The sequence below is a fragment of the Camelus dromedarius genome, chromosome 23 (genome assembly GCF_036321535.1).
Source record: "Camelus dromedarius isolate mCamDro1 chromosome 23, mCamDro1.pat, whole genome shotgun sequence".
NCBI classification, from domain to species: Eukaryota; Metazoa; Chordata; class Mammalia; order Artiodactyla; family Camelidae; genus Camelus; species Camelus dromedarius.
The window spans coordinates 16,360,271-16,432,359 of record NC_087458.1 but is presented as its reverse complement, the minus strand read 5'-3'; the positions used below and the strand labels follow the sequence as shown (position 1 = coordinate 16,432,359).

The window sequence follows — 72,089 nt, the reverse complement described above, 5'->3', positions numbered from 1 at the left end:
GTGATTCATGGAGCCACTCACCGTGGTAATGGGCACCTAGAAGAACCAACTGACAGCAAATGTGAAAATGTTACTCAGAGGTACTAAATTGTTGCTGAACTGTTGATCGAAGACTGCTCAGAGTTTACAATTTTATCATAGCAACAATAAATATGTATTGAACAGCTACTATGGGGCCAGATACTCTGTTAGAAATAGGATGTAGGGGTAAATAACACAAAATTTCTCCCTTCAGGGATCTTACAGTCTAGAGGAAGTTTCTATAAAATAACAGGCAAGTGCACTGAGTTTTGGGCAGTGGTATAATAGGGGCACTTAAACAGGAAGGCACAGGTGGGACACTAACCTGATGGGAGCCTCAGGGAAGACTTCCCAAGAGAGGTGCCATCGAAGCTGAAGTCTGCAGGGTGGATCGGTGTGAGCGCAGCGAATGGGGAAGAAGGCATGGGAAGTGTGCTGTTGCCCTTGGAAGACTGTGCAAAGGCCAGAAAGTAAGGAAAGTCATGATACTTTTGGATAGTTAAGAGTAATTCTTGTTGCTGACTCATGCAGCTCTGGGGAAGAAGCAGGGGCAGACTATGAGAGGACAGCTCCAAGTCTTTCTCAAGAATTGATTTTTTTTTCCCCCACAACTAGCAATTTAGTAGTGACTTTGAGGTTTCAGAGACAGAAGCTTTGACTACACTAAAAAAGAGTATTTCTCCCCCAACAATATATTTTAAATATAGAATTACTAAGTGTTCCAGTTGGAAAGGGCTTCTCATTTAATACCATCACCTTGTTTAACAAATGAAACCGAGGCTCAGAGAGGTTTGATGACTTATCCGAGCTCCCAGCAAGCTTTCATGGATGCTTTTGCTTTAATATGCACAAGTACTTTACATTCCAGGATGGGAAGAAAGTACTTTTTCCAAAGCGAATACCTTTTCCAAACTCAGATGTAGCATTTATACAACTCCAATTAAAGTGGCAAAAGGATTGTTTATAAACAAGCCAACAAAATCATTCTAGAAATGAGTGACACTTAAGTGTCCAAGTCATTCAGAGTAATTGTCTTTTCCATAGTACAGTCCCCATAGAAGAGAAGAATGGAAGAAATGCAAAAAACCCTTTTGTCCGTAATTCCATATGTTTCATCCTGCTTTTAATGAGTCCGAGTACATTTTAAGAACACATTTTCCAGGGGAAATGTTCTTATCCTTCCTACCGTCCATCAAGTGGACAGACAGCCAGCAAGCTGATTTGCAGGGAAGCTGTGTGATGATGCCTTCAGTGAAAGGAGCAGCAAAAGGCATTGTAAGTCAGCCCTGGCTCAAAGCCTTCCATGCCAGCCTTTCAAAATACTTACTGTAGTAGCTCTTCTTCCTTCCAACTGCAATAGTAATTAATGCTTATGTAATGTCTTTTATCCCAGGAGCTCTAAGGGATTTACTAACATTACAGTGCTTAGGTCCTTCCTGATTAGCCATGGGAAAATGTCAGTTCTTGTGGCTCAGGAAAGTTACTGCTCTTCCCAGTACCCCCCGCACAGCCGAATTCATCGTTCTTGGGCCAGGCAAGCAGAGTCCCCGCACCCGAAGGGCAAGCTGAGACCGGAACAAGGGAGGGACTTGCGTCAGGGAGTCGGGCGCTATTGCCCGGGGGTGGGTGGTGTTCACACAGAGCTCCGACTCCCCCACGTGAGCAGTGCTGGGGAAGTTTTGTTTAAGGAGACTCACCCTCCATGCTGTTGACCTTGGCTTTCTGCAGTGTGCGTTAGTACTGTGGTTTGGAACCATGCGCTTCCTGTAAGCCACTTTTTTTTTAATGTTTCCTGGGTCTGTTTCAAATGTTAAGAAGTGTGTGTGTGTGTGTGTGTGTGTGTGTAGCTCCTAATTAACAGGACAAGGGTTGCCGGGCGTGGAGCACTCCTTTCAGAACTATGCAATCTCACTTGTAAGGGTATCCAATCCAAGCAGTTTGAGGAAACAGGTTACTCCTATGGGGAAACTTGTATGCTACCCTCTGCTCCTTCGGTACTTTTCCATCATTGTCATAAGCGTCTGGCTTTGAAGCTAAACACACACTATAGGGAAACATTAGACAATGGACTTTGAAGTCAGAATTCTTGGGTTCAAATCCCAGGTGCTCTACCATGTGGCTGTGTGGCCTTGGGCAATTACTTATGTCCTTCCCCGAACAGTTTTCTCATTTCTAAAATGTGTATAATCCCATCTCAAAGGGATTAAATCAAATGTGGGGATCAAATGTGTTGACGAGCATATAGAGTTCAGCCTGATGCCCAGCACAGAACCGTGGGGATGGCAGCTTTTGTTCTATCTGTGAAGTGGTTTCTGCTGATAAACTTGCTCACAGAGCTAAGCCATGTACCTACCCTCTGCCTTTGTCAAAAGGAACTGGAAATTTTTTTCTCTGTTATGGTAATCAGCTTTTTTGTTTTTTTTTTAAAGAAAGATTTATGAACTGAGAACTGGCAAAAACAATGTTTACTCTCAGGCCCTTTTCCACCAATTACTCTCTCCACATGCTGGTTTGTTTTTTTTCCCCTCCTTTCTTTCTTTTTTCTGATCACTTTAAAGTAAGATATTTATGTAGTTATCAGATGGTTCTTAAAGGATTAGGGCTTAAGGGAGAATTCTCATTAGCATTTGGTATTAAAACCAAAATCTCACACCTTGTAACTATTAACATTATTTTATCACTTATTACGTCACTGGTACCTTTTAAGTATTTTATATATGTTGACTTATTTAATTCTCACAAAATTGTATGAGGTAGAAAATGTCAATTTTCCCAATTTACAGAGGAAGAAACTGAGGCCCAGAGACATTCACTAATTTACTCAATTTATGCCATCCTGTCTTCCCAGGGTCCTCTGAAAGTCAGAGCCTGAGGCAAGGACTAAAGCATTAAGTCTCTATTTGGGAGATGCAGATCTGGGTGCGAGTGAGATGAGGAAAGAGGTGAAGCACAGGCAGGCATGTTCCCTGGAGAGTCAGGGCTTCTCTGGAATGTTTGAAAGGAGAAAGTGTCCCTTGGAGCAGTCGGTGGAAGGAACATTTATCCACCCGTTTCCTGCCATTTTCTCATCCCCTTTGATGGAGGTGCCCCTCTCCTCTTCCCTGAGAGCGCCCTGCCTCTCACCGTACTGCATGAGTACGTCATGCAGTCCCTCAGCTCCGCCGTTGCTCAGGAGCCAATGCCGTGATGTGGAGCGGCCACCCAGAGCAGGTAGAGTGCTGTCAGAGACAGAGAAAGAAGAAGGTGCTTGAAGGAGACTGAGAAGCCTGGCAAGTGTGTGACTGGAAGATGACTGTATCGCTCCAGGGATGGGTAGAACCGCCTAGAACCCAAGTGTATTCATTTCCTAGGACTGCCACAAGAAATAACCTCAAACCTGGTGGCATAAAACAACAGAAACATATTCTCTCACCATTCTGGAGGCTAGACGTCTGAAATCAAGGCGTCAAGAGGACCATGCTCCCTCTGAAGGCTCTAGGCGAGAATCCTTCCTTGCCTCGTCCCAGCTTGTGCAGCTTCCGGCAACTCTTGGAGTTCCTTGGCTGGTAGATCATCGCTCCAGTCTCTGCCCCATCTTCACGTCACCCCCTTCTCTGTGTCTCTGCATTCTTGCTCTTCTTATGAGGATACCAGTCATTGGCCACCCTAAATCCAAGGTGATTTCATCTTGAGATTCTTAAGTAATTACATCTGCGAAGACCATTATTCCAGAGAAAGTCCATTTTGAGGTTCTGGATGGACACGAATTTGGGGGGACATGATTTAACCTACTCCAGCAGGCCTTACAAAACCATCACTATCTGTTGTAGTAAAATGAACAGGGTAAGCATGCCCCTGCCTGAGAGAGAACAAGGACCATTGGGTGCACTGTGGGGCGTGAGGTCAAATAAAATCAAAATACCTCAGAATGTACTGATAATCTAGTTTACGGAGCTTATCAGAATAAAATCATTTGGTGCCTTTTGAAATAAAGTGCATTCTCTTTGGGACGTCCAATTGAAATGAGCTATCTGCTTCAGCCACACATCCATACACACACATACACACATGTATACGTGGAGAGAGAGAAAGAGAGAGAAGGTTTTACATGACACTGCTTATTGTATTATCATATACATGTAGCTAAAAAGACCAGAACTTCTTTGCATTTTTTATGCAATTGGAGGCTTCTCTTTAGTCAATGCCATTGGTTACTTTGGATTACACAGCATGACACTTTTTGCAGATTTGCGTCTTCTCTCCATGAATTATATTTTTTTTCCTAGAGCCATCTCATTTTGGATATTGCCACGTGGTGTGCTGTTGATTGTTGATTATTCTCTCTGTAAGGTCACAAGCCAGGGGACCACATTAGTTCAAGCCTTGCTTCAGTGGCTCCTGGAAGCATTTTTTTGAGGGGGAAAAATCTGAACTGAGAAAGGAGGATTGGAGCGTACCTTTACTTCATTGATGCTGTCCTGTTTCAACTCATCCATGCAGGGAAAGGCTGATTCAGCACCTGAGATCAATGCACCAGTCCCTGTGATGGACTCTGGGGATACAGCGGTGAACCCACAGGCAAGTCCCCTGCTTTCAGATGGCTGATCACCCAGCTCACCAGACAGCAGCTGCTTGGATATACTGGGGTCATGGCAAGCAATGTAAGTCAGAGAAAACCATCCTTTCTAAGCTACTTCTTGATCTAAATTCAATGTCTTAAGAGGCAGCAGACAAACAAGTATTTATAGAATCAAAAGGCTGAAATTGACCTCTTGGATCATGTGATCCAGTCAACAGACATCTGATAAACATCTATTAAACGCCAAGAATGTACCAGGCACAGTACCTGAAAACACACCAGTGAGTAAAATCAGACACAGAACTTGCCCTGATGGAACGTGTAGTCTAGTTGGGGAAATCAGATGTTATCAAATAATTACACAAGTAAATATAAAATTGTGATTGTGATAAAGGCTATGAAGAACGTTTATGCAGGATCGTGACAGTGAGATTGGGAATTTGTCTGAGTCAAGAAAGTCAAGAAGGCTTCCCCAGGAATTAGACTTAAGCTGAGATCTAAAAGAGGAGCTTTGCAGGGGCAGAGAAGAGGGAACTGGCAGGTTCATTGTGGATTCCCATTCCAGGTCCTTCTCCAGACCTGCAGCAGGCTCTGAATGGGGACCAAGAATCTCCCTTTTTTTTTTTTTTTTTTTTTTGCAAGCCATCTATGTGATTCTGATACAACCCTGAGAGAGCCCTCATTTTGAAAGGAAAAGCTTTGTGTTCTACCAGACTTTAAAACAGATTATCTTCACCAGCTAGGTGACCTTGGGCAAGTTTCTCTTTTAGCATCAATCATCTGCTTCGAAGAATAGGGATAAGATATCCTTCAGAGCGTACAGAGATGACATTCAATATCATGCGTGTGAAAGTGTGTGCCACGGTGAGACACACTGATGTGGGAATACAGGTCAGTGAATTGTCATTTTCCTTTGCTCAGGAATATCTCCAAGGATAGAGTCTGCATGGTCTCTAACAGCCACAAGCAGCTGGAGACCAATGGCCAGAGCTGGGGACTGTCATCATGTTTCAGAATTGGCCTTGTATTGAATCCAGCCAGTTATCTCTTGTATCAGTCAGATCCCGGCAGGAAGTAGGTACATACTCAGGAGGAATGACTGGAGAGAATAAATGAAAGAACCATGTACAAAGATGTGAGCAGGATTAAGGGTGAACACCCACACCTGGGCCAGCTACACTAGAAACAGCTGAAACAGTGCTCCCAGGCTGGAAGTGGCAGGATAAAGGGTGATGTTACTGGAATCTAGCCTTGGAAGAGGGATCAGCCAACAGAAGCTGAGGCTTCAGGGTGAGAAACCCAGCCACTGCCTACCAGGGCTTGGCAGGCAGGGAAATGAATATTTTGACCCTTTCCTCTCATCCTTTAATATTCTCCTGGTGCCTCCCATTGGCCAAGCCCAGCCAGGACCCAAGGGCAGGAGAGCACATTAATGCAGTGCATAAAACTTCCCAGGGCACCTTGTAGGAAGGAGAAGTGACTGCTTGTGGCTGACAGCTACCCCATGGGAGAAGAATGTGCTCCTCACTTACATGATGATGGCGGGCATCCTTGTGGTTCCTTCTTCACTGTGAAGCCAGTCCCACTTCTGCCCACCGATCATCTACCTTCCACTCATATTGCTCCATCCAAATGCACATCTTTGCAAACTGTTCCCTTCAGGAAGTCAAAGGCAAATCTTGTCCAGGAAACAGATCGGGAATCCCTTTGACTTGTCCTGATGCATGTGGGAAAGGAAAGTGAAATGGAGATTGTCCAGTGCATCACTCACAAAACCGTGACACCCCCCCCCTTTTTTTTTAGTACGAGGCCCTCTTCAGGCACTTTCCACATACTGTGTTATTTAATTTCATGTAGATTACAAGTAAAGTATGTGCACGTAGGTATGAGTGCATGAATGCGCACAGACGTGTACACACGCACACACTCACGCACACACACCCTGCATGGCTCTGGCAACATAGCAGAAATGCTGCGGCCTCTATCAGTGCTGCTGCTCAGATGAAGCAATCGCCCTGCCAGAGAGTGTTGAATTATTTTGGTAGATGCTAATATTGCAGCGTTTTAAGAAGCTGGGATAGAAAATAGAAGTCATTAACACGCAGCATGCTCAGCTCCAAGATGCTGACGGGGACCGGAGGGGAGGCTGGGCTGCTGGCTTTGCTGTGGTTCTCAGTTCTGCTCTGTTGCTGTCCTCGTGGCCGGTGTGTGAGCCGGAGGCCGCCGGTGCGCGCCATGAAAGCAGGATGATAAAGCCCTCACCGCAGCCCACGGGCCGTGGTGCCGGGGGCACACCTGGACCTGGGCCAGCAGCTGGGGAGTTGGCAGAGGAGCCTTGCCTGGTTCTGCCTCACTCAGGGAAATGCATGAAGTCAGACACATTCACAGGAAATGAATACGCATCCTAGCCTATAGTTGTAAACTTGGTTGTGCATGAAAGCCTGCTGGGGAGAGGGGGAGCTCATTGAAAACACAGATTCTGGGGCCCCATCTCCAGGAGTTCCACTTCAGTAGGGCTGATGGAACCCCAGGAATCTGCCTCTAGCACATTATTCCTTGACGCAGGTGGTCTGAGGACCTCACTTTGAGAAACACTGGTTTGGAGCTGGCATGTGTTTTTAGAGCTGGGAGAGATTACAAGCTTCCTAGGTGGCCAAGTCCAGCTTCTGAAGCCCACAGAGGTTAAGTGCTTGTACAACGTCAAAGGACGTCCAAGTGTGCAGCGCGGGAAAGCGAGCAGGAGCATGAATCGTAGTTAAGGGACCAGCATGACCAGAGGAAGCAGCGGACAGACCATGCTGGGGGGGGGCAACTGGCAGAGACAGTGGAAATACTCTCCCCTGGAGTGGAAAGTCCCCTTTAAGGAGGCTCCTTCTCCTGCTAAATGGTCAGAGGGAAGGGGTTGGTAAACGTTCATGAACTGGATCTTCCAAGGCACTCAGGATGTGTCACCTTGCTTCCCTATGGGACACACCAAGTCTCATGATGCCAAGTCCTCCAGACCCCTGAGAAAGCTGAGACTGACCATCAGAACAATGTGGGGTGCTTCAGGATCCCCGATTTGGAACTGGGAGACACGGGTTTGTATCAGCACCCCGTCACTCAAAACGTCTATAACTTTAGACATTGCCTCTCAAAGCCTCCATTTCCAGATTGGTAAAATGGAAATAGTAAAGCCAGCTTTACCACCTCTACCAATGCAAGGATGAACCGGATCATGTCAAGCCCTGCAAATGGAAGGATGTAAATATGCACTGAGAGTCTGCTCCCTGCTAGATCGTGTGGTTTGTGTACAGAGGCGAAAGTATTTGTAAGGCGGATCTCAAATTAGGAAAGTTGGCTTGGAATGACATCCCTTAAGTGCCTTCTGATTGAATTGTTTTCTTTGTTTCTCATCTGCATCCACATTCCCCCACTGGGATGGACATTCCTTCAGGGTGTTCTCTAGCAGGTCACGATCTCCTGATTACATGTATTCGGATGTCTGTTGTTTCACTTACAAGTACACAATGTATTCACTGAAGCAATATTTCCAGCAGCCTACATGTCTCTGGGCTTCATTCATCCTCACAGATCCCCCGAATGCTAATTAGGCACTTAGCCCTGCGAGCTTCCTTCCGTGAGTGCCTCAGAGCTAACCTGGCTTAACTCCCCAGACACAACCTTGGTTCCAGTGCATGTGAAGACCTCCCTCTCCACCTTGGAGGCTCCTCCTTCTGCCTGTTGCTTCCGAACCTCCCGAATCCTCCTCCCTCACTCTTCCTTCATTGTCCAGCCCTGTCCTCCTGACGTCTCTTCCTGAAAACTCACTCTCACTGACCTCTGCCGTCCACATTCATCTACGTGAATTAATGGAGCTCCTGAGAGTGGTGACACAGCACCCTCCCAGTTTTGCTCATTCCCAGCTAATCCCACCTGTCACATATCTGCACGAGGGTATTCAGCTGCCTGTAGGGCCCTGGGATGTTTATCACACTGATTTGTATGATGAGACCCTCCATCCAGTGTCTAGTGTTTCTCTGAAGTGATAATGACAGCCTACATTTATGTCAAGTGTTAAAATTTACAAAGGCTTTGCAAGATAGGGATTTGCTTTGATTCTCCCCAAAATCTCATGGTGGTTATTTTCTCTTGTTTTACAGATAATAGAACAGATTTGTCTAACTCAGTGATTCTCAACCAGAGATGATTTTGCCGCCACCAGGGAACGTGTGGCAATGTCTGGAGGCATTTTTGGTTGTCACATTGTCAGGAGGGGAGATGCTACTAGCAACTAGTGGACAGAGGCCAGGGTTGCTGCTCAGCATTCTATAATATACAAGACAGTTTCCATCACAAAGAATTATCTGGCTCAAAGTATCAATAGTGCCGAGGTCAAAAAACTCTGGTCTAATGTCATTTGATTTGCTTGTAGAACCAGAATTCTAACCCAGATATTTGGATTCCAGGAGCCCCTGCTCTTTTCAGGATCGTGGGCCACTGCTCTGAGGTCCTGTCACTATCTGGGATAATATACACTCCTCATTAAGAGAAACAGACTGATGGATTCAGTGAAGTCCCTTTTGTGCCTTGTGCTAGCTGTGAAATTAGGGCAAGTTACTAATTCCCTCTGAACCTCATTTTCTCATTTCCACAAAATGTTTATCCTAGAACTGTTGGAAGAGTACCCGGTCTATCACATGTAAAGCACATAGTAGGGTGTCTAGCACACAGTAGGTGCACTTTATTCTACCCCTCCCAATCTCCTCTCCTCTCTCTCCATAACTTGGGCTCTTACTCTTTCTCTACTGCCTCTAATATGAGCATTTTTAACTTCACTGGTAGCTCTCAAGGCTAACTTCAAATGGCACAAAGGTAGGTTCTATCTTAAGAAGGCAAAAGATCATGCAGAAAGTGGCAAGCTTGAGGAAGAAGAGGACAGCCTGGTTTGCCAAGATTATTTAAGACCTTCCTCAGCAAAGTATGAAGATGATGGATATTCTTTTTGGAGGGAAGCTATGAATGGTTCAGCGGACACTTGTCATCTTTCCTGACAGCATATATATGAAAACCCTGTACTTTGGCCACAAAGAGCTGCAAATCCTAATGATACATAGAAGTTAAAAGGGGAAAAAAAAAAAGAAGGTGTGCAAAATAGAATCCTCCAATAGTTTCCAGTCAATATTTTAGTTTAAGCATCTGTTTAGCTGGGGCTGTCACCTTCATCCAGGCACTAGGATAAGCCATGCCCTCCACCTTCCCAATAGCTTGGACACAGAGCCAACAGGCATGCCCAGGTTACTCCAGTGGACTTATGTCTACTCTAGAGTGACACCGTGAATGTATATTGTTTTAACTGGCAACATACAACAGGATCGTCTCCAATCCTGAAAGTCTAAAAGTAACTCACACAGAGGGCTGTGTTGATTTGAAACCCGTTCCAGGGCTCCCTGTTGAGATCAGGCCAAAGCAGTATATTTAGAATTTCTCAAGAAGGAACTATATCTCTGAGGAAGCTGCCAGGTAGGAGTGAATCCAGTCTCCAAAAAGTCTCACCACAATGGCTGTGGCTTTCCATAGCTTTCAGAAGAACTCAGACCTAGTTAAAAGTATTGGTGAGGATGTAAAGAAATTGAAACACTCATACACTGCTGGTAGGAATGTAAAATGGTGCATCTGCTTTGGAAAGCAGCCAGGCAGTTCCTCAAAAAGTTAAACACAGAATTACTATACAGCCCAGCAACTCCACTCTTAGTTATGCATCCAAGGGAAATAAAAGCATAGAGCCACACAAAAACTTGTATATGAATGTTCATAGCCAAAAGGTGGAAACAACCCAAATGTCCACCAACTTATGATGGTTGGATAGCCTGTGGTATGTCCATACAGTGGAACATTGCTTGGCATTAAAAAGAAATGAAGTACTGACACATGTTATAATGTGGAAGAACCTTGAAAACATTATGCTAAGTGAAGGGCCAGTCACAAAAGACCAAATATTGAATGATTCCATATATATGATATGTCAAGTTAGACAAATCCATAGAGACAGAAAGTAAATTAGTGGTTACCTAGGGCTAAAGGGTTGAGGGGAAATGGAGAGTGATTACTAATGGGTACAAGATTTCTTGTTAGATGATTTAAAAAACTGTTCTAAAATTGATTGTGCTGATGGTGGTACAACTCTGTGAAAATACTAAAAGCCATTGAATTATATACCTTAAATGATGAATTGTATGGTGTATAAATTATATTGCAATAAAGCTGTTAGAAGGAGGAAGAGGAGAAGAAGAAAAACAAGAAGAATCATCCAGGCTTTTGGAATGCTTATTGGCAGAGTCTCTCCAAAACATCTCAAGTCCATTACTACTAGGAAGTGAGAGGGCCCAGGGATTACGCTGTGAGCTCTGGAATAAATACGAATGAGTCGAGGTTAGACAGGCTTTAGTATCACTATATTACTCCTTACCGAGTGACCCCCAGAATTTGGGTAGAGTTTTCTGAGATACCTTGTGTATGGTGGTTCTACAGCATGCATCGGATCACCTGGAGGGCTCGTGAAAATGAGTATTGCTGGGCTCTACCCCAGAGTGTCTGATTCAGTAGGTCTGGAGGAGGGTCAGAGACCTTGCATTTCTAGCAAATTCCTAGGGATGCTGATGCTGTGGGTTCCTAGAACCACACTTTGAAAATTACTGATTTAATATTTAGTTCTTGAAGTTCCTCAGGGACTATTGAGCACACTTTGCCAACAACAGCAGAAATTCATAGTGCAAATTAGTATGTGTGTGTTATTAACCTTATAAATACTGGATTTGGCAATTATTTCTAAATGTTGATGTGTAATTAGTGGACTGTAGTTTTGATGAAACAATGAAAGGAATCACAGAGTAGGAATCAAAAGACCTGGGGGTCTTGCCCTTCTAGCTCTAGGAATTTGAACCAGAAAGCTTCCTGACTACAATCTCCTCATCTGTGAAAAACAAATCCCAGTAATGCCTCACTAATATATAAGGCTGTGAGAAAGATAACATGATAACCTAGTTTAAAGATGCATGGTAAACTGTACGTGCATTAAACTTATACTCTTTTTATTTCTTATTTTTCTTTTATTGAAGTATAGTTAATTTACAATGTTGTATTAGTTTCAGTTGCACAGCAAAGTGATTCAGTTATATGCATATTTTTTTCAGATTCTTTTCCATTGTAGATTATTACAAGATATTGACTAAAGTTCCCTGTGCTATACAGTAGGCCCTTGTTGTTTATCTCCTTTATGTTTAGTAGTGTGTGTATGTTAATCCCAAATTCCTAACTTATCCCTCCCCTCCACCCCTGCTTTCCTCTTGGGTAACCACGGTTTGTTTTCTATGTGATAAACTTACGCTCAGGGGAACGATTCCAGGTGAGGCCTCCAGCAATTGGCTCCAAGTCCTCAGCAGTCTCTGGAGGAATTGCAGGAGTTAGGATGCTTTCAACAATGAGTAGCAAGAGCCTACATCCAAACTAGCCTAAACTGTCAAGATATTTACTTTTTCACGTCACTGGATGTTTGGCCAGGGAAGCTCCAAGACGTAAGATAAGAGAGGTCTGCTGGGAACAGCAACAGGGAGGGCCTAGAAGTTGTTGGGAAATGAATGTGTGCTAAAGATGAGTGCTTACAATGATTTGTATTGTCTCTTGGAGTTCTTTGAGGTTCAAGATTGCTCGTGAGTCATATCCAGAATGCAGGCTATAATTTACGAGCATCAGGATGATGTATTTTAAAACCTCTGTAGTAGCGGGTCTCAACCTTGGCTGTACATGTGAGTCATACAGGAAGGTTTTCAAGGATCCTCTTGTCTGGGCCTGGCTCAGGAGCTCTTGATCTGATGGGTCTAGGGTGAGGTTCAGACATTGGTGTTTTTCAAAAGTTCCCCAGGTTATTCTTAAGTGCTGACAGGATTGAGAATAATTGCTCCAGCATATCATAAATCAGAGTGGTTGGAGGACTCCAGTTGCCAGCACTGGGGAGTTAACTTAGGGATAGAAGTGATAAGAGAAGATGGTACTAAAACAAAACTGGGACTCATAGGCCTGTCCAGCCCAAAGCCTCTTTCCCTCCCTTTGATAACTGCATCATCAGAGCAAATTACATGCCCAACACACACACACACACACACACACACACACACACACACACACACACGCACATACATGTTTGCTTTCCTCCCATGTGTGACTTTCTCCATCAAGTTTATCTTAATCTAGCCTAAATGCCATCTGGTAAGTATTTTATCCGTTGGGCAAGGGGTGGGATTTATAGTGATTTTTCCCCCCTGGCTCACATTCTTTTAGGAAAATGGTTCTTCAACTTTGATGTGAGTAAGAATCACCTGGTGGACCATTTTTTTTTAATATAGATACGTGGGCACCACCGGTGAGGTTATGCTTTACTAGATCTGGAGTGGAACCCAGGAATCGGCATGTTAGCAGTTTTCACAGGGGCTAAAGAGATTATTGGTCAACAACAACAATTTTAAGAAACGTCCTTAAGAACAGCCCTGATGAAAAATGAGAACTACTACCCACTTAGGAGATGCCCAAAAGGCTCAAGAGATCTGAACAGCTGAATCACCAAAGAAACAGACGGATGGCCAATAAACACATGAGAAGATGCTTAAAATTATTAGTCATTAGGGGAATGCAAATAGAAACCTCATTGAACTACCCCTGGAAACCTATTAACCTATTAAAATGGCTGAAATAAAAGAAATGGCAGTTTTCTGGGAGGGGTGCACAGTGGTTCAGTGCTTTACAAATCAGATAGTTTCTTACACAGCTAAATGCACACTTACCTCATGTTCAGCACTCTTATTCTCAGGTATTTGCCCTAATGGAAAAAAAAAAAATTTGCTCACACAAAAACCTGTACATGGATGTTTATAGCAGTTTTATTTATAATTACCCAAAACTGGAAAACACCCCACGTCTTTCAGGTGGTAAACGTATAAACAGTCTGTGGTACAACCATAGCATAGAATCCCGCTCAGCAGCGCGAAGGAGCGAACCACCAACACACAGAGACATGGATGAGTGTCGCAAGCATTATTCCTAGTGAAAGGGGGCGGACACAGAAGATTGCGTATTTTATGATTCCATCCATTTGACATCCTGGAAAAGGCAAAACTGTACCTAGTGAAAGGGGGCGGACACAGAAGATTGCGTATTTTATGATTCCATCCATTTGACATCCTGGAAAAGGCAAAACTATACAGAAAGTAGATCAGGAGTTACCGGGGGCTTAGTATTGGGGAGGGTGTGACTTGGGGGTCAGTGGATCTGTTCTATGCCTCGGTTATGGTGCTGGCTAAATGACTGTATGCCCAACATTAGAAAAGGTGAATTTTATTACATATAAATTAAACCTCATTAAAAAGTGAAGTAAGCCAGAAGGAGAAAGAAAAATACCATATGATATCACTTATAGGTGGAATCTGGGGAAAAAAAAAAGGCACAAGTGAACTTATTTACAAAACAGAAACAGACTCACGGGCATAGAAAACAAACTTATGGTTACCAGTGGGGAAAGGAGGTAGGAAGGGATAAATTGGGAGTTCGAAATGTGCAGATGCTAACTACTATATGTAGGATAGATAAACAACAAGTTTATACTGTATAGCTTAAGGAACTATATTCAATATCTTATAGTAACCTGTAGTGAAAAAGTATACAAAAAGGAATATATGTATGTACAGATATGACTAAAACATTATGCTGTACACCAGAAATTGACACATTGTAAACTGACTATACTTCAATTAAAAAAAAAAAAGAAAACTCAACATGGAAGGGAAAAAAAACACCAAAGGGTATAAAGGAGCTTTATTCAGATTAAACCTATTACACATTTGAGAGCCTAGGACAGTTCCTAGGAGTACTTGGTCTACTTTCAGCTGCTCGGAAGGATGCGTAAGTGTAGAGATGCCCCACTTATCTCTCCCGGGGCCCACTGTACTTCCGTATGTGACTTAAAAATTCTCAGAGTAGCCTGCAGACTGGTATTCCCTGCTTACACTCAGGGTTAAAAGATGTTGGGCTGAGAACTTGAAAGAAACCAGGCGTCCCAGCCTTGCAGAAATCTAAATGATGCTGTCCCTTCATCCTCTTATTTTGGTGTTTTGAAATCACTCTCTGCATATCTGTGTGGTCCTGGAAGTCTAGTTTGGAGAATAGATACAGGGGTTTGCTAGCAGTGGGTGGGGCAGGGCAGAGAGAGGTGAGGTGCTCAGAGATGAGGGGAAAATACGCTCCTTTTTTCAAGGGAATGTTTCTAAGAAGAGTGAAGCTGTTTGCCTTTGTAATCTGTCTGCTAGCTTGTTCCTTCTCTGGGGAGTTTCTTCCATTTGCATGTTCCTTACATTTTCCTAGAATTCCACCTTAAAACAAGCTGAATGTACTTATGGCCAATAGCTCCGCGCCGAAAAGTTTTGCTTAAACGATGACACACTGCAGTTGGAGCCTGCTCACCCACATCTGGAAGCCACATGTCAGCAGCAGCTGCATAAAACGGGCAGCCCAGCAGACCTAGGGTGACATTTTTTGCCAGAAGCCCAGGCAGCATGGACCTCACTCTTCTGTGGGTGCTTCTGCCCCTGGTCACTGTGGCCTGGGGCCAGTACGGCGACTATGGGTACTCGTACCAGCAGTACCATGACTACAGCGATGATGGGTGGGTGAATCTGCACCGGCAGGGCTTCAGCTACCAGTGTCCCCACGGGCAGGTGGTGGTGGCTGTGAGGAGCACCTTCAACAAGAAGGAAGGTTCTGACAGACAGTGGAACTACGCCTGCATGCCCACGCCCCAGAGCCTCGGGGAGCCTACGGAGTGCTGGTGGGAGGAGATCAACAGGGCTGGAATGGAATGGTAAGAGCCGGCCGGCTGCACTCGGCTGGGAATATCCCAGCAGAACCCTCCCCCTGGGGGATGCTTGACCTCTGGGGAACAGCACTCACTGAAGACTGCAGAGTCCTACCAGGAACCTTACCACTGCACGCTCTGGGTGGGGCAGGGCAGATGCTATGGGACACAAACCCAGGATGAGGGGTGTCCGTGGCAGATGGACTCCTCTGAGGTTCTGTTCCTTCCAGAAGCAGCCCTTCTCAGTTTGGTCCAGGAACGAATGTGGCGCTGTGAAATGTTTACCAGCCTGCCAAAAAATTAGTTCAGAATTGGAAAGTGTTTAAGCAACGTTGTAGCAATTTAACAGCGTTGTGACGTCCAAGTCCTATTTTAGTTAAGTAGTCATTTACTTTTGCTGTTTTACAAAAGGATTGGTACCCGACAGTCTGGGGGAAGTAAACGACAGGACCCTCACCACGGACAGTTTGAGAAGTATTGATTTAGAGCACATGAATGGGGCAGAGGGCTCAGAGAAATTTAGACAAAGAGAAGTGGCATTACATTGCTCTCAACTGCCCCAATTAGATATAAGTGCCAAGGGTCTTTTCTTTGAATTTAAAATGGGGTTCGTTGCTGGGAAAGAGTTTACTAAAGTCTTCTGGGGAGCAGTGCTGTTCTTACCTGACTGGGCTCTGCCTTGGCTGATGACATGGAAATGGCCTGAGTCTGTTTCTTCACTGTGGGATGTGACTGTATCTCCCTAGGACTTGGTCAGAGCCCATCCCAGAAGCTATGGACTCTGAGCTCATGGCTGCCTGAATGGAGGCAGGACCGCTGGGTGACTGAGGGAGGAGAAGGGGTGAAGACAAACCCTGAGGGAGCCGGCCTGGGGAGATGGAAGCCCAGGCTGCTGCTGTGGTTACTGCAGAGAGAAGGCTCTGTGAGCAGCTCCAGCCAGCATGTGGCCAAGTGGGGGAGGGAGTGGCCAAGCATAAAACTCTGAGGGTCACTCAGGCAGCACATAGGACAATGACGGGGAGATCAGGAGAAAAAGACTGATGTGGAGAGGAGCCAGGCAACAGAGAGGACCCCTGAGTAATAAAAATAGCTGCCATTGATCGAGTCCTTACCCTGAGCAAGCACCATGCTGAGTGATTTATATGGATTATCTCATTTAAAGCTCGAAACAAATCTATAAGTCATTTCATAAGTAGACAGACTGCAGCACAGAGATCGGAGGTTCCTGGAAAGTGGGAGAGCCAGAATTTGGAGCCAGCGAGTCTTAACTCCAAAGCTTATGTGCTTAGCCACGGTGATGGGCTAGCTGAGAGTCGGCTGCCCCTGCTCAGTGTGGGCTCGGTCAGCACAGCCAGGGCCACAGGACTGGAGTCAGGGCCGTTCTTCATCCTGGGGAGGGTGAGTATCTAAAAGGTCACAGAGGAAGTCGGTCCTGGAGGGATGGGACCAGCTTGATTACTTCCATGACTGAGGAGGGGCTTAGCCAACCTGTGGAAGGGATGGGAGAGGCTCACACAGGCAGCAGCAGGGAGAGGCCCCTTTACTGGGCCTTTCTCATTCACCTCCACTGCTTCTCGTGAGCAGATTTAATTATCCAAAACCCCTTCTGACAGATGGCTGACCCACAGTCTAGCCTCACCTCAATGACTGACCATCTCCAGTGGCTCCCCGTAGCCAGGCCCATTGCCTGACACAGAGCATGGGAAGGACCTAATTACAACTATCCATCTAGTCCTCCCATTTAGGGGGCCATTATATGGGTGGGGCCCCTTTCTAATGCCCCCTTTCAGAGCTGGAACAAAACAGCACTCAGAAGATTTCTTAAGTCCCAAAGGAAGAGCCATGGGCTCTGAGTCAGGAGGCCTGAATTTAGATGCTGGTTTTTAAAGACAACTTGCCGATGACCTTGAACCACGGGTTCGGCTCTCTAGGCTCCCACCTCATTTGGATAATGAGCGGTCAGACGGCATGATCTGGGAAGTCTCCACAGCTCCAATACGCTGTGCTCTACTTGGCCCTGAAAATACAGCTGGATTTTTCTTGCATTCTGTTGATCTTTGTGTTTATTCCTGCTAGGGGAGAAGGCAAATTATGTTTAGTTTTAAACTTGCCAGCGTGTGACTGGTTTGTCATTAACTCCCAAACTATTTAAAGCAAGTGGGAGCCACATGAGAAGCTGAGAGGCAAAATCTCTCTTCCGTCTCCTCTATCTCCACATTTTTGAGTATGCAGAGTCAAAGAACTTTCTTCTTTTCTCTTTCCACCCTCTGTTGCCTCCTTCTCCACCTCCATTAATCACAGAGTAAAAAATGTACAAGCATGAAAAGCAGCTTCTTTTACAGGAGAACTCGGATGCCCCAGGACTGATACCAATTGCCCTAGAGACATTTTCTTAGATGATTATTGCTTTGAGTTTAGACTCCAGATACAGTGAAAAATCTGGAAGGAAAGAAGTTGCTCATAAACTGGGGAGCAATTGTATCTTCCCATTGGCTTCAGGCTCTTAGTCTGTTCTGGGGGAAGAGTTGATGGTTTTGTGCAATTTGGCTGCCTTGTATAACTACATTAGCTTGCAGGTTTATTTTAAGTGGGGAGAGGAATCTCGAACACAGACTTGACCACAGCGCAGAGGATCTGCTAAAGACACTTGCTAATTAGAACACAGTCCTTAAAAAGGGCTTCCATCGTGGCTGAGTGGCTTGTAACACTGCTATTCGCTTGGGTTTCTCTGTTGAAAAATCACTCCTTCAGGTGCCAGATTCTTAGGTGTGCATGCTGCCCACCCACCCCACCCTCCTCCCCTCCACTGACAACTACCTGGAGGCTTCACCTGGGTCCCATGAGTGGCATTTTGCCATCTCAGAGTGGACCTCAGTTGTTCCGAGAGGATCTTCTCTGACTTGGGTCGGCACAGGCTGGAGGACATGTGGGTCCTGGGTGGAACAAGATGAAGGTGGGACTTTCTAGGCAGGCTGAGCTGGAGTGTGGTGGCAGGAGCTCGGGTCTTAGAATCAGGAAACATTGATTCACAGCTCCTATTTCTATCATCTCTGAACTCTGTGGTCTTGGGCATTTCAGTTGCTCATTCTGGCAAAAAAAAAAAAAAAAAAAAAAGTGTGACACCCACCTCACAAGTTGTTAGGAGGTGTTACTGTGATGCTTATAGGAGAAACTGTGGGAGAACTCTAAAACAAATCTAAATCTAAGACAAATCCCTGGCACGTCACGGGCAGTCAATGAAGATTTTGTGGCATCTGGAACTTGCTGAGGCTGATCTGGGGCAAGCCAGCATTATGTGGAGTCTGAATTCAGAGGAAGGACGTTGAGTCTATTACCTGCTTCTTCCCCTGGGTTTCAAAGAATTCTCAAGAAGACGTCTTAAAATGACAGCTTGTATTCGAGCTGACTGTTTGAATTTATGAATTCACCAAAGATAAGCCACGTAATAGAGAAAAAGAAACCATGTTGCTTCTACAACATTCCAAAATCATGAGATACTCTGAAAGCATATCTACTGTTAGTATAAATTGGGGCAGTTTTGTACTTGGCTAAAGTACAAGCCTGCATTAAAGCATAGAATTCAGCTTGTTAGGGCCAAGTAGCCATAGATAAAGATACCACTTCATCCATATCAGAAGAAGTTACAATAGCATATCCACCACAGTTTTTGCCTTTGTCACCTTTTAAATAAGCACCATCAGTGAATCATGAGTAGTCAGTGTTACCCAAAGAATTTCCCACAGATCAACACCTATCTGTGTTAAGCAGTCGTGAGGAACTTTATCAGTGATGCAGGCGAGAAGAGTAGCGGGATTAAGGTTACAACAATGTAAAAGCGTGATGTGAGGAACAGTTAACACAAGGACTTCTAAGGAGGTGAGGCAGCTGGCTGAGAGATGCTGACTGTGATGAGTTCAGGAGAGCTTCTACTGCATACGGTACAAAAATGGCCAAAGGGGAACCCACAGTGATTTTCACCGTGGCCTCAACCAAAAGGGCAGTGATTGTAATGGTTCTAAGGTAAGGGGAGGGGGGTGTATCCCTGAGCCATAGAGTCCAGTTGCGGGCTGTAAGACCCTATCGTGGTAGCGTGGTCCCCACGTTTTGGGGTGAGTGCCCCAAGGGCATTCCTTTCTCTTTCACATATGAAAAGGGAAAAAGGAATCTGATCATGGGGGTGCCTAAGGGCAGGTGGGTTCATCAAACTCTCTTTTAAGGCCTTGAAGGCTGTGTCATTCAGTTTCTCCCATAAAACTGCATAGGGGTTGTTCTTTAGTAAAGTATATAGAGTTTCGGTCATAGAGAAAAATTTGGGATCTGATTTTGGCAATAACTAACTACCCTGAGAAAACCTTGCTGTTGGCATTTAGTTTTGGGTTTGGGGAAACTTAGGAAACTATGAAGCCCATCTGGATCTGGATGTAGCCCTTGTTTTGATGTCAGATGCCCTAAGCATTAAACCTGGGTTTAAGCAAATGGTAAGATTTCCTTGGCAACCGTATGTCTCTTTAAAGTTAGAAGCGTTAGCAAGTGCATGCTGTCTTCCTGTGAAAAGGCTTGAGGAGGACAACGAAGAAGCAAATCATCCATCATTAAAACTCTGAGTCATTACTGTCCAGCTTTTTTTCTTCTTAAGCAAAGCAAAAAGGTGTTAGCTAGCTTCATCACCTAGAACACTAAAGAATTCACTGCATAAATCAATTATAGTAAAAAAAAAAATTGTTTCCAGTGGAAATGGATGTTAGTAACGGATGAGGGTCAGGAACAATGGTGTTAAAGGATAACAATGTTGTTTATTGCTCAGAGGTCCTAGACAGACCTCCACTCTCAGCCCTTAGGTTTTCTCACCCTAAAATAGGAGCATTACAGGGACTAGTATAAAGGACAGTGAGGCCATGAGCCTTGTAATTGTGTAATACTGTCTTTTTGCCTTGAAGGGCTTTTTTACTTATACGATATTGATTAATTCTGGGAAGGGGTTTTAAGAGATCTATTTAAATCTTGACGGAAGGTGGGCTGTGAATTTTGTCAATATCAGCTGGAAATTTTGCCCATGAGGAGGGTGGTAGTTGATTGAATAGGGGCCGATGATCAATGTTTTCAGAATCAGCTCTAGTACCATCAAAAACAAAGCAAATAAAAGATGCCAAGAGTCATTTAATTCATTCACTCAGTTGGCTGCTTTGATGACTACTGTCAAATTCTAGAATCACTTTCCCCTTTGGGGAGAAACAAATTCCTGTATGATACTTCTCTAAGAAGTCTTGACCTGATAAGTAGATGGTCAGAGAAATCAAGAAGAAAGGGGTATGTGTTTCTCAAAGGGCCTAAACAAAAGGGACTAGGTTCAGAGGCAGAAATCTCTTGAGGTCCGTAGGAGACCCCACCACTGGAATTGTTTCAGTACTCTGAGGCAGGGGCTGCTTTGTTGTAGTGAAGCTGAGCACAGAGAGTGTGGCTCCTTTGTCAGTTAGGACTGGAAGAGGTTCGTCGCAGTCAGGAGAAACATTTCTTCAAGTCAATTAAGAGGGAGGATTGGGAAGAGATCCTGTAGTTCCTTGGAGCCTAGTCATTGAGAACTGAGAGGATGTTGGAAATGCCAATTAGAGGGCTGAAGGCACTTAAATTTGAAAGTTTCTTTTCCAACATCCTGGATTTTTGCAATAATAGCAGAAACTTGGGGAGGGGAGTTTCATTTAGGGGACTTCATTTGCTGGAGTTGAAGGTTAAGAATTACGGCAGTCTTTCTTTTAAGTGACTATCTAGAGTATGAGAGAGTTGGTTTATCTGATTAACTAAATCTGGAGTGGACATAGTTTCCTATCCTGGTCCTTTTTACTAGAAGGGAAAGGTCCCGGTTCAGCCCATTAATAAACATAGAATTAAAAGCCACTCAGGTGGAATCAACATCTGAAGAAAGACCAGAATTTGCTTCAGAAATAAACTGAAGTTGATTGTAATAGTCATAAACAGGTTCATCAGATTCTTGTGTACAAGCCTGCATTTTGCTCCAATCAGCAGGATTTGGAAAAGCCTTAGGAATTTCTCAACGAAGCCGCCTGGTGATTGCCTGCGCCTGATCATGTGATCTGTTAGCAGGCTGGCCTCACGGTTGTAATTCTAGAGACCGCTCAGGATTTTCCCTATTAGTGGTTTTCACCCAATGCTGGGCCTGGCCTTCGTCAACAAGCGTCTGAACTAGCTGAACTTAGTTGAGGAGACCAAGTTGACAAGTTTCAATGACTATTCGTTATTCAGCAGATCTGTGACGATCTCCAGTTACTTTGGGGAGATCTTCGACTGTGGCTCACAGTTCAGCTTCAGTCCAGGAAATATAAGACATTGAGGGTGTAGCCTCTGGATCCCCAAAGGGCTTAATTTTAAAGGGACAGTTTTGGGTAAGTTCAGAGGGAAAGAGAGTGGGGAGAGTTTCAGAGAAAAAGGGGAGTTTGGCAAGAGAATTGGTAAGGGGGATAGAGAAGGGGTAGGTGGCAAAGAAGGGAAGGAGAAAGATGGCAGTGGAGGCAGGGTCTGAGCAGGAGGAGCTGAGGAAGAGAGACAAGGTGGGGTAGGGAGGGTGGAGCCTGAGACGAGAAATCCAAGGAAGAAGAGCCTGAGGCTTCAGGAGTCATCTTCTCTTTCTTTAATTGTTTACCTCAGTTCATCTTAGAACCTTGCAGAAAATTTCAGAGATGCAGTTTTAGCCTCCTGATAACGTTTGGGGGCCTCAAAATAGCAATTGAAGGAGGCAGTTAGTTGTAGAAATTTAAAAGCTATGGTTGTCCAATTCAATTTTAAGAAAAGTAAGTTTGGGGATTTCAAAAATTCCCCATAATGGCCATTGATATTCTAAATTGCCTTTGGTTAGGTCAGTCCATTTAGTTAGAAGTGCACATGAAAAAGGACCTTGGTTTTCAAACATAAAATAGGCCAGGATCCCCATAGGTAGGGGGTGCCCTCAAAATATTTACACAACTGGGATCTCATTGCTTAGAGCTTTTTCACTAGAGTACAAGAGTAATTTTCAAATAACTTAAACAGCTCAAACAGCTCCAACAGTATGCAGGCCTACTACCAGCCAGTTCTAAGGAAACAGTCTAGTCCTGGAAGAGCCAGGCAGAAAGCTGCTCAGCACAGTTCCAATGAAACAGCCCCTGCTCCTGAAGGAATGGGCTGATGGCTAGCCAGGTCCAGTTAGAACAGTCTGATTTCAAAATCAAACTGAAGGGCCAAATGTCCTCGCGTACAGAGCAAGGTCTTAACCAAAAATGTGAAACTTCAAAATAGATCCTGAATGAAACTTGGAGAGCTTCAAAACTCAAAGAGGGCAAAGCTCAGATCTAGGAGAAAGACTTACCCTTAAACCCCAGGGTCAGTTAGAAAACCACTGAGCAACAGTGGTTCAGTGTTTGCACCTATTTGCTCACCAGGCTCACGGTCATTGGGGTCTTTACTGGATCCCCATATAGAATACCAAAATGTTGACCTAGAGCAAATATACTGCCAGTTATATTCCTAGAAAAAAAAAAAATGAGTTTATTTGGGATGAGCAAAGAATTACAATTTAGGATCTACAACCATGGCAAGCCACATTCAAGTCCTTCACAAAATGGAAAGAACTCTTTTATAGAGGGAAAAGGAAGTTAGAAGGGCTATCGCAAACGAAGAGTCCATGGCTTTTCATTGGCCGAGTTTGACAACCTCTCATTGGCTGAGCTCTTGCAGGCGAGAAGAGGAAATCTTTCTTCTTCCTGTTGGGCTCCGCTATCATCCCAGGGTGTGAGAGCTCCCCCTTCTGTTCTCCTGACTCTGCTTAATTGAAGTTTCTGTTTATTAATTTTATATAGAAGCAACTCAGTTTTCCATAATCTGATTCTAATTGAGACCAAGGTTCTGTATAGTACCGAGCAATCAGTCCTGACTCGTCATTCTGACCATTCAGTACACACAGTGCCCATCTCCTCAGAGAAGTCTTCCCAAACCACCTCCTCTAAACCAGCGTCTCTCACTCCCTACTCCCCAAATTGCTCTGTGTTTCCGGTGGTGCACTTGTCATTACCTGATTCATATTTGTATATTGTTTGCCTCCTTCAAAATACAAGCTTCGTGAATATAGGGACTTTGTCTCATTCACCACTGTATAGAATATTGCCCAGCACTCAAACAGTGCTGGCACATAGGAGGTCCACTAAATATGTAATGAAAGACCAAAGAAAACTAGTTTATGCTTCCAGCAGCCCAAATCCCAGCCAGTGTCCCCAGCACCCTCAACAAAGAAGCCTGTGTACCTTCCTGCAAGGGAAACCATTTTGCTTGCTTTTTTTTTTTTTTTTTTTTTTGGTTTACACTTTTGATTTTCAATATGCCAGATCTATAATATGAGGCTCAAGTTTATTGTTCACATTTCATTTTGGCCTGTAGCATTTACCACCATACAAGATGGTCTTTTTCAATTTCCTTAAGTTCTCTAAGCCATGCACAGAGGATGGCTGACACATTTGTTACCTCAGGATAAATTCTTTATTAGGTTTCCATTATCCCCAAATTTTAGTGTCCCAATATGCTTTTTTAAAAAATACAATAGTAAAACTCTTCATTGCAAAAGCTGTAAGGGCTAAATGCTACATACTATCCTGGTTTGAACTCTGTAACAGAAAAGGGGCATTAATGGAAAAAACTAGTAAAATCTAAATAACGTCTGGAGTTTAGTGTTATGCCAATGTGAATTTCTTTGTGTTCATAAAGGCACCATTGTTATGAAAGACAACTTTAGGGGCAGCTAGGTGGAGGGCATAACATGGATCCTGTGTATTATCTTTACAACTCTTCGACATCTCAAAAATTATTTCAAAATTTAAAAATTAAAAAAAAAAGATGCAGGCTGGTGCATTTGGGGAGTTTAAAAGGCAAGCAGAACATAACAGAATCAAAGACTCTCAGCACTGAGGGGAATTTCATGTATAATTTACAACAACCTCCCTTCATCATAGATTAGGAATTAAAGCCAAGAGAGTGAAGCAATTGGAAAAGCCATGAAGCAGGTACATTACAAGTGCTGTTACCCTAATCCTAATTGACATGGTGCTTTATTCATACATTCATTTGCTTATTCATTCACTACCAAATGCTTATTAGCACTAACTTTGCCAAACTCCAGGAATATGAAGATGAATAACCTATGGTCTATGCCGTTGAGTTGCTCATGGTTTAATCTTATCTGATCTGCACAACAATACTGAGAAGCAGGCATTACTGTTTTCTCCATTTTATACACAAGGGATAGTGTCTCAGAAGCACTGGGAGACTTGCACTCTCAGTCAGTGAGCAGCAGAGGTGCAACCCAAGCCACAATGCTGATGTCACAGAGCTGCAGGTGGATATTAAAAGTTGATGTATATTTGTTCTCGAATAAAGCTGTAGTGAGTGCTGGGCTGAAGAAGATACCACATCCATGTAGGAGGGACTTCTGAGGGCAAGAAAGCTGAGTGTGGGCGAACAGAGTTATGGCAGATCTAGGATTCTTGCCAACCTTCCATCTAGGTCATGCTCCTAAGAATCAAGAATCAGTTGTCTAGGGGAACTTGAGCTTTGTAAAAATGGCTCTTGGCTGTGCTCATAAAGATGGCCAAGGTTCACTCCTTCTAGTAGTGGATTTGCTTCTGTCTAGGTGCTTGTCAGAGATAATATTCCTGATGAATAAGAGATTTCCACAGTTAGGATACCTTCCTGTGTGTGTGTGTGTGTGTGTGTGTGTGTACGTGTGCAAGTGTGTTACTTTGAGGTATCTTGAAGAAATGGGAATATTATGAACTTCTGAGTCAAACAGAACAATTCTTAAAATGCAGCCCCCCTACTACCTTTAGGCAAGTCATGTCAACTTTCTAAGTCTCAGTTTCTACTTCCACAAAGACAACTCCCTAAAATTGTTGTGAAAATTAAATGAGATAATATATATGTTTCACTGGCTGTGTGTCCTTTGGGAAATTACTCAACCTCTCTAAACCTGAGTTTCCTTATCCATCTAATGGTGATGGGGGTGGGGGGAGGAAACTAATTATCCAAGCCCATTTCATAGGATTGTTTTGATGATTAAAATAATTAATGCAGGTATAATGCTTAATGCAATGCCTGGCACACGGTTAAGTCCTTAATAAAGGTTCCTTATCCTTACTATTACGGCTACTCTCTGGAAACTGAAACTCAAAGAGATAAATTGATAAACTATAAAGCTGGAGTTGAAATACGAATCACAGGATTACAAAGACCCCTGTACCATTTTGTTTTGGGAACATATAATTCAGGTACCGTTTATAAATATTAACTGTACATTATGAGAGTCTTAAATATTTGTCACGTTTTCAGATAGACATTGACATAGTGTTAGATCTCTTGGTTATCAAATATTGCAATAATTGGCGTTCGTGAGTTCCTGTGGTTACGCCTGAAATCTCTGCACGACCTAGGCTAGATCTCAAGCCATAACTGATCTCAGGACCTAAATACATCTCATAAGATAACCTGGATCTTCTCAGAGGCTTTGGAGTAGCCTCTACTGCTTGTATTTTTCCAAAACGGGGCAGATGTTTGTATTTTAGGGAATTTCTGTTTCTTCCTCTATCCTGTTCTGTGTCTTTCTATCCAGAGAAGCTGTACAGCAGGTCATTTCTGCTTCACCATCTTGAAGCCTGGTAGACCCTCACAAACTTACAACTTGACATGGAGAAGATAGCAGAACTCTTATCTAGATGAGGGCAGGAAGAGAGCAGACTGGATGCGACTCAGCAGTATTTAAAAAGATCATTCATATCCCCACCACTGTTGCCTGGGGACCGGTGGCCAGTGGTTCAGAACCCCCGCACCAGCACACCATAGGATGGTTCAGAGATAGCCCGTGTTAGAGGAACTATGTGATGGCGACATCAACATGTCATGAGGAAGAAAAGTCAGTATAAATTGGAATTGTCAAGAAAGGAAGACCTCTTGGAGCAAGTGAGGCTTGAAAGTACGTTTTATTCTCTCTCTTTTTTTTTTTTTTTTTTTCCTGAGGATCATCTCACTGCCCCACTGGAAGAGTTCGACAGTGACAGTTCCTAATTTAGGTCCCAACAGAAGGTGGTTTGTAGAGACTAGAATGTAGCTTCTCTTTCTAGTTAATTGCGAATTTCAATGATAATAGTAATAATAACAGCTACACCTTTCCTGCCTTTCAGTAACACACCTTGTGCCAGGCTCTGGGGTGGATCCTTGACATATAGCGTCTCTTTAATTTTCATTGAATTCTGTCAGGCTAGAAATTGTCGTTCCCATTTTGCAAACGCAGGCATTAGTATCAGCAGAACAGAAAAGATGGGGCATTGAGTCATTCTGCAGAACTGAAGAGAGAAATCTAGAACTTATAAAGATCCTCTGTCCAGGTAAACTTGTCTCCAGGCTGATTTGTCTCTGCCCCACCATCCCCACCCAGTCTCTTGTTTCTCTTCTCTGTCTTTAGTACGAATCTACTTCTTCTCTCCAACTATCTGCATTGTTGTGATGCCTCTTCCCAGAATTCTGGGAAGAATTCTGGACCAAGTACAGTACCGGACATAGAGCAGGTTCTGTGAATGTTTGTTGAAAAACTTAACTAACATTCTGAAATTCTGTGGACTACGTTATAAATGCCTGGTAGCAACTCAAAGGATTATTCTGGGGAAAATAGAGTTAACAGGAGTCAAAGCTTTACTCTAGAGGAATGAATCTTTCTTGGTGGAATTTAAACCCTCATCAGGCTGGGTTGGGAGAGAAGTGGTGAGTAAGAGCCTGTGCCACGTGGTCTCCCCGGCGCAGGGAGTTCGCCACTGGCCTGGAGGACAGGCAAAGCTGCTCTTATTCCGTCTTTGCCGTGGAGTTGGAGACTGGCTGGCAGCCCTGGAAACACGTCTGTATGTTTGTGGAGCTGAAAGAGACGAGACCAGCACAACCAGTCCATCCGTTTGCCGGGACTGTGAAAGCTCTTAACCAAGGCAGTGCTGCTTTCCTTTACCCTGTTCTCCACGCAACCCAGTGCCTCCTCCAACTTGCTAGGAGTTTGGACTTTCTGTAAGTTTGGGCTGAGACTAGCAGAGACCAGGAGGGGAGATGAAAGCTTCACAGAGGAGTTCACCAGCAAAACCAGACATGTGCACACTTTCCAGTCCTGGTCTCCATGATTCAACCCAACTGACAGCCCTGGATCCAATGAAGAACACAGAGAACAGGGAGAAAGCCTGGCTGGAGAAGGGATCCGAAACAGAAGGACAATCCTGGAGCAACTTTTTGTGCTCCGTGACAGTTCATGAACGGGAGCTTTGGCCTCAGAAAAATCTGAGTTCAGATCCTGGCTCTTCCGGTTTCTGTCTTGGCCAAGATTTTTGCAGGCGCTACTTCATTTCATCCTCACAGAGACCTAAGTGAGGCTCTGCACAGCATGTGAAGGCCAGGGCTAGGACCAGAGCTCATCCCTCTGCTCATCCCTCAACGAGGGCTCTGTCCCCTGCATCCTGTCTCTTCCATGTTTTACTATCGTGGATACAGGAGAAGGTTTTCTGTCTTTGTTTTCAGAGTCATGGCCCTGAGAGAAACCACTTGCATGCAGAAAGGCCACTTAATCCGAAAAGGTCCAGGAGCGTTGTTGTCAGAAGAGGAGTAACTAACTGCCTGGCGATTTTGCTTCTAGAAAGTTCTAATGTCAGGTGGAGCAGGGCTAACAGTGCTCCAGTCTGTGAAACTGAGCCTTCAGCCTTCAAAGGAATAGTGAGGAAGAAAATATGTCTCTTTAGGTGGAGAGGAGAGAGCCTTGAAACAGAGCCTCCCCCATGCCCTCAGCCTCTGAGAGAGTGTTCCCACGACTGTGTTGAGGTCTTGGCCCAGGTCCCACCTCCATTCACCAGGAAAGCTGCAGTCTTGTGCCAGTAACTCTTTCTACGGACCGCCTTCAGGGGCAACATCCAGGTGGTGGGAAGTGAAGCGGAACCTCAGGGATGTAATTTTTTTTAAATTGGACTTGAATCACTTTAGTAAGGCAAGCCCTCTCCAGTGCCCCCAGTCCCCTCCCCCTGCCTCACGGCCCTTCTCACCTGCCTGGGACCTGTGTTTGCAATCCCGCAGCTTGTGGCCAAATGTTTAGATGAGTTTTATTAATAAGTTGCTTTTAGAAAAAGGTGATTGACAGGGAAAGGAGTGAAGGAGAGAAATGCCCAAAGCTATATACCTTTTGCACCCTCGTCCTAGAGGAGGCTTTTTCCTGAAGGAGAAGGTGGAAGTGGGAAGATGGGTCTCTCACCTTAGTTCCCACTTGGGAAATACTTGGAGAGAGTTTCCAAGCCCTTCCTGGATTTGACTGATGGGCTCTTAAAAGTCAGTTCTGCCTCTGATGATGGAAAATGCTGTGATCATTCATTCATTTATTCATTCTTCCATTAAACATTTGCTGGACCCCAGTAACAGGCATTGTGGATAATTTAAATTCAAGATATAGTGATCTTTTCCCTCAAGGACTTTGCCATCTATTGGGGGCAGTAAGTCATACTCAGGTATCTATGCTGCAAAGTGGGTGCATCAGCAAGTAAGACAGCCAACCTCCATGAGCTTTGTTTTAGGAAACCAACCCCTCAAGGAATGCATATGAGTCCACCAGCTTTCCGCTGATGGAGACTAGGAAGCCAAGGGCAGAGTATACTCACAAGCACCATGTGGACTAAATGAAAGTATGATGACAAGAATAAGTAATTTATTAAGCATTAAAAGACACTATTCCCAGAGTTGTATGTACATTGCCGTATTCGATCTTCACAATAACTTAAATAAGTTCATACTGTTGTTATGCCCATTTTACATATGAGGAAACTGAGACCATTTGAGGGTGTGAAGCTTGTCAAAGGTGACTCAGTCAGGAGTGTTTGGAGCACCAATCCAGCAGCATAGCCTATGCTCTTAGCCACCCTGCTATGCTGCACCCATGTGAGTGTGAAAACATGCCTTTAAAAAAATCCAGTTCTAAAAGGAATAATCTCATTGTGTTGGCCACATACACTACCAAACTCCAGTGCAGGCTCATTCTACCAAAATGTGAAGGCAATGGGACAGAAAGCTCAGGGAAGTGAGTTCTGCATGGTTATCTAATTTTCATCATATGTTTTCAGGCCCTGGACCTGCAGTGTCCAAATAATCTTCACCGGGCAATGTTATCTGAGGTGGTGTGTGAGAGAGTGACACACACACTTCCCATACAAGACTGTGGGGCCAGCTGCCTGGCTGATAGCTGGCAGAGAATTCATGGAACTTGGATGGCCTTCAGAACCGGTACCCCATGAAACAGGTCGCCTTATCTTGCTGCATTTATTTTTGCTTATGGGAACTTACCACCACGGGAATGCTGCCCCTGTTCTAAGTGCACAGGATAAACCAAAACAATGGAACAACAGCTCCGGGGAAACCACAGGCTGGCTCAGTTCTGAAAGGGCCGTTTTGGAGGAAGGCAGAATGTTAGTGATGATAAGGAGGAAGATGACAAAGAGCACCATCTGCTGCACCATCTCTCTTTGCACACATGTGAGCTTCGTTTACAACACTTAGAGCTTTCTGTTGAAGCTGGCTCTCACTAACATTGCCAGAATCAGGACAGGATAAACCACGCTGGAAGATCAGCCCCCGGTGTTACCCTTCCGACCCTAGTCATCCATTCCAACCAGGTGGCTTCCTGAAATGCACCAGGTGTTTTCCAAAGTGGTAAAACTCCTGATGAGATGGAGAATGGTAGAGCAAAGGCTAGGTCATCAAAGCGTCTGGGTCTCAATTTACATCTTAATTTGCATTATCAGTCTCCTATAGCTGAGCTCTCTAAGGTCTGTCAGAGCTTCTTACAGGTCCTGGGAGCAGGGAATTCAGGCTAATTTGCATGATGACCAGGTACCAAGCCCATCTCTGAATTCTTTCTCAACACAGAAGCACGGTGATTGATACAGAATGGTAGTGGAGTACAATGCCGAGTGGATGAATGAGTAAATAAACACATATTTGAATATATATATATATTTGCAGGAATGAATAAGTGAATAATAAATGAATGAAAAGTACAAACATGAAATATATTTAGTATCTAGTTTTGGCAGATCCAGAAGATCATTTCCAGTAATTAAAAAGAATAAAATGAAATCCAGTCACTGATAGTTTTATAGTTGTGTGTCTGCAAGGTCTCTCTCACCTACATCAGCCCAGCATACTTATTCTAATTTTGTCTGTTATATTTTGTGGCAACTTATCTTTACGTGGAAAGCAGGGCTGTATTCCAGCAGCTGTCAGGCCATGACACAGAGACAGCTGTCTGCTCTGCTCGCTCATAAGAATGAACATGATCAGTGGCCAGGTGGGTAAAAGACACCAAGAAATGGAGGTCGCAAAAGACCTATTTTGGAAGGGCTTGTGAAAGCTATCACTCCTCCACGTAAGGTGTGAGCCCACTGCTGCCAGGTGGAGAACAGCCTCCTCTTCATCACAGCACAAGGTAGTTAAGCCTTAAGGCACTGGTGGGATGTAGGGCAGCATTGGGAGACCATAGTACGGAGGGTGAAACAAAGGAGAAGATGAAAATACTGTTCTAAGGCAACACTGAGGGAGGTGCTTTGGAGCTGATTCCTAGACCAACAGCAGCCCAGACAGAATGAAAGAGTGAAAATTCATGTGACTGCAGGGAGGGTCTGTGGACTGGAAGAATTAGAACTGAGTAGCTAGGGCAGGAAAGGGGCCCTTAGTGGTGTTTAGGGAGTTCAGGGAGCGAGTCATCACTCTGCAAGGAGTGTCTTTATATGCCAGGAGCCGCAGTGGGCACTGGGGATAGAATTTTGACCAACACACTCCCTGACCCTGCGGAACTTGCAGTCTGGTGGGCAGTAGAAAGATTGCTGGATCTGGGGTTGTGGTCCCAGCTACCCCTCTGGGCCACCCTGTGCAAACCACTGTGCCCAGCTGGGCTTTACATCCTTTTTAGGGGTAGGATGAATGAGCATCCTTGTGTTCAGTTGCCAGAGCTCTTCTTTTCAGCCGAAGAAATGTTTATTTGAAATTCACCGATCCATTGTGTTTGTCTTCTTTTTATTTTGAATTCAAGTAAAGTGAATTATATTATCTTTTATTTTAAACAGCATGAATAATACAGTCTTGGCATTTGTAAAATTCTCAGTGCCTCTATATCCATCCATTTATGCATTCTTCCGTCTAACAAGATATTCAAGAGCAGAGTTACCCACATTTCCTTCCCTTGAAAGATCCTGGATCATTTGAATTTTAATGGCGAGTGCATGCCATTTCTACAAATAAAACAAAGCCTTTATCATTTGCATAAAAATGGAATAAATTGTTAGGAATCTAGGTCAGTGAAAGAGGAACCTGACTCAGTAAACGTGAGAGCTGTGATCTTGGGAAGGGTGTCTGGGGTCCCAGTAAACACTGTCCCTAGTTTACTTGGCATTGCTCTCTTCTCTTCAGGTACCAGACGTGCTCCAACAACGGGCTGGTGGCAGGGTTCCAGAGCCGCTACTTCGAGTCAGTGCTGGATCGGGAGTGGCAATTTTACTGCTGTCGCTACAGCAAGAGATGCCCGTATTCCTGCTGGTGAGCTTGGCAGTCACATGCAACCCCTCAGAGCTCCTGGGGCTGGAGGAGAGCTTGGGGGGTGCTCTGGTGCATGTCTCTGGCTACAGATAAGTCTGGGCTGTCACAATTTTGAAATGCAGCAGCTAGCATATAAAAGGGAATGAATGAATGAAAGGCTAGAATAATAGTCACTCTGGGAGGAACCTTATAGATCATCAACCCAGTGCTCCTACACCCCTCTTTTGACAGAAGAGGAAACAAACAACAACAGAGCAAGGAAGTGGCTTGTCCAGAACCACCCAGCAGTTTCATGGGGCTTCTCCTCTAAGCTGAGGTCTGCTGACTCCCGTTCCAGTGCTCTTTCCCATCTCTCACACTAACTTCTCGTTACATCCAAGGCTACTGGACCTATTTGGGAACCTATGTTTTCCTGCAGGCCTTCTTTGGCAGAAGCCAACTCTGTTCCAGGTCACAGTGGCAAACATAGCACATAGTTATAGACTGGAAAGATATCTGTGTTTTCTAGATCACTTTGTAATTCCATGCTGTGGAATTTTGTTCCTTTCCTGCCCACTGGGCTGATGCCAGATATCCCCTGAGCTGGCCTTTGAGTTGAATGGGAGAATGTATATATGGTTATTTACCCTGATAACTGACACTGGATGTTGGCGGTACAACTGGTCCCAAACTCTTCAGTCTGCACACAAGCCAAGCATTTCTACTTTGGACAAAGGGATCCGAAAGTGCCAACATTTGAAGGTTGGCTCACTTAAGTGACGTAGCTTATTCTCTGCAGCGTGACGCTTGGAAGGGCAACCTTGTGGGTTATACTTACTCTCTGCAACCAGACACCATTACTCCACAGATGCCCAAGGGAGGCACCGTGTCTCTTGGGGACTGGCGGCTTTGCTTCTGTTTGAAGCAGTGATAAATCGTAAAATCAGAGCTCAAAGTCAGTGGATATAAGTAGATGAGGCAGGGACCTCGTCCAGCTCTCCAAACAGCCTCCATAAGGCTGTTCCCACTCCACCACGGCAGGTGAACAGGCATGGCTGAGGTGTAGGATCCAACTCTGACAGGTCCTGAATCAAATACCTAAAGCTCTCACCTTCTGGGGTAGAGTGGAAGGAGCCCTGATGTGGGCAACAGAAACCTGAGTTCAGAGCTCTGTACTGACCCCTGCCCTCTCTCCCTCTCTCTTTCCCCTCTTCCTTCCTCTTCTTCCCACTGTAACTGTGCCATCTCTAGAAAGTCTCTTTATTTGTCTGTAGAGTCTCAAGTCCATCACTTACAATGAGGACCACCTTTTCTGGATCTGTGAGATGTTTAAAAACCTGATGAAAGCTAGAGGTCTCATATTCAAGAAAAAGAAAATGCATTTAAGCATATTTACACAGAAGTTTACAGAGAATTTCAGGAGCCCTCAAGCTCCCTGAAGGCCACTAGTGGACATCCTGGATCCTAAGCTGAAACCCACGGGACTGAAAAATCTTTGGGGTTATGTAGAGCCCTAAACACCTTTGACTCCAAAGGTGCTTTTGTAAAGGATGATCCAGATGCCCAGACTGTTTGCAAAGAGAGGAGGAAGTTTCTAAAGATGACTGAGCCGTGGCGGTAGTCGGGAGTCGGTAGGAGCCTGCCAGCTGTGACCTGAGAAACTGGGCCTTCCCCAGTCTTCCCTTCCCCAGTCTGCGAATGGCCCTCCCACAATGACACCAGCCTCCCTTTGTTGCTAGGCATTAAAAGCAAGTTAAAATACAAATCAATTATCTGAGGAAATAAACAACAAACTAGTCCTCGGTCAAGAAATCCATTACCATTTCAGCAAGACTTCCCCTTGGTCAGGCTCCAGAGGAATGTGTCAGGGATGAGGGACACCAGATGGCCCAGGGAGCAGGTGCAGGAGAAGGGGTGGAAGAGAAGTCAGCCCAGAGCAGGGCTGCAAGGGGGAGGATGGACAGCCCAGGGGCAGCAGGAGGGCTAGGAGCAGGGGCCCTGTTTTCCTGCCCTGCATGGATGCCTCTGTTACAGCGCTTAATACACTGCATTTTAACTATGTATGTACAGTTGCCTCTCTCCACCGAGGCGGGGAGCAGCTGGAAGATGTAAGGAACAACTTTGTCCTTGTATCCCTGTAGGGCTTGTAGTGTCTGCGTAATAATTATTGCATAAACGTTCAAATAAATGATCCTGGAGGCCATGCAAATAAGGTGAGAAGGCCAGAAAGCAGAATTCACTTACTTACTCTAAAAGGACTTTTTGTTTGTTTAATCTGTGTCCACTCTTGCACCTTCGCCCTAGAATGTAAGCTCTGCACAGACAGAAATCTTTGTGTTGGTACATCCCGAGCCCTGTAACAATGCCCGGCACATAGTAGGCACTCAGTAACGTCTGTTGAATGAATGAATGAATGAATGAATGACTTCAGCCTACTTCCTAATTTGATGAGGATTAGATGAGATGATATATGCCTGGTATTGCCACTGGCTATTCCCACACAGAGCCCCCTTCACCCCCTCAGCTGCAACAGAGACCCAGCCCCCTCATCAACTAACAGACCTTTCAAAAGCAGACTCTGCCCGAGGTCATCGCGGTCAGGGATCAGATCGCCACGCAGAAAGCAGAACCTGTGACAGGAGGTGGTTATGCGGAGGAACAAGGAACTGCCCACTTGGCCAGTCTGCTGGGGGTGTACTGACTCACTCCTCCCCAGGCAGATGAGGAGGGAGCTGGGGCAGCTGCACGTCTCATCACAGCGAGGCCCAAGGTCTCTGCCAAGATGAGCGAGACACCCCTGCCTCGCCTGGCGGTCACACAGTCACTCGCTGGCCAGTTGGCTTCTCACCATACAGAACAACAATACAGAGTGGACTCAGGGTGCAAGGCTTTCGGTGACAAGGCAGGCAAGAAACTGAGGCTCACTTGGTTTTAAAAAAAGTTGTCAAAGAGCAGAGGTAGGAGGTGAACAGAGGTGAAGATGGAACGAAGGGGAGAGCTTCTAAGTCTTCCCAGAGTCCCGTGATTCTATGGAGTTCAGTGATCTGTGTCACCACCCTAGTCGTTGCGGCTTAAAGCGTATCCTGTTTATTTGGATATTGAGACCTGAAAGCCCCCCAACCCCCACCCCAGGTCTTCTGTCTCAAAATTCCGCTAGTTTTCTGATGATGCCCCAGGCTTGCCGTGGTCACCTGAGGGCTGGTTCCAGGCTGCTCCTGCTCCTCACGAGTGTGAGATGTCCTTCCTCTCGTGCACTTTACAGCGGGCTTTTCAAGTTCCCTTAGATGCAGCCCACCCTGCTAAGATGCTGTGACTTTAGTGAATATGCATGAGCTGTGTATGTAGAGCCAAAGTCTTCAGGTTAAATACTGACAAATAGAGATGAGCAATTTTTTCTGGTAGCAAAATTTAACCTTGGCCTTAGTCTACAATGGTCTGTCCACCTTCCCTCACCACCGCATCCTCGCCCTTCCCCACCCCACCCCACCCCCCACGTCACTGATGGCTGGTAGACCCAAAGGGGTAGGGGGAGAGAGGATAACAATTTGGAAAGACACAGCAAGTCAACTTGGAAGTGGTCCCTCTAAGGAAGTCTTCGCCTGGCTGCACCTCCTTCTGGTTGTGTAGTGTCACAGCTGAGAGCTACCGCAGTTGTCAAAGGAAACAGTACTTTTTCCAAGGGACACTTGGAGCCACAGCAGAGAGAGACTGCTACGCGCACCGTGGCATGCAGTGCATGACTCACTGTCCCACTGGTGTGTCTAGACGTTTTAGTGGCATCTTTAAATTTCCTGAGTCATGACGTTGTATGTTTTTCCAAACTGAATGAAGCCTCTAGGGCATGAATGAGTTCTTATTTCTTCAGCATCTCAGCATATTGCCTGGCACAAAGTAGGCCCTTAATAAATGTATCAAATGAATAATCGAAATTTGCAGGCTCCCTATGAACAGTTAAGAGTGGTGAAACTTGACTTTGATATACTGATGTTTTATAGTGGGACAAAAGCTTCGTTCACAGGCATTATTTAATTTGATTCTTTTAATAGCCCTTCAGAGTGGGAACTGTTTTCCCACGGAGAGAACTCCTGATAACCCTGTTATCTGAAACCTTCACTCACATCACTTTAATTCTCTTGAATCACCTCCCAGGGCACTGGACACGTGTGGGTGGGGGCATTTTTCTCTTCTCGCTCCAAAGGCCATTCTGCAGCACGGAGCCAACCCCGTTCTGAACAAGCGAAGTGAGCAGCTGTCCTCTGGGCTTGCAGGCGTTCAGGGATTCAGGACTAGCACCACTCTGTGCAGGAAAAAAAAAAAAATCATCCAACTGGCTCCCACATGAGTGCAGGATTTATTTGTTTGGTGGGAACCAAGGTGCTGCTCCCATTTCAGTCTCTGTATTTTCTCGTGAGATATTACAGCATCACTGAACTCTGGCAAGAAAACAAATTCCTGATAGATGCAGACATGCCGTCACTAACCAGTCCCCCCTGGGATTGGATACATATGTAAATTTTACACATATTTATTTATATATGAAAGCTTGAATTCTTAGTCCATCCATCTGCAAACCACAAGCACATGTCACTGAGGAAGCCACAACCTTTCAGATACTGTTTGAAATAACTCCCTTCTCTCCAGTGGCTGCACAGCAGTGCACCAGTCTGTCCCCCATCAGTGTGCTGAGGCTGTCTGGGCATAGACCGTGTCCCAGCCACTCATGGGTTTGAACTGAGTATGAATTTCCTTTCCTAAGTGGTTCTTCTCCAGATTCATGGCCTTTCATCAGGCTCATTGAATAATGTGTTTTGACCGAAAAAATCAACATAGATGACCTTTTAGCTTTCCTCCAGCCTTGAGACACTATGAGTCTCAGATGTTGCATTCTCCACTGCCTGGCCCCCCCCACCCCGATGCTCAAGTTATATGCCAGAGAAGGGTTTTGTTTTGTTTTGTTTTGTTTTAAAGAGATTTGGAATTAAGGTGCTTTTTATTTTTTAGTTTTTCTTTTCTGTGTAAATGACATTTTCTTTTTTTTTTTTAATTGAATCATAGCCAGTTACAGTGTGTCCATTTCTGGTGCACAACACAGTGTCCCTGTCCTGCATATATATATATTCATTTTCATATTCTTTTTCATGAAAAGTTATTTCAAGATGTAGAATATAGTTCCCTGTGCTACACAAAAGAAATTTGTTTTTTTAATCTATTTTTATATATAGTGGTTAATTTTTGCAAATGTCAAACTCTCACATTTATCCCTTCCCACCCCCTTTCCCCCAGTAACCATAAGATTATTTACTATGTCTGTGAGTCTGTTTCTGTTTTGTAGATGAGTTCATTAGTGTCCTCTTTCTTTCTTTCCTTCTTTCTTTTTCTTTCTTTCTCTTTCTTTCTCTTTCTTTCTCTTTCTTTCTCTTTCTTTCTTTCTTTCTTTCTTTCTTTCTTTCTTTCTTTCTTTCTTTCTTTCTTTTCTTTCTTTCTTTCTTTCAGATTCCATATATGAGTGCTATCATATAGTATTTTCTTTCTCTTTCTGTCTTACTTCACTTAGAATAACAATCTCCATGTCCATCCATGTTGCTGCAAAATGGCATTATTTTATTCTTTTTTATCTCTGAGTAGTATTCCACTGTATAAATATACCACAACTTCTTTATCCAGTCATCTGTCGATGGACATTTAGGCTGTTTCCATATCTTGGCTATTGTAAATAGTGCTGTTGTGAACATTGGGGGGCATGTATCTTTTCGAATTAGAGTTCCCTCCAGGTACATGCCCAGGAGTGGGATTGCTGGATCATTTGGTAAGTCTTTATTTAGTTTTTGGAGGAATCTTCATACTATTTTCCATAATGGCTGCACCAGACTACATTCCCACCAGCAGTGTAGCAAGGTTCCCTTTAGAGAAGGTTTTTTTCTTAATTCCTAGATAGCTCTAGCTAACAACAGAACCCACAAAATCAGTTAATCCCGAAAATTCTTCTCTCTTCACCCCCAAAGCACTCCAGCAAAGCTGATCTTTAACTCCCACTCTCACTCTCACTCTTCAGATTTTAATACAAGACGGATAGTGTTTGCATAGCCGATCCCCATGAAATCGTGGTAGAACAAAAATGACCTCATAAGGCCCTCAACTGTGGCATCTGTCACCCCCATCCCTGCCCAGACACCTGCTGCATCACTGGTCTGAGAGGCCTGGTGGGAAGGGCATCTTCTACACTGGTTCCTCTGAGTGGGTTGGAAGCTTTGTTACAGAGGTGGAGACATCCGTACTTTGAGAAAATGGGACTGGATGTTACATTTTAAAGCCGCTTGCATTGAGTTGAGGTGCCCTGGAACAACCATTGCCTGGCACTGCATGATGCACAAAGCACTCATTTTGTGGGACAAGAGCCCCTCTGAGCTTGAGTGAAATGAATCATGCCTTTCATCAGTGAGGTGGCTTTTGCAATTACTGTGCCATAATTATAATTTAGAAATGTATTTGGTGCCTGCATATCAGCGATGCCTCCCTCCCTGTGCTCAAACTTCAAGAGCAGAAATTTTAGAACTGTGTCTGGTTGTCTAGTAAGTATTGGCTAACCCAGGGCCAGGACCTACTTGCTACTTAGAACAAAGTAAACCTCGCAATTCAAGACCAAGTTTGTTGCTTCGTTCTCTCTAGTCTGCTCCCCTTTGCTGTATTCTAGCAATAATCATTCATTCCTCCATTCATTAATTCATTTAATTGGACTGAATATAAATGGACGTAAAATAAGTGCAATTCAAAGACTTTGATTCAGTTCCTGATGATGATGATGATGATAACTTTTATTTATTGAGCACCTATCATGTTAGCTCACTTACTTCTTATGCACAGAAATTGTGATACGTACATGAGGGAATTGAGGTGTAAAGTTGTGACTTGTTCAACGTTCCAAACTCAATCCCAGCAGATCTGTGTGCCTCCACATCCCATGCTGTTCGCTCATTTCTGAGCTCTCCCCGTCTCAATGAGGAAATAAAACCTGGACAGGTGAAGCATTAGGAACAATACAGTAGGCATCCAGTACTGAAAACAGAAGCAAGTGGTTATTTTAGCTGGAGGGGAGACGTTGCCGGTGGAGCTGTCCCCGTCAATTACAGGACTAGGGCAACCCTGATGTAACGTGGCCAGTGAAAGCCAACATGAGTCAGAACAAATGTGCTTGCTGACCAGCTCTGGGCTTGGACAGGGAGCTGGAAACTCATTTCCAGGAGAGCAATTTGGAAAATACTTAGGGACTTTCCTCTTCTAATTTAAGCCGCAGATGTTGCTGGAGCTGTTTCTCATGTTGTGACACGTATTTGAACCATTTGAAATATAAATCTTCAAAATGCCCCAAGAGGATAGACATGAACATACTACATCCTTTTTCATACCCCCAGGGTTCAGGGTCTCTCTGCAGAGAAGGGCACTCTGATGACTACAGAGCCATTTAGTCCCACTTGATCAATTTCCCCAGCTTTTTGCAAGAGAAGCTCTTTGTGGGCAGCTGTTCCTTCAAGGTTGCTTTCCTTTATGTATAACTGTGTTTTCTTTTTCTCATCCTTGCAAAGATAATTCAGACAGGTTCTGATGCAGCACCTAGGGGGGTTGCCAGCCTATTGGCAAATTAGTCTAACCTAAAATATTCTCATTCTTTGTATCTTACCTGGAAAAGTATTTATTCTGCAAGAGGATTGATCATGAACAGATTCTGTTTATTTAAGACACTTCTCAATGATTTGCCTGTCAGAAAGGGGAATCCTCTTTTTAGCTGGATGTACAACGTAGGCCAACCTTAACACATCAAGGCTACCAATGTTGAATTTCTCCTCCATGCCCACTGCTGAACTAGGTCATAAAGGTGTATACACCTGCCACGTACCAGTGACCCCTTAAGGAGTCACTGTATTGGTCATTATCATGAAGCAAGATGCTAGACAGTATCCTGTTTTTTAATTAATTGCTAAATATGTGGTGCTGACAAATAATAGGACATTAGAATAGGATATTTAAAATAAGGTGCTAATTGGGAAGTGTAGGAAATAGGAGCAAAACAGAATCAGGGATTGGATTAACCAGAAGTTTCTCTAAAATGTTGAGCATGAGCTGAGCTCTAAAAGAATGGGTTGGAAAACATTGGTTATTCTTGTTTTGAAGAAATCTGAAGTATGGCTTCCTCAGTTATGCCTTCTGGTAACTTGTCAATGCTGAGTTTTTCTTCCAGTTTTTATGGTAGGAAGTCTGTGGTGTGCGCTTCGCTGGTATCACGCAGAGTGGAATAAGGTCAAGGATGCGACACTAGCTGACACGGCCCCGTTAGTTCATGTGCACAGCAGTGGGGCACACAGCCTACAAGTGGAGCCTCTAGGATGACCCCAGGTAATCCAGTTGTCCCACGTGCTGGCAGGTCAGACACACAAAAAATAAATGTTAGACCTATGAAGTCTGACTTTGTATTCAAGTCTCAGTAATCAGTAATAAAGGTGGGGTTTGATAAAATCTTATACTGAGTCACTTTCTGTTGAGGAAGAGATTCAAAGGCCTTTCCTTTAACTATTAAAAATTGATAAAGTTCTTAAGCAACCCCCTGACGATGAGTAAAATTGGCCTCTTTAACTAAATTCAATCTGAACCCCCTTTTCTTTTTATTATTATTATTTTTAATGGAAGTACAATTGATTAACAATGTTGTGTTAGTTTCTGGTGTACAGCATAGTGATTCAGTTACACACATATATATATTCTTTTTATTTATTTATTATTTGTTAATTTTTTTATCTACTCCCTTTTTTAAAATTTTATTTTTTGTTGAAGTATAGTTGATTTGCAATGTTAGTTTCAGGTGTACAGCAAAGCATTTCAATTATATATATATGGTTTTTTTAGATTCTTTTCTCTTGTAGCTTATTACAAGAAATTGAATACAGTTCCCTGTGCTATAGAATAGGTCCTTTGTTATTTATCTGTTTTATATATAGTAATGTGTGTCTGTTAACCCCAAACTCCTAATTTATCCCTCCTCCCCTCTTTCCCCTTTTGTAACCATGGTTTGTTTTCTATGTCTGTGAGTCTATTTCTCCTTCGTAAATAAAATTTTTATCTTTTTTCAGATTCCACATGTAAGTGATACCATATGATATTTGTCTTTCTCTGTATGAGTTACTTCACTTAATATGATAATCTCTAGGTCCATCCATGTTGCTGCAAATAGCATTATTTCATTCTTTTTTATGGCTGAGTAATTTTCTATAGAGTGTGTGTGTGTGTGTGTGTACGTACGTGTGTACCACATCTTCATTATCCATTATCTACTCCCTTTTTTAAAATGAGTGTGATAATATATATCTATTACTAACTACTACCCCAGGGCATTCCAGAAATTGATTGAACAGCAGTCTTCTCAAAAGAGATGTTTTGCAGACAAGCTGTTCACTTGAACAGGAGGCCTTTGGTCTGGTTACGACCAAAAATGAAGCAGTAGAGAATGCTAATTAAAGAAAGTGTTGGTTGACTTTTGTCCCCCTTTGAAACTTAAAACTTTATGATTTAAAAAAAAATGCAAGCCTCTCTTTCTCACCTTATTCCCAATGTATTTAACTATCCAAATAATCTGGAGGTAGATCAGCAAAAACTTAAAAACTAATAATCTAGTCTAATAATTTCCAAGTAGTTTTCGCAATTGGATTTAGCCTAATGTAGTATTGCCTTATGTGGATTCTGCCTCAGCACATATTAAAATGTTTCACAGTTAAACTTTTTTCAAAAATTTATTTTTTTTGGTGGGGGAAGGAGGTAGTTATGTTTATTTGTTCATTTATTTATTTTAGAGAAGGTACTGGGGATTGAACCAGGGACCTCATGCATGGTAATCATGTACTCTACCACTTGAGCTGTACCCTTTCCCCCAGCAGTGAAGCTTTATACATTGTATCTGGAGAGTGTCTTTAAAGTTCTGGATTTTGTGTTCTCTGATATAAGAAAAACACATCCTACTTCATCTCTTTTAACCCTAATTTTCATTATCCACATTCTCTACAAACTCCTCTTTCTTTGAGTAAACTTGAATCTAGCCCTTGCTAGACTCCTCAGGGATCACTAACCAGTGGATTACAAGTGAGGCCCTATAAGGTTCATTTATGAGTCATTTAACATTTTCACTAAGATGAGGAAGTCTTTGTTCTAGGTCTCTTTAGAAGCACAAAAGAGACTTCTACATTAGCAGAGCTTCATTTCCTGTCATAAACGTTAAGCAGAAATACACGTAACCCACTCCAGGTTGGGCTTGGCATCCTGATAGAGCATAATTATGTCTTGAGAAGAGAAAAATCAGCAAACAAGGACAACCGCATAATGTGGGGAGAGGAATGGTTATGAACAAGGGAGTGTTGTCTTAGTGGAGTCTGGCTAACCCGGGTTGTCTTGAGCTAACCTTTGATCTTGTTGCACCTAAGCACTGAGATCCTCCTAGGAGACCTTCCATCTGATAAATCAGTCTTTCCAAGGTTTCATGACAATCCTTGCAATAGTAAATCTACATAGGGGAAGATCATTCTATCATCATCATAAAATGACCTGGTGACCCCAGATCGTATTAAATTACTGACACTCAGTTTGTTTGCCAGGCAGCCTTGGGGGTGCAGATAAAGGCTTTGGGGAACTCACATCATACTGAAAGGACTGTTTTGGTTCTGAAGATCCCCAATGGTGAAGACTTATGAGAAACAGGAAATTCTAGATTTATTCCAGGGTAGACCACAGCGAACCTACTCAGAAAGGACCAGGATTGACTTAATCTTGGAGGAGAAAGAAGGAAAGGAGAAAGAGGAGAAACAGAATTTCTCCTGATTCAACTCCTACCTTGTACTAGTATGTCACACATGGGTGTATTCGTCCCAATGATAAACCCATACAGTAACTCATTCTTCTATAGACCAGGGAACTGAGATTACGTGACTCTCCCAAGGCCATTTATTTATTCAGCGAATACTTACTATGTACCAGGAGTTGTTTTAAGTGCCAGAGAAACAGTGGCAGGCAAGGTAAACACTATCCTTGTATAGCTTACATTTTACTTTAATATTTTTCAAATACTTTTTTGATCATGACTCACAGTAAAAAAAAAATACGTATCAAGCTATCACACAATACAAACATCATATAAATACATACATACATATGTATTTGAAGCAAAGTTTTTACACACATACACAAGAATTTATCATTAATATGTACAATGAAGTCTCTGAGGTTTTCTATTCTATTTCATTTTCTTTTTTAAAGCTTATTTGGTAATAACCAATTAAATTGATTTCGTGATCTACTAAAGAGTCACAACCCATAGTTTGAAAACATGGTTCTGGTTGACTTGAATGGAATGGGCTAATATTGATACTAATATTTCCTCAAGGCCTGAGGAGTTTTCTGCACCTTTTTTAGTGTGTAGTTCAATGGCAAGAAGGAAGATCAGAAGTGGGAGGAAGCTGTCCATCTTTCTGCAGCCTGGAATGGTTTGATGGAGGCCATCCAACTCTGGTTTGGGTCTCCCACGATGTTCAAACTCCGTCTCTCCTTGTAGCATGTCTCCTGTCTTCTCCCCAACAGTAATAGTTTTATCCCTGTCTTCGAACCTTTTGTTCTTCCCACAAAGGCTGACAACAGAATATCCAGGCCACTATGGTGAGGAAATGGACATGATCTCCTACAACTATGATCACTATATGCGAGGAGCAGCAACTACTTTCTCTGCAGTGGAAAGGTGAGTCTTCCCCCTGGGCTCGGGTCAGAGAGGTCAGGGACTCTCTCCATGCCAGGATCATGTCTGCAGGAATTTTGATCTGGGGTTTTCCCTATTTTAGTTTCCTACTTGGTCTAGGACTAACTGAGAGATTGGCGGGACAGTGGAATGCAGTGGGACCTGGACCAGCCCATGGAACAGCCCACCCTCGGAGAGGTGGATGGGTTCCCGCCTGCTCAGAGCAGGAAATCCTCAACTTGGTGTTCCATGATGTTCTAAGCTCTTCCCTCTACTCAATTTCAAAGAGCGTTTTTTCTTACCAAACCTTAGGAAGAGAGAACAAACATGAGTACCCACTCTCAAAGAAGCCCCTCTCCAAAGCCGTTTCTCCACGGTGGCCCCCACTTTGGGCTGTGGGGAGGGAGAGAGAAGACAAGGAGAGGGGGCTGGAGAGGAGAAACATGCCAAACCTATCAACCATTTTTAGACATTAAAAAAGGAGAATTTAAAAAACATAAAATAAAAAAGGCACTAATTTTTTATCCTCTTTCCCTCACAGTCACAATCTTATCACAAATACATCAAAATAAAACAATAAGAAAGAAACAAAAATTCTCCCTGCTAATACAGAGATTTGAATAAATTCAGGTATTAAGAGGTTGATTTGACCTGTTTAATCAGGTGATCATCACACCACACGGCAAATGAACTCCTGAAAAGTTACTGATAAACGTTCTGCAAACAGAACAAAACTTAACTCGTAAAATTAACTCATTAAAGAATGGACTGACCAATTTGAGCATGACTTATCTTTTGTGTATATTTATGCTTTTAAGGGAAATGACCTCTCACCTAACTAAAGTTAACTTATTTAATAAGACCCATAATTTAAAAAACAAAACAAAAAAACAAACATGAAGTAGCTCTGAGAAGGCACAGTATATGGGACAGGCTCCATGAATGAAAACCCTTATGTTTACACAAAGAAGGACCCCTCAGTTCTCACACATTCATTCCTTGTATTTTAGATACGTTTTTAACTAGCTTACTTACCATTTTCTAGAGGTGGCAAATTTTAAAATGAACGGGAGCGATACCGCTTAACATGAGACTCGCTTCAGCAGTGAGAAGAAATAGCTGAATGACGTGACACACACAATAACGTATTTAAGAAAAAGAAAGAAAGGAAAGGAAAGACTTAAGAACTCAAAGGCTATGGAAGCCCGGTGACATCTCGCAGGGGTGTGTAGCCCTAAAGGGCATCACAGGATTACAGTACAGCAGGGTGCTCAGTATTCCTAATGATGTCTCTAAGTCAACAGGAAAATTAGTGCTGCCTTTTCTGCTTAAGGAGACAGGAAGGAGTACAGTAAAGAAAGAATGTCACCCACAGTTATTACAAAATATATATTGGCAGTTAAAATGTCCAGTTGCTATCGGCTTGGAAATTTTCAGTTATGTGGCTTAATCCAGAATCTTGGAAAACTGAAATATTATGTCATGCATTTGTTTAGAATGAATATACCCGTGCAGTTTTGCTGCTGTCACTAGCAATCAGTGGCTTAAAGATCCACAACTTGGATTCCCTTCACTCTGCTGAAAGACGCGGAGGCCGTTGCCTTGGAGAAATATTGTTAGTGCAGGACACACCAGGCAGGAGCTTTTCCTCCTTATGCAAATCATAGTGGCTTCCTCCTGCAATGGAGTTGCTCAGCTTGGGCACTGTTGACATCTGGGGCCAGATAATTCTAGATGTTAGCAGCATCCTGGCCCCCACACATGAGATGGCAGTAGCAACTCCCCTCTTCCACAGTTGTGAGAACTGAAAAACTCTAGAGAGCAAAATTGCCTCTGCTTGAGAACCACTGTCCAGGAGGGAGATCAGAAACTGAGCCTGACTGAGTCCCTTGGTCCTTGTAGGGTCAAGTCTAAATTTTTCTTAGCATCAACTGACAGCCTCTTGAAGGAATAGTGTGAATGCCTGGCTTAAGCTCTTATTTACCTGTGTCTGTTGGCACACAGATAAGTAAGACTTGTCTACAATAATGAAATGTGTTTGATAAACACGCATGCCACCAATTTTCTTACCTCCATCTAAAACAAGCCATGCCCTCTATTGACAATTGCAGGAATAAATACTAATAAATAGTAGGAGATTTGTACTGGGGACCCTGTGCCCACTTCTTCTAAGTAAACAACCTGGAGCAACAGACTCAAATTCTAAAACCTGCCTTAGGCTGTCTGAGCAGCATGTACGAGGCTGCTGGCAAGAGTTATCTCCCAGAACTGAGTAGTCAGTCCCACCTTCCAGATTCAGGGCTGAATGGAGGTCTTATCAGTGTTGGTGTTTAAGAGAAACTGATCTGGGAAGAGCCCCTACAGATTGAAAAGGAAGGATTCTCGAAGGTTAAATGACCCCACTCGGTTTGGGAAGGATTTGCATCATCATATACAGAATGGCTCTTTCTTTTTTGCCCTCTGTCAAGACTTTGCAAAGGATGTGACAGCCATGTCCTCAATGGGGTTATGGCACCTAGTTACGGAGGCACTGTGGGACAAGGGAAAGTGCATGATATGAGTTCAACAAACTTGGAACCTGAAGTTGTCACCTAATTATCTCAATGAAAGACACATTTCTCTGAGTCTGTTTCTTCACCTAAACAATGACTTCTCATGAAGATTAAATGAGAAAATATGTAAAGCATCTAGTGCGATGCTGGATATACTGGAGGACTCAGCAAATAGCAGTTACAGTGGTCATTACCATCGCCATTATCATTGTTAAACGATGTTAGACCAGAAGAGTGCCCTGCAGAGTAGGCTCTCAATAAATTTTTGTTAAATGGGTGAACAAACAACTTAGGCTAGCCCTTAGCAAAGAACAATCCTTGAAATATATCCACAGCATGTTTTTCAAAGTTGAGCAATTCTTAAAAAAAAAAAAAAAAAAGATGGAGGTACTGGGAATTGAACCCAGGACCTCATGCATGCTAAGCATGTGCTCTACCACTGAGCTATACCCTCCCCCATCTAAAATAGAGCAATTCTATGTCCTTTCATACGCATGCCAGGCCATTTAAACAAATACACAGTTCAATTTCTGTTATGCAAGAATGACAGGTGTTTTAGAGTTGTCTCCCCCCTCTTCATTTCCCTGTAATAGTGTTTTCTGACGGGAAATACATAGGCTATAGCATGAAGCCTACCACATGGGAAGTGTTCAGGAAAAGAAAGAATAGATGAGCAGATGGTTAACCTGTACGTCCAAGAGGTACCTTCGGGCCAGAGCAGTGGGGAGCTGAGCACCAGTGATGAACAGGGCCTCCACACGCCAGTAACTTAGCTAGTCCTCTCCTACGTGCAACCGGAACTGTGTGAGGAGGTGTCCAGGACGCCTGACCTCCCAGACGATTACCTGGAGGTTCTCTAGAGACTTCACAGAGATGTCTTCCGGGAGGAAAGTGAGGTTAGGGTGGGTGTCCCTAAATTCTCCAAAGATCGCTCATTTTTTTTCCCTCAGTGGTGAGTCTTCCTAAGGTGTCTTTTCTCACAGACATTAGCTTTCTAACTTTCTCCCCACAGGGATCGCCAGTGGAAGTTCATAATGTGCCGGATGACGGACTACGACTGTGAATTTGCCAGTGTTTAGATCGGCCACCTACCAGTCTGGGTGAGGGGAAGGAGGGCCGGGAGACCGGAGGATGTCCACCTATGCTCACATCAGCTGGGACTCCTAAGCGGTTTCTGCTGCTCTCTCTTCTTCTCTTCAAGCTGGTTGTTGGCTGCAATGCCAGCTCTCTGGGCCTTTCTGACTAGTATCACACTTCTAATGAAATCCACAATTTCTCATTTGCAACGTGTTCCGTAGCAGCCACTCTATGTAAGTGACAATGGCTCTCTTGCACACATGCATACAGTGTGCATGCTCACAGCCTGAAAAAAAAAAAAAAAAAAAAGCCTTATTCCTGGAGCACCTGTCACAGCCTTGATGCTTCTTTTACTACCAAATGAGCTGCCTGGTGCTGAGCAGTATCCGAGAAGAGGTCCAGTGGAGTGGAGTGAAGGGGTGAAAATTAGGAAGCTGGCAATGAAGGTTCTCTGCAGTTATGTCTGGTTGAACAGAACCCAGGGTCCTCACCGCAGGCAGACCTTCTGCCTTAAGGGCACATGTTTCCACTCCCCTCCTCCACATAAGCATGCTTGCCTAGAAGGTCAAGTGCAGGAGGAAAGAGACTCAGAGGCAAAATGTGGCTATAGAAAGGTTGGGGGTGCTGAAAGGCTGAGGATGGGAAGAATTTCCTAAATGAGAAGAAGACTGTTAGCATACCCAGTGATGAAGGTGAGCACAGGAACCAGAGGAACCTGTGAAAGCTGGTCTCAAATAAGACAAAAACAAGGAGGGAGAGAGAGAGTCAGAGAATGGGACTCAAATTAGGAACTTGGTGGGGGAAGGAGAGTGGCCAGGTTGCTTCGGGAAATCGGACAAGGGGTCTGACTCCCTGGTACCTGGGAAGGCTGGCTTATGCCCTGTAGCCAGTAGAACTGCTGGCCAACTCACTCGGATTAGTCTCAGTTTCCTGGATGGAAAGGCTGCCCTGGGGGTCTGCTTCTCTTCTCTGTGTAGTTTAGGGGGGTCTTTTGCACAGACAGCGCTATCTTTCATCCTCCTGTAATGACTCTGTCCCCAGCCCTCTGTACTCTCTTCATCATAAAAGGAATAAAGATATGAACACTTATTATGCTGCAAATGTTAAGGGTCAGTTTTTGCTCTCCCCCTCACCCCTTTCCAATTATTCATCCATCCATTCAGAAAATATAGCTTAGCGTTGTGATTTGGGCCAAGCACCATGCATGGCACCAGGGTACAATAGTGACAAAGACAGTACAGTTGAGGGCTCCAATAAATAAAACGAAGTGCTAAGTGCATTCATTAAGGGTTGGACAAAGGGTGCAACCACATTTCTTTGCCTTTGCATCTAGCCTGATTCGTCCTGAGCATCCTACAGACTTCCTCCCACCAATACGTCCCATGGTTTTTAACCACAGGAAGCCCTTCTTTCCTTTATCCACACAGTTTACCTTTTCTTTTCAGATCTATGCTGTCCTTCTCTTCTATTCTCTCCCAGGGAACCCAGGAGACCAGGCAGCCAGGCAAAACCACAGGGGTCATACACCTTGTTATGCACCCCATCTAGGTGGCCAAGGCAGTGGCCAGCGGTGCTGCGTTTCCCACAGTGAGACCCTAGCAAGGCAGAGGGGAAGAGGAAGGCAGAGCTTAGGATGCCCTCCTTTGCCTTAATGCTGAAGCTTTTTTTCCAACTATGGTTTTGCTTTATTTCCTCCATTTCATTGTTTCCATCTCCCTGGCAATTTTAATTGAAAACAAGCTATGCAGTGGTACTTTTCACAAAGGGCACCATTAATATTTTAGCAACTGCAGCACTGGGTCAGGATGGCAGCCAGGGAATGGCCTTCTTTGGGTGTGTGAGAAGCCCAACTGAGAGGGAGGCAAGCAACACAGGTTGGCAGCCACGATGAAAACAAAAGGCTGGGGACGGCATGGGGGGCACTGGGCAGCGGATGGCTGGGGGTGGAGAGATGCAGCTTGGAGGAGCAGCCAGGAGACCTCAAGAGAGCACAAGTCGAGAAAAAAAAAATGATAAAGCAATCCAATCAGTGTCTGTGCCAAGTAGAATAAATGGGGAGAAAAACTAAGAGAAAAGCTATTTCTGCATGTAGGCCAAGGACAGTGACAGTAAAGACATTATCAACTTGGTTCAGATCTGGATAATTTACACCTTCTGCCATCTGTCCGTCAGGAAGAACTAAGGGCCAGACCGGGGCCAGACCCCAGCTCTTCTGACCGCGGGCGCTCTCTCCCCGCTCTCATTACTCCATCTTTCCACTGACTTGCTCACAGCCTTGGGTGAGCCACCTCCTCACTCTAGCAGGACACTTATCTAGGTACTCATTGTGGTTTCCTGCAGTTCTGGAATTCTCTGAGCACTAACAGCTGCTCCAGATTGTTTGCAGAAGGCTTTGCTAAGGCATTTCTTTTTTTCCAGAGAAGAAGCCTGGGGTGAGAGTTCAACTCTCAATTCTCACAAAAGCATCTGTGAATACACAAACTTAAACTAGAAAAAAAAAAAAAAACTAAAAAATTTAGACATTTCCTTCTTCCATGTTTTTTTTTTTTAATTGTTCACCATATAGCCCCAACCTGGGTCCTCCCCCTGACCTTGACAGTGGGTGGCTGTGTAATATTAGACAAATCCCCGAGCTATCGTTTCTTCATCGTCGCCAGGCTAACCCTAACCAACAGAAATCTCTTTTTCCAATAACTTCACAAGATGGTGGTCACATAAAATGGGAAGAAAAGAGACAAGATTCCTGCTTCACAGGACGTACAGTCGAGTAGGGAGAGATGAGAAAATGAAGACGCAAGTACAGGAGGGTTTCCTGAGGAAGCTGAGTCTGTGGTTGGCCCTGAAGGATGAGCAGAACTTGTAAGGTAAGTAGAAAAGAGAGTGGGCTCTGGATCCCAGTGCTCTGGGTATAAATCCTGGTCTGTCACTTATCAGCTGCATGACCTTGGCTCAGTCACCTACCTTCCCTGAGACTCTCATTTCCTTAGCAGCAAAGAATCGTGAGGTGGTTGTAAGGATTAAATGAGATCTTGTAGTGTCCTGCACATAGTAAGTACCCAATAAATGTGGTGAGGGGAATGGAATATTGTTAGTATATATTAAAATAGTATTCCTCATGTAAGCTGGATTTTAGTATAGGTACATAACAGGAAAATTCATAACAGAGGTGGAACTCAAGTTTTGCTGTCATTCATTTACTCATTTATTCATGATTTGGTCACTGGATCAATAAATCATTAAGTGCTTAGCATATGTCCACCCCTGTACTACGCACAGTTCCTGCATTCCAGAGGATTATAAACTGAGGGAGTCAGACAAGCAAAGAAACTGAGTCCAGGTTGCTAAGTCAAGAATAGGTAGCATTTCCATAGAGAGTGGTGAAGGGTTGAGGTGAGAAAAGGGAGAGTGGCCTTTCAGACAATGGAAACAATGTGATGGAAGGCACAAAAGGATGTATAGCCTTAAAAAGTTTCCCCAGGGAACACTGATGTCATTAAGGTGTCTAGTCATAATGCCCTAAGGATGGATCAGTAGCTCACATTAGCACCATAAGACATTCCACTATTTGTGCATATTGCTTGCAATTTTTGTATCTATCTGGAACTCAGATCTCAGCTGGGGCTTCCTACAAATCTAGGGAGAGGGAACTTATCAACTCCTGTCTCCACTCCCCCGGCACCCCCATATGCAAATACCAAGTTCTCTCTCCATCCTCGGTCTTCATCCACATAAATTATCTTTACAGTCAGCTGCTCTGACCCAGACATGAAACTCCATTTTTTTTTTTTTAGTTCCTTCAGAGCAGTGTATTCTCACAAAAGCATTAGTGAATGCATAAACTCAAACTAAAGGAAAAAAAAAAAACTTAAAAATTTAGACATTTCCTTCTTCCGTGTTTTTTATTGTTCACCATGTAGTCAGAGATTTTCCCTGTCTGTAGTTGGTCCCTTATCTAGCTTCCAGACTACTTGGTTCTCTTCTTACTCTTTCCAGTTCTTCTCCCCATTCATGAGGGAAAATGTTTCTCAGTGCAGCCCACGCCCAAATAGGTGTGCAGCAACGTGGCCAACACAAACGAAGGCCATGTAGTCAACAGTATCTGCTCTCCTTACAAAGCTTCAGTGTTAATCAAACCACTTCTGTTTAGCCCTCTTAAATTAAACCACTCTCTTCAGAAGTAATACCTGAGCCTCATTCCATTCTGGGATCCAGAGTCATTGAGGTAAGTGAAACTCTTTGCAAAATGGTGTGTTACCCATTACCATTCACTTGTTGAATTTATCAACTTACTCCTTTGTAAAGCAAGGATAAGAAAACATAGCTACCTCAAAAGTCATTTTAAATAATAATAATGATAATAATATAATCATGCAAAGCTCGGATTTTCATGGGACTTACAACTTTTCATAGGATGGAGTAACCATTATCTCCTAAAAACTAAAAACCAGACTACCTGCGTATTTTAAAACTTATTCATTTGATTCTGCTGTGCCTTCCATTCGTGAGCTCCTTCTTCTCCTTCCAAAATACCCAGAAGGAGCCCAGTTATCAATATGAATGAATAAATATCTGTGTCAGTGAAAAAGTGTTGACTAGAAATAACTTCTAAAAATGCAAATTATGATGCTCTCTGAATTGTAGCTTTACTGTTTATTTCTTTGTTCTTTTTTATACTTTTCTGCCTTCCCCAACTTTAAAAAACAGTTTCCATTGACTGTGTGTATATAATCAAAAAAGAGAAGTAATTTTAATCTAATGGAACAAAAGCAGTCACCAGCTGCCAGGCAGTTCAGCCCTAGGTCCGTGTCCCAGCTGAAATGCGAGCGTATGGCGACTTCACGGAAAGCGAAAGATTATAAAACCAGACTCTTTCATCTAACCGACTGCCTAGCGGGTTATAGTTTAACATTCAGAATTACCTGCTCTTTCCAACATCTCTCACCGTCCCCAGAGACAATGGAACAGATGTTCATTCTGTCACATGGTCAATGAGAAACTAACGTTTAAAAATCCTCCACTAACCAGGGTCCTACTTGTCCTTCAGGGCAAGCATAGATTCAGCTCCCCTGGAAAACTTCCAACACTGGTTCAGGGTCCCTCCCTGACTCCCTCAGTTCTCTGTGTCTTTGTTTTCACTCCCCTGAGGAGAGGGGTCCTGTCTCTCTTGTTCGTTGGTAGGTTTCTAGTGCCTGGCAAGGTGTTTTACACATAATGGGCATCCAAGACATATGTTTTAAAATTAATCTGGATTTCTAGTTGGTTTTCAGTTTTTTGGGGGAAGACCTGTCAAAGCTCTAAGCAATCAAGAATTGAAAATATGTGTAAAGGCACTTTGAAAATTATGAAGTTCTATTAAAAGGCATGGAATTATGATGATGCTGTGTTTTGGTGGGGGGGGGGGCGATGAATGCCATCTTCTGCTCTCTTTCTCCAGCATCATTAGGTAATCATTAATTCCATCCTTTTAAGTGTTACCCATTAATGATGAGTGTGTTGGAAAACACACCAGTGAGTCACAAGTGTCTCTCAGAAAATGTCACCCACCATACTAGGCAACTGAATGTGAATTTTGGTGTTTTTATGACCTTTAAACTGTATTGAAATCAACATCTGAGTGGCAAGTACAGGGCTAGGCACTTGATGAGTATGACATAGAACCTTGTTAACTAACCACTGAAGAGACTGGGCACTCAGGGGCAAAGAGGCTGAAGTTGGAAAACTGGTGTAACTGTATGAATTTGCATGCATTTTTAAGTCTTATAGCAACATATGAGTTCCAGGGGGGTGAAAGGACAGTGATTTTTGTTTGATATATCCCCTGACAACAAATATTTGATGAAAAAATAAAAGCAGAGCCCTAAAACAAACTCTAACACAGATTATAATTTCACGACTATAGACCTATGACCTTTGCTTTTGCTTATTACTCCCACTAAGAGTTAATTTGTGGGATTAGCTGGTGATAAGCGGGACTGAAGTAGTGAAACCAGTTTCTCAGAGTCAGGGTTTCCTTTTTACATGGTTGCCTGGCAGGAGTTTAGCGACCTCGCTGGTGTGCCACATCTTCCCTCTCTGTGACTGGTACATTTCAGCTGATTCAGGTATCTCCCTGGGCTGCTTTTGTTGGCAGACCCAAAGGTGAGGCTCATTAGCCATTACTCCTTGGAAAGGCGTTCTTGGAAATCAGACATGCTCTGAGTCACTCCTGCCTGTCCCCTACCGAGACGGTACAATGTCATGCAGATTGGTTCTGCCCATAGGCTTCCAGGAGAAAGGAACTGAGAATCTCTCTCAGTGTAAAATAGCTCAGGTTGGAGAAGGACTTCACAGAAATTCAGAGAGAAGGCAGGCTTAGTTCTCTCCATGTATAGGTAAGCTTTGATCAAATTCGCCGGTCTTTACAGAGAGAGAGGAAAAAAATAGATGTGGATGAGTGGATTACTGGGGCAGAGTGGTCAGACTCAGCCCTCCCCAGAATGGCACCAATGCTTGTTCTAAATCTGTAACCTCACACGTCTGTGCTTTTGTGCACGTAAGGTTGACTGTTACTTAACAAGTTATCATTAATCACCCACTTTGTTTCTGGAGCAAACTGAAGGAAGCCAAGAAGCATAAAACATACTTCTTTCCTCAGAGAGATTTCTGTTCTAGATAGAGAGACAAGAATTAAAATCTAGAAAAGTTGATTAAAAGAAGGCTGTTTACAATCAAGTGCCCAGTGAGTGACAATCAAGGACACAACAAGTCAAACACACAGGAAATCTTATGTTATTGCAGAGGTAGGAGGATCACAATGGGCTGATGAAATAGAAGACATTCGAGAAGTTGCCTGAGCAAACCTATGGAAGTGAGTGCTCCTCAAGGAGCTAAAACCTTGGGGCCCATGAGTCCAACTCTTAGATCTTGCCAGTGGAAGGCTGGAGCCCACTGAGGTAAACCACTTGCCCAAGGACACCCCATGGGTAGGTGGCAGAGCTGGATCTAGAACTTAAGGCTCTGGGATCTTAGTTTGGCAATGGACTCTCCCAGGTGCCTGTCCAGTGGTTTAGTGAGACAACGGAGCGGGAAATTCAGGCCCTTGAACTCTGTGTTCTAACACATTTCGTACTTGTGGCCATTCTGGGTAGGATTGCTTACTGCCATTTTATAGACGGGTTCAGAGGTTTCTGAAATAGAAGGTAACTGGACCAAAGTTGCGCAGTTAGTGGAAGTGGACTTTGAACCCAAGTCTGGCTATTCACAAAGCCCAGTTTCTCGTTGCGATGTCAACCTGGAGTCAAGAGTTTCCATTGAGAGTAAGGAAAGACAAAGTTTTTAGACTCTGCTTGTTATTGTTCCATGGCTAACTATAAAGAAAAGATTTACCAATTTATTCCAATATTTTACATATTACCATGGAGAGAGAGATACACTGTAAGAACGTTGTTGGAGGTCTGGAAAAAACCAAATGAGTGGTCTGAAAATCATAACATTACCACTCTACTTTTTCATATTATTGTAGACCTTGCCTGTCACAGTAAAATCAGGAACAGATTCAATATATCCTGTAGTTAACAATAACTCTGTGTTGTCTGCCTTCTAAAATGATCCCTGCATAACAAACCCTCAATTTGATAAACCCAGTCTAACCCAAGTAAGCAAAATTACCCCGACAACCGAGACAATAATTATCTTCGCTTGGTCTCCCAGCCTCCACAACTGTTTCAGCTCCACACAGAGTCACAGCCTCATTTCTCTTTGCTGCGTGTGCCCTGGGAAGATTTCTGCCTAGAGAATCAGCATGCTTAATAAGCACCACTGTTCTTTCCAGTTGATTAAACCCCAGGATACCCAGTCTGTTAGCAGAAATGTGTGTTGGGCTGATATCAAAGCTCCAGCCTACCTCATCTCACAAGTCTCTTTTCCAACGTTATCTTAAAGGATGAAGGTTACCTGCATTATAAACCAAACTTACCACTGGAATTTGGTAGTTACCTGATTCAATAGACATATAAATTTTTATTAGATTTTATTCCCTGGAAAGGAATATGGACACCTAACCTAAGCAGAATAATGCATCCCAGCTCTAACAGACATTGTGAAGATCTTATTTGCCAAACGAAAAGAAGAAAAATATGCAAATTTATAGGAGTGGCAATTTTGAGGGTCTTCCACATGAAGTCAGTCATCATTAAGGAAGCTGCCTTTGACCTTATGTGTAGCTTCAGCCCACACCGGCCTCAGTGAATTCAGAGCTGGACTCCACCTCCTCAGGTAACCAGATCTTTGATTTACCTATGACTCTAAATATAGGTACCAAATCATGATGATGATAACAATTATTTTTATATATGCTCTGAGCCAGGGACTTGGCCCTTAAATGCACCTCATTTGAATACTCATAATAGACTTGCAAGGTAGTTATCATTATCTTCATTTTACAAGTGTGGAAAAATGACTCAGAGAAATTGAGTTCCTTTTTCAAGGTCACACACCCTACACATTAGAGCTGACTCAGACCTGGCTGAATCCCATGCATGAATATTCTGATACAGACTGTGCTGTGCTGCCTTCTGTAGGCAATGCCATGGACTGCCAATCTGATCTTCCTCTCCCTGCCTGAGGCCTCGGCCAGCATGAGCACCAAATCAAGTCAACATCGGAAGCCATGAAGCCAGTCAGTCCTCCCCTGGTACACATGGTTCATTACTGCATTCCCAACGTGTAGTGGAGTACCTAGTACATTGTTGGAGATCAAAACATGTTTGTTGGCTGAATGAATGACTTACCTGGTTGATTATTCTTGGTGAATGCTCTGAGTGGCAGCCCCTTTATTTGTCCCTTCTCTCCCATTCCCTTTATTCATATTCTACCAATCATGTTCTTTCACTATTGCTTTCATTCTCACGTCCCCAAACATTTACAATACTTAGGCTCTTGGAAATTGTATCCCATGGCTCAAAAAAGAAGAAAAAAAATAATCATGCATCTTTTATCTTTTCATAAACTCATGCCTCACCTCCTTGTTTTAAGTGAATCCTGGCTTTCCCTGCACTCCTCTTGGGGGGTGGGGGGTGGCATGCATTCACAATGCTCCCAGTACTATGGATTCATCATTTATAATTTTCACCTCCTAAGCAATTCTTGGATTTGACCCACTGAATTTAATCTCCTATTACCACTTTTATCCAAACCCTTGTTATTGCTTCTCAGTCTCCTTAGCGACAGTCTTTCCTTCAGGAAATCCATCCATCTGCTGGAAGACTTTTTTCCAAACATAAATCTAACATGTTGAGTCCTTGCTCAAAATCGTCACATGATTCCTAAACACATTCCTTCCAATGACATATATTCCTTCACAGTCTGCACCCCTGCCGGTGTAATCTGCTCCAGTCATGCAGAATTGTTCACATTTCCCTGGAGAGACCATGCCATGTGACTTTAAAGACTGTTCCCTACCCTTGGGTGTCTCTGTACCTGCACCTTGTTCCCTGGCTGACTTGCAGTGCTGACTCCCTGGCTCCCCAGGCTGAGTTAGAAGTTCCTCACTGGTGCTCACATAATACCTAATTATACCTACTGTATAGCACTTGTCACACTGCAGCATTTTCCTGTTTTGACAAAGACCAAATGTTCTCTTTGTCCCTCTGTATCCACTGCCCCACATACAGTAGGCATTTATTAACTATTAACTATATAAATATTTAAACAATAAGAAGTACCTTCCAACACCTGATAGTCTACAGTTCCATGAAAAATAGCTGCAAGTAGAACCCATCATCTCTTTGCCAAACCACTGAAAGATTTCTCTATCTCGTTTCCTTACCTCCACCCAGACTTGTCGCCTTCAAATCCCACTTACACATGCTCTTACTTTCCATGCTGTCTATAGTGCATGGGTTTGAGTTCCACTTCTTGATAAAGCATCACTGTTTTCCATGGGACTGTCCTCTGCTTCTTGTCTCCCCATTCCTTGCCTTCCTTGATCCCAGGTGGCCTTCGTGGGGGATCCCACAATACTATGTGCAGAACACCATGACCGCCTTTGCCACAGTGCTTTATGCGAACCATTTTAAATGATGTTTTCATTTCCAGACAATAAATTTCTTGAGGACAGGGATTGTGTCATATTTGTCTCTGAATCCCTGGTGGCTACAACCGTTTCTGACCTATAGCAGGTGTTCCTCAATGAATATTAAATTAATAGTATCTGACAATAGACACAGTAGTTAGTTGGCAGGAAAAGTACTGCAAAGGAAAGCAAACTTTTGGACAAAGGTCAGGCCTTCCAGGAGAGTTTAAAATTTAATACATCCCAGGATGCTGGGTTACTTGTATTTCTCACCAAAGGTTTTCAACTGCAGACTATAATCTGTGGTACAAATTGAAATGTGATCATATCTAAAAGATAAGTAGAAAATAAAAGTGCAAATAATTCTTATAAAATGCAATGAATTTTATAAAGCAAAAAGAATTTAATATGCAGTTTCAAAATTAACAATACACAGCATTCACAGCATTGCACGTGTTGGTTGGTTAGCAAATTTATCTCCGTCTTCAAGGGCCATTGTGTCAACTGAGTTGTGAAGGCAGCAGCGTAGCACTCTTGGAAGAGTGTGGGGTATGGAGTCAAGTTACCTGGTTCTCGTTCGGTCTCTACAGTGTTCAGTCTGCACAACTTTGGGCAAGTAACTCAGTCCCCACGAGTCTTTCTCTGAAGGGTGAGGATGACTATAATACTTCCTCCCTGCCTCACTGACTTGTTCTGAAGATCAACTTGGACATGATAAACACACTCTAAGCACCATACGCTGATTTCATTTCAGTACTGATTTTACACTCTGCCATTCTACGTTGCCCGAGTAAATCCTTCTTTTTAAAAGACCCTAAATGCTTTCAGCTTCGAGTAGGAACGAGTTTGTAAGCAAGTATTCATTGAGTACCAAGTGTGAGTCCCATGCTCTGCTAGGAGCTACAAGGATTAACAACAAATAAAGAAACAAATATATGGCAATCCTAACATTAGGGACTTCATACTCTAGTCATGGAGAAAATATGGATACCAAAAAAAAAAAAAAAAAAAAAAACCCAAATACTGAGAAAATCAGGGTGTAGATTTAAGGTCAATTAAATGAGACCTAATGGATGGATTCATGCATAACAGAGGTAAAGGGTAGGCAGTGCCAAGCTTTGTGAAAGAGGGACATGAGTTGGGTGAAGATGTGAGCATCTGGAGAGATTAAGCTAAGGGGAAGCTCTTCCCTTAATCAAGCCACTCCTGAGCTGAGACCAATGTTCAAAGATAAACTGAGGCATATTAATAATGTTCAAGGGTTCATGGAGCAAAAATTGATTCGAACTGGGCAGTATTCAACCTAGCAGATAGAAAGACGCTCTGAGGAGCTGTTCAAAATAAAAGATTAGACAGAAGGAAACAAAGAATTTATACTAGGGGAAAAAAACAAGTTAGTTATTGCAAACTCACTCTCCCTTAGGGAATGACAGGGGTCTGTCTGACAGTTTACCTAACTAGTGCTGATCACGTGATTTCTGATCAACTGGTTTAAGATTTCATTTCTGGGAGAGCTGAAACTGTAATTAAGTCTCCGTTTGGTGACATGGGATTTGGCGTAAACAACTCCACTTTTGGCTTGTTGTCTTGTTTTTCTCACCATAAAGGAATGACAAAGTAATTCAAGAGAGACAGAAAGATGGAATCCAAAATTTAGATCTTAGCACAGGATTCCTATCTCCCTAGAAAAAGGCGGAAATGTTGGCAAATGTATAAGAAAACATACTCAGTGAAGTGCAGTGCAAGGCTGAGTAGGAAATTCAGTGGAACCAAACACAACGAAATACTCAGGTTGTAATTCTATCACACAAATTAAGAAAAAAATATTTTGCTACAGGATTACATTTCATATCCTCAAATATCCACATCTTTTAAGAAATGAACATTTTTGGGTCTGTAACAGGTGCAAGATAACTATACTGAGGTCTTCACAGATACTATCTAACATGTATTATCCAATTAACTAACGGCGCAGTGAGCTCAGTTTCATATCCCCATTTTACTGATGATAAATCTGAAGCTTTAGAGCAGTGGATGAACTTGCCCACATTAGTGGCAGCATGAGGATTCCTAGAGACATGTTTTCAGTCATCTTAAAAAATATGTCTTTTCCTTTTTGAGTTTCATGAGCTACCTGTTCATTCAGGGGTTGAAAGGTCTCAAAACAGCTAAAATTGGGTATCTGTTCTGTAATTTTGTTCTCTCTGTGAATTGGGATGTAACTGCCATCATTCTATTTTAGTGACAGAACATTTCAGCACTGAACATCTCAGTCATGGAACATGGGATATTCCCTGTAGGAACTTGGTTTGAAAACCACTGCTAAGCAAATTAAAAACTCTGAGAAAGGCAAAAACAATATATAGCATGTGGAAACCATGCAGCAAGGTCTTGGGAGAGAGAGAGAGGGAAGAATGTGGAGCTGGGGCTCTGCCTTTATTAGCATCCAAGGTGGGGTGGAGTTTCACGGGTTCCCTCTTTACTGGTGAATTTAAAACACGAGAATGGGAATTAGGACATGGTGGGAAGGGAGAAACCTTCAGTTGTCTAGGTTACTCAGGGCTTTCTGAAAGGCACACTTGACAGTTCGTGGGTTTTGGGGGCAATCCACCTCCTTATCTAATTGTTTTGCTTGCAGCTGTGTCATAGGCTGGCGGTTTGTTTTGAGATGGATGTCTTTGAAATGGATCTCAGCAATCGAAAAGCTTAATGCCAGGCAATTACATTACAATCAAAACGCTTAATGTCAGGCAGTCACACTGCTGAAGCCTTGCAGCTTGTCCTCTTACCCTCTTAAAAGGTGGCCTGACACCGTGCAGAGAAGCCAGGTGAAGGTGAAGGACCTCCTGAAGATCACCTGACAGCAGGGGGAGGGCATAGCTCAGTGGTAGAGTGTGTGCTTGGCACGCACAAGATCCTGGGTTCAATCCCCAGTACCTCCATTAAAATAAACGAATAAACCTTTAAAAAAAAAAAAAAAGATCACCTGACAGCAGAACCCAGATGTGCACAAGGCCACCTTCGACCATCCAGGCCAGTCAGGCAGCCAGGTTCTACCCTCCCACTGAAGACCCACAGAATCTTAACAAGAAAATGGTGGCTATTTAAGCCACTGAGTTTGGGGTCGTTTGTCAAGTAGCAATAGACAACTGATTCAAGTGCTAAGGATTTGGCCAGATCTCTCTCTCTCTCAAGTTTCTCTAAACCCTGAAAATTCTAGCAATGGACCCAGGAATTCAGAATTTCAGAAGGTTCCCCAGATGGTTCTTTTTTAATGTAATAGTTGAGGTATAACTACATGCCGCATTTATGTATTATATGAGGTTGTGACGCCGAATAATAGACGACCACAAATCCACTACCATCTTAAGAGCCAGAAATTATCAACACCATGGTACCTATCTGTACTGTCCTTCCCTGACCCATACCATTGTCTCCCCCGTGAGAGGTAACACACTGAGCTGGGACTTCATCAGTTCTGTGCATAGATACATATATACACATTTTATATATACACTATGTAGTGTGTATAAATACGTGTGCATGTATGTGTGTGCTTGTGTGTGTGTGTGTGTATACACATTCACGCACAGTGTATTTGGCATTTGTGCCTGTGCACAGATTCTAGCTCTCCCACTTAGTGTCTGTGTGGCCTGAGGCAATTTACTTAACCTCTATAAGACTTGGTTCCCACTTCTATCAAATAGGGTGATTCTAATAATATCTGCCTCTTAGGGTCTCGGTGGAGGTTAATGAATTAGCATATCTGAAGTAATTAGAATAGTGCCCTACACAGAGTAAGTGCTCTGTATTCCTATTTCTATTTTGCAATTTGCTTATTTCATCCAGCGTTACGTGTGTACGATTCATACGTTCTGTCAGTCACTGCAGATCATTCACATTTTACTGATAAATATCACTCCAGCACAGACCTACACCACAAATTATTTAGCCACTCTCTAATAAGGGATATTTTCATTGTTCCCAAGTCTTTGTTTTTACAACAATGCTACTATGAAAATTATTTTGCACATCTCCTAGGGGATAAATGCAGAATTCTCTCTGGGATGTACGTCTTGGAGTAGCGTTGCTGGGCCATACTATGTTCTTGCCATTCCATGAACTAATCTCTGTTGACTTTTCTGCCGTTCAGTCAGTTATAGTGGTGTTGTGTGAAATTAGCCAGAGTCTACCTGTGCTATGTATATATGTCATATTGATTAACAATAAATCGTGTAGAAACATACAGGCCTTCAGCAAGCTTGCCATTCACTGAAGCTATGCCAATCTATTTCTTACTTTCCCTATCAAATTTCACAGATCTCATAGTGCAAAGGAAAGTGACTTAATATTGCTGAGACTCAGTTTGCTTCATCTGCAAAATGGCCAGAATTTACCAATCTTAAAGGATTCAATTTTTAAAAAGTCCAAAACCAGAAATGCCCCCATCAGTGTAAGGTGTTAATCATCTCAGCATGTGACAGTAGCACATTAATTGTACGCATATAAAACAGAATTTTAAAATCCCAGTAACTTAAAACCACAGTCATCACCAGCATATATGGTGGCAGCAGAGGCCAATATTGAGAACTTTTAACAACAGACTCATTCACTCACCCTCATTCATGAAAGGAAAATTTATCTGAATCACATCTCTAAAAAAATTCTTCAGTTAAATGTCAAGTTGCTAGTAATAACCAAAAGCTGATTAAATATTGAGTGCTTATAATCCAGTTTAGGGTGTTTGCTCATGTTTTGTGCTTTCTAAAAGCTGATCAATAAAAATAGACTTTGGGTTTTGATGTGTGATCGCAGCCGACGTGAAGACGTACTCTGATCACAGGTGTACAGACGTACTCCGTCATTTATTGCTCTGCATTATACCAGACACCCAGCATGAAAATAGCAGTAGGCAAAGACTAAGTCCTCCTTACAAAAGGAAATAGCAAGGATATTTTAGAACCACCTATACTCAAGGAAGAAGGTTAGCAAGGAAGATGGAGCTTTAGGTCTTTCTAAGGCTTTCTTTCTGCAAGCCCAATTAGGAATGTCTACAAACAACCATGGAACATTTTCCTGCCTCCAACCACCATTTCACCTACAACAGCATGGTTTCTCTACATAATTTTCCCCCATATTTTTTCTTCTTTTCCCCATTTTCTCTGAAATGTGGAAGAAAAATCAATCAATTCCTTTGTCAACAAAATACAGCCCAAGGAATGAATTGAGCAGAGTTCTCTACCCAAGAGGCTAGAAAACCCCTTTATTTACCTCTGGAGATTATATCTTCTTCTTGGACCACGCCCCCATGTTTTGCTTTTTGTAAGAATCATGGCATTTGGTTCTCCTCTCGCCTACTTTGCCTTAGCACAATGAGCCAGTTGAGCATTTCTTGGCTGAATCAGTAAAGGATACGATCAAATTGCAATCAATACAATCAAGTTTCTGGAGTACAGACTCCTTAAAAAGCAGTAAAGTTGTTACTGACTTGCCATATGCCAGCAATATAACAACTAGAGCCACATTTCAAAAACTCTACTGAATTATTCTCCATTTCCTGCCTGTTGCTCATGTGACCACCAGGATCCATTTTGCTTCCCTTGATCTACCTGAACAACTTCTCCTTTACAAGCGCCATTCAAATTATCTTAAAATTAAAGTTGCCATAGTTTCAAACTCCAGTTGCCTGCTCAGGCTCTCCTGTTCAGGTTTTGTCTCTGCTCCAAGAAACATGTCTATTTGACAATGTTAGTGACAGTGATGATCAATAACAAATGGTGTTGATGTTCCAGCAACAAAGTAACAAGAATTTTCCTGGAATAATTTACCATCTCTGCTCAATCCTAGGTCTTTCTATGAAGACTCAGATAATTCTTCTCAAAAAAAATGTTATTCATTAGCCTTGCACATGTCTACCCGTTACAATTTTACAATATAATCATTATAATCAATACAATCAATAAAGTGTTCAACCATTTATTGAACTATATGCCACATCCTGTCCTCCAAGCTTGTCCATGGTGGCCCAGTTAGTTAATGGTGGAGCTGGGATTTGAACCTAGATTTCTTTGACTCTGAAGACCATGCTCTTAACCACCACATGCTTTATCCATTTACTTGCTAGTAATTAGTACATGGGATAATGTACACGAAGGACCTAGTGCAATGCATGGCCTGTAAATATTTCCACCTTCTGTTCACCTGAATCATATAATAACTATAATATGTGTGAGCCAGGTGTAAGAAGAGAAACATCAACCCCCAAATGCTGTAACAGGATTGAAAATAAGGTGGTCACTTGGGTTGGTAAAGGGAATAACTGCTCATCTGTTGATTTTTCCATCCTTAAGCCAAAAATATATTTATACCACCTTTATGCCACAGATTAATTAAGGAATACAATAAAGGAAACAGGTATTCTTAGTTGTTTGTTGGCTGTTTCTTGTTTTGAATGGGTAGATTAAGTATCTTATCTTCTAGGCCAGGTTTAGTCAGATTATTAATGATAATAATTATAACAAAATTCTTTTCATTAAGCATATATTATGAGATATTTTACATGCTGTATGCATTTAACCTTTTTTAAAAAATCCTATGAGATTAGTGGTACTACCTCTATTCTACATAGATAAAAATTAAGACTCTATAAAGGTAAATATCTTGGCCGAGATTACAGGACTGGCAGATAGTGGAGGTAGAATCTGAGCCCAGTATGCCTGCCTATAGTCTTTGCTCTTTGCATGTTCCTCATTAGACATTTATTTACAGATATATTTGTGAGCACCTATTGAGTGCTGCACATTTGGCCAGGCATCGGGGATACCATACTGAACAAGAACAGTAGAATCCTGGCCCTTGTGGGTTCTTCAATGAGGTAGGAATACCAGTATGACAAATACTTCTATATGATACAAGATGGGGATACAGGATGTTATGGAAACTTATAACAGGGCTATCTAACCTAGTTTAGAGAGTCGATGAAAACTGTACTGTGAAAGCAACATTTAATTTGAAGCTTGAAGGAAGAGTAGGAGACAGCTAGATAAAAGAGAATAAAGGAGTATTGAGGGCAGAAGTAATAGCACGTATGAAAGCCTGGAAGCAAGATGATGTGGCTCACTGGAGGAAACATGTGGCCCAACAAGACACGAGCACAGAACTGTTCTATTACAGGCAGTTTTAAGGAAGAGGAGGATTGCTCATCCGGGGTCCACAGATGAAGAGTGAGAGGCAGACGAGGGCCAAATTATGATGTGTATGTTAACCACCTGAAGAAGATTGGACTTTGTGTTAAGAACAGGGGAAACACCTAAAGGGTTTAGGGGAAGATGAGATTTATGCTTGGAGGAGGGCAAGAGTGGATGCAAGAAGCCATGGTCTGCCTTAGATATTTTACAAAGTCTCAAGTAGAAGAGAAGACACGTTTCTTCTCAATGGACTTAAATTCTAAAGAGGGGATATGACAATAGGTAACACTGAGAACCGTGTGCCATTCGTTCATCTGCACATATTTACTGAGCACCTTCTTTGCACCTGGCACTGTTCTAGGTGCTGAAAAGGCAGCAGTGAACAAAAATGCAGAAAAATGCCTGTAGTCATGGAGCTTACTTTGAGATTTGACTGCCAGACACTAAGTACTTTAGAGATATTAACTAGTTAATCCTCCCCCCAGCCTTTTGAGGTGAGCTATCAGGTTATTTCACTTCACCAAGAAACCGAGGCACAGGGTGATCAAGGAGTCCCCAAGATTTGCCTGCAGATCTGTCTGGCTCGAGAGCCGATCCCTCCCCAGGGGATAAACATTGGGGAAAGGCAGGAGAACTCAGGGGACGAAAGCCTAGAAGCATAGCACGTAGAGTGACCACGGCGGTGGGAGTAATCCTATAAAGGCTGAATCCACAAGCCTTAATTTCAATTTTGTAAATGGTGCTTTCAAAGCTTTCTATGGACTTTTATTTTGTTTTGCAGTAAAATGCTATTGCCCTTGAATTACAGTATTTCTACTGGGTAAATTCCATTCTCTGCTTGGCACAGAAATTAGCTATGCTCTCTGGAGACAGCACACTCAGTAGCCTGGCTCCATAGGGCATGACTGCGATGGATCAGTTTGGGGTGTCTGACAGGGAGGCAATGCCTGTAGCTGCTCTATTGATTTTCCTTTCATCCTGTTCTCCCTTCTCCTCACTGAGTCTCTAACAAAGAAAACTTGGCTTTACTTTAATTAGAAACCAGATTTCCTGTTTGCTCTCCTTGTAAAGTCATTCCTTCTTGGCTCCTTAGTTCTCAATATTTCTCAGGACCTAGGATCAAGGGCCCATCTTAGCATTAGTCTCTGGAAGAATGTGCTTCAGGACCCTTCCCTCAAACTCCTGGGAAGATACTGGTCATGAACGTTGGGTTAGATGCTCGTTTAGTCCGATAATGGGCACGACCTGGCCAGGGAGGCTGTTCTTCCTCCATCCTTCCTGTCCCCTTTGCTCACCAGCCTTTTGCCCCTCTGAGGTCCATTATGTGGTCTCCCTGTCACTGTTCAAGCCGTTTAGCCACGTCATGGGATTCCAGTGGGAGGTTTTCAGTAAGAACGTGAGTTAAAAAAACACTTCCTGGTTTGTATTTGAGGAAATGGGAGGGGGAAATAAAAGGACAGGCCATCTGCTCAGAGTCAAACCAGGCAAGGGTAAATTAGCTTATGATTTATTCCTGAACTGTGGGATAAGCTCAAGGACGCTGCATTCCCTCCCATGGAAGGATATCTGCACATGGGATTCCCTGTGTCAGCAACAGTGCTGCCCCTAAGTTTATTTCTACACTTCTCTTTACCAGTTATCTCCTATCCACCCATCAGTCCTCAGCCCAGATTTCCCAGCGCTGAGGCTACATAGCACTCCCCTGACACGTGCTCTCACAGGATCAGGCTTTTCCCCTCCATAACATTTGGCTCACTTCTGTTTATACACTTGTTTGTGAGCTTCTTTTATTAAATCAGTGTCCCCCCCACTAGCCCATGACAGCAAGAACGTTTTGCTCATTATTGATTTCCTGGCATGGTGTGTGACACGTAAGAGGCACTCAAAAATAATTGAATAAATGAATGAAACCAGATCACCAAGATGAGAGTTTAATTTAAAAAAAATAAATAAATAAAGGCCTTACTTGGTAATAGGAAATGGGCTGAAATCTGTGATGAGGGACAGATGGAGGTCTGCAGTGATGCACTGAGAACAGAGAGGTTAAGGGTTGACCATGAACATGACCGAACTTCGGCACATTTCTATGGTGTCCCTTGTGTACGTTCTATGGTATCCACTAATTTAATAGGGGTCAGGCTCTCTGCTGTTCCGCATAAACCTGCAGAGGTAAAATTTATTCTACCAACCTCTGGGAAAAACCAATTTGATTAGTTAATTCATGGTTCAATAGGTATTTAGCATTGATTAGGTGTTCAACAGCAATCTAAATTCTCCAAGGGATTATAGAGGAGCTATTAATATAAACATGGCCTTGCTCTCAAAGAGCATTTCAGCCCATGGGCTCTAAATCCAAGTCTGGTTTTTGTAACTGGTTGGGTGCCATATCAATTTGTTGGGGATATAAACATGAGACTTTTGTTGAACTCTCCCGTCTAACTGAGTAATGGATCCCTTAATAGCATCATGGCTTAATTCCTTAACTTCCCAGATCCTGTCCCTATCAGGACAGTTTAGCACTTAAGCTTTAGTTCTTTTTATTTATTTATGTCTTTTATGGCAAATTCAACCCAAACATCATCTCTTTCCCTCACAAACCTCAGTGCTGGCTAGAGCTGTCTTTGGCGCCAGTGGTTTCGCCAAACATTTTCCTTAACAGGATGAGGTGGCTGCCCACGTGTGGGTTGGCAGCTCCAGCTCATGGTTTCTAGGCTGCAGCATGATATGCGAGAGCGGCAGTGGGCCCCACATCTTGCTCCTGTGCAGATCCCCCAAGCATTAGAGATCCCCTGTGACACTTGGCCCCCTTATCAATCTGATCTCCAGCTTTATGCCACAGCCCTCTGATGTGTGTTCACCTTTGCCTCAACTTCAACCCCAAAGCTTATCGACAAGTTTAGGTTCCTCAGTCTCATCCAGCTGCCACAGTTAACTCTTGTGGGCAGGTGCAGGAGGCAGCACCGTACTTTCTGGGAACTGGATATTGAAGGGGGCATCTTGGCATCCTTCTCAGAAAGACCATCCCACATACTCTTTGTCCCAATTCTGTTTTCCTTATTCAGGTGGTACAGGGTAGGTCAGAGAGTCAGCAGGCTAAACAGAAACCAGCTGAAGAATACAATACCAGTAAGTTCCTTGCATGCCAAAACCACAAACCTTAACAATTCTTGGACAGTCTTCTTCGTTTACCTCTACTTCAGGGAGGAAAGCACTTACCGTGGGTGGGAAGGACAGAGCTTCTTTCCATGCACTGTGCGTCCCAAGTGACCCTTCTTCACTCTCAATCCTTGGGGGCTGTTACATTGGCAAAGGGGGAAACAGAGGTTGTAGGAGTTCTGGGATCTGACCTGGTGCCTAGGAAAGGACCTGGCAGATCTTTGAATTTAGAATGTTGGGCACTAAGAGCCCTTTTCTTTATCTTTGGGCTTTAGCCCCACTTCAGAACTATAGAAAAGCTCACTAGATGTCTGTTCACATATAAGTAAAGGAAGAACAGACAAGGCATGTGGCGCTGAGTGGACCAGGTCATTCAGTGCTGAGGTGTATTTCCATGTTTCTCTATTCCTATTTCCATCCTTCCTTCATTCCCACCTAAACCAAAGATAAAGCAGTCCCCACCTTCCAAGGCGAATCCCTCCTGCTAACCTGACTCCTTCAGTTGGGAAATGAATTTCCTTTCTCAGGATCCTTTACCCCACCCTACACATACGCCTAAGTGTTCTCTATGTCGTAAACCTTGATCCAAAACTTCCTGCTAAATTAGTTAAGTGACCTTCATATATCTCTCCTTCCTTTCATCCCAAATTCTCAAGTTCATCACTAACTCCCTTCATTTCCAATTCTACTCAACACTCAATCCTTCTTAATTTCACCTCGGATTCTGCCACTTCCTGAAACGCTTCCCTTGAAGCTCCAATGGCCTACCTACAAATTTATTTTTTTCCCTCAGTCTGGAAGAAAAGGCTGAGAAAAACCGATATAAATACAAAGGCTGGATAGGTCAAAGATGGGAATGAGATTGAGGCCATATTAACAAAAGTTGTATAGTTAAGTGGAGAGGAGAAAGGGAGCAAGTACTTACTTTGAGCAATTCCTATAGACAAGATAACATGCTAGTTATCCTGGGCGTCCAGGATGTGTCAGACATGGATTGTTAACTCCCTCAAGGGTCTGTAAACTAGAAGAACAGAAAAGGTCTGCACAGACTGACTCTATTTCAAAGCTGAAATCTATATACGCCATAAATAATACGCTCATTAAAGGTTTTTGGAAGACTGCATAGGAGACATTCCATTGTATTTTAAATTTTAATTTATTTTTCTGACTCCTTTTGAGGGAAGGGTAGGTCTTATCTGTCTATATCTCTACAAGAACAGCCATGTGCTAGGCATGCAACAAATGTCTATTGCAGGAACAAACTGAATGAATGGATGAATGAAACTAAAGATTCTGGCAGGTTTACTTTTCAAAGTAATAGTACCATAGAATCCTTCTTCATTTGAATGTTTCATATGAAATAAATGAGTATTTCCTTGAAACAAAGGTCCATGCTACGTCTCATTTTATATTCTTCACAGAACCTGGTTGGCACAGTTAATGTGCAATAAATATTTTCTGAATAAAATGAATTAATCAATAAAGATGCTTTAACATTGTATAGCAAATAAACAACTCCAATGCATTTGTCACAGAACTCATAGAACTCTATGCAAAAAGGATGTATTTTCATGCATGTAATTTTATTTTAATAAACTTAAAAAAATGTAAGAAGTTTAAACAATGAGAAAGTTCCTATGCCACCAAGCTAGAATTCTAGAGATAGGGTGACTGCAAGGTCAGTTGATTTCATAGCAAGAACGTTAAGGATTCAAGATTTTTTTTCTCTCTATTCCACCATTTTTTTTTTTTTTTTTTTTTTTTTTGTGGTTTGTCCTCAGGGTAGTTCTCACGGTTACAAGACCCTACAGTAGTTCCACATGTGACATCATCCAGATATAAAAACATACAGAGGAAGACGCCGTCTCCTCTCCGTATCTTTTTAAAAAACAAGTTAACTTTTCTTAGCAGGTCCTAGCAGACTTTTCCTCATGTTCCAGTGGCCAGATTTGTCATTTGTCTATATCCAAACCAAAGACTCCTAAGAGGGCAAAACCACACGGACTGACTTAGAACATCAGTGTGAAGCCCCGAACTGGCCCAGCACCAGGCTTCCCTAGACACAAGGCTCTCTAAAGGAAGTTGTATATACTAACAAAATAAAGCCCGTTAGAAAGTAAGAGTGGGAGGACGGAGAAAGAACATTAAATTGGCACCTACTAGTGATGCTCCACGGAAGGGACTTCGTAAGCACTGAAAAATTTTATTTTCATTTATGATGAAACTGGAATCTCAGGTACCAAGACAAAAATCTCAAGAGAACTTAAACCCAAGAAAAGTGAGTTTCTGTATATTCTTCCTGCTCCCCTTCTTCACATTTCTCACTCCTCCTCCAGACGGTCGGCCCTTTAGATAACTCCAGTTACCCAGGACTCCCAAGGGTACCTCGTTCAGACATCCACTCCTAAAGCCAGGCTTCACCTCCACCCTACAGCTACTGCTTCTCCTTCTGTCAAAAGTTACCTAGACCTCCACTTATTTTTTAGGGTTCTATCCTCTGCCATCTAATAACTTATTTTTTTCTCACTTCCTTTTAGATTGTTTTCAGGAATCCTAGACATACTATCTGGCCAAAGACATGTGCACTTTTGCAAGTTCCTAAGGATTAAAAAATGGCCTCAATTCAGAAGTAAATCTCCTCTTGGAAAATGATGTGTGTGACCCTCAGGCAGGCTAAAGGAGGAAAAACTGGGGGAAGGGAAAGTTTCCTAGAGGCCGTCTAGCACGTATACATCACCTTTTCCATCATTGTTTTCCTCTTCCCTATGCTCTGTAGAATCTGTCCTTCTTGTATCAAGAGTCATTGAGGTATTTATGACCATTACGACAGCCAGAAGGCTGAGGAAAGAGGGATAAAGAAAGGAGGGGTGTGGAAAGGAAAAGTTTCATTGCCTCAAACGCTAGCTAAAGCTGTTGGATGGCTCAGCTCCCCCTACAGGATGCCATGTGACATAGCAGTACTCACTTGGAAAGTACCATTTTGTTAACCTCCTAGGCCTTCTGTTTCACCACATCATACACTGTCTAAGAAAACACAGTCGTGGACACCAACTTCAGCCTTTTGACACCACAAACATTTTCCTGGCCTTCCTTAACGTTTGCAAATAGACAAATTTCTTGCAGTAAAATGCTTTTTCAAAATTAAAGAATGAATTCTCAACATTCTCAAGTGGAAAGTTGAACTGAAAAACTTCCAATGTCCCCATCCAGCTGTAAGATACCATTGTGCTTCCTGCCAGATGACAAGCCATTCACGAAGTAGTCTCTGACCTCATCTCACATGTGATCTATAAAAACGTTAGCACCTTTGATGAAAGTTTTCACCACTAGATGAAACAACCACTGCTGAATCTGGGACATCGGGTAGAAGGCATGTATGTCACTTTGGAAACCTTCAGAAGGCCCAGGACTAGTGATTCCCAACTATTTATTCTACAAGGGTGTGTGTGTGTGTGTGTGTGTGTGTGTGTGTGTGTGTGCGCGTGCATGCACACGCATGTGTTCATGTGATCTCACGCATGCATGCATAGGTATATTAGAAAGAGTGAGAGGAGAGAAAGCTCTTCATTTTGTTGTATTATATTGCATTTAGAGAAAACACAAGCAACACAGAGCTGAATTTGATGTTCCAGAACCTTCTTTCATTACAGTCAAGCTGTTAGTAATTGGGCAGCTGACGGGATTGCACTATAGCGCCATCTAGCTCTCACTACCAGAGCCTGATGTCCTATTCCCAGCCTGGTGGAGGGGTTTAGGGTTAGTCACTGCCCAGTGAAACTCAGCTGATTGCCATTATGTGATGATGAAAGCAGGAAAAATCCCAAAGCAGGTACATGTTTAAAATAACTTACAGGAAAAATCCCAAAGCAGGTACATGTTTAAAATAACTTACATTTAAATTTTGTTGTCTACATTTCAAATCAGTTTTCCACTAAAAATATCAAGGCTTAGCTCTTCCTTCTTGAACATAGGTTAAATGTGGCCCTGAGTTAGCTTTGTTAATCAAACTTCCCCAGGGTTTGCATTGATTACCCTCTGTCTTCTTTGGAAAGGTGTCAGTAGGCAGTGTTCAAACAAAGATCTAAAGTTAACAGATCACTGGTTCTTTAAATTCCCAGAGCATTTAACAAAAATCTCTAATGAGGACAATTGGTAAAATTTTATTTTAATCCACTTACATTGAACACTGAAGTTGTTCACAGAGCACGTGTGAGGAGGAATGTTGGGGGGGCGGATCATATA

General features: G+C 43.1%; 1 protein-coding gene and 2 non-coding genes across 3 annotated transcripts; 2 read left to right on the top strand and 1 right to left on the bottom strand.

Annotated features, from left to right (window-relative positions):
* Positions 1-15,109: 15,109 nt before the first annotated feature.
* Positions 15,110-48,542, top strand: DPT (dermatopontin). Its single transcript, XM_031435824.2, has 4 exons — positions 15,110-15,464; positions 31,959-32,084; positions 43,720-43,827; positions 47,389-48,542. The coding sequence occupies exons 1-4, from the start codon at positions 15,160-15,162 to the stop codon at positions 47,453-47,455; spliced, it is 606 nt and encodes a 201-aa protein (XP_031291684.1). The 5' UTR covers positions 15,110-15,159; the 3' UTR covers positions 47,456-48,542.
* TRNAA-AGC (transfer RNA alanine (anticodon AGC)) lies at positions 46,759-46,831 on the bottom strand. Its single transcript has one exon. It is a non-coding gene; the product is annotated as a tRNA-Ala (tRNA).
* An 11,831-nt stretch (positions 48,543-60,373) lies between the features above and the next one.
* Positions 60,374-60,446, top strand: TRNAA-GGC (transfer RNA alanine (anticodon GGC)). Its single transcript has one exon. It is a non-coding gene; the product is annotated as a tRNA-Ala (tRNA).
* The last annotated feature ends 11,643 nt before the right edge of the window (positions 60,447-72,089 follow it).

Coding starts and splice junctions, on each gene's coding strand:
- DPT (XM_031435824.2), top strand. CDS start 15,160: ATGGACCTCACTCTTCTGTGGGTGCTTCTGCCCCTGGTCACTGTGGCC. Junction 15,465..31,958: donor AACAGGGCTGGAATGGAATG/GTAAGAGCCGGC, acceptor TCTTCTCTTCAG/GTACCAGACGTGCTCCAACA. Junction 32,085..43,719: donor AGATGCCCGTATTCCTGCTG/GTGAGCTTGGCA, acceptor CTTCCCACAAAG/GCTGACAACAGAATATCCAG.